The sequence below is a fragment of the Salmo salar genome, chromosome 20, assembly GCF_965601325.2.
Source record: "Salmo salar chromosome 20, fSalSal1, whole genome shotgun sequence".
NCBI lineage: Eukaryota > Metazoa > Chordata > Actinopteri > Salmoniformes > Salmonidae > Salmo > Salmo salar.
In genome coordinates, this window is record NC_138310.1 from 17,996,493 (window position 1) to 18,068,581 (window position 72,089).

Here is a 72,089-nt window from a genome sequence, read left to right on the forward strand (position 1 = left end):
TTATGACCCAAATTAATTAATAGCTCAATCAATCATAATTCTGGTTTGAGCCCAGTAAGACACAGACAATCCTGGAGGAGGATGGCCAAGTAAAAACAAATCTATTAACAAACCCTGTAGAAGTATGAAGTGTAGTACTCTGATTGATATTCAGTTAAATACTCTGGCTACATCACACAAGACGTTTAATTCTAACTTCCCATTATAACTTTTTAAGAACATAAGAGTGGGTCCGCTATTACAGACTAACAATCTGCTCTGTAGGGAGTACCAGCTCTTGTGAAAATCTACACTGAACAAAAATATAAAACGCAACTTGTAAAGTGTTGGTCCATGTTTTTGAAATTAAAGATCCCAGAAATGTTCCATACACACAAAAAGCTTATTTCTCTCAAATGTTGTGCACAAATTTGTTTAGATCCCAGTTATTGAGGATTTCTGCTTTGCCAGGATAATCCATCCACTTGACAGGTGTGGCATATCAAGAGGCTGATTAAACAGCATGATCATTACACAGGTGCACTTTGTGCTGGGGACTACAAAAGCCCACTCTAAAATGTTTTGTTACACACACAATGCCACAGATGTCTCAAGTTAAGGGTGTGCAATTGGCATGCTGACTGCAGGAATGTCCACCAGAGCTGTTGCCAGAGAATTGAACGTTAATTTCTCTATCATAAACTGCCTCAGTCATTTTAAAGAATTTGGCAGTACGTCCAACCAGCCTAACAACCGCAACTCAACCAGCCTAACAACATGTACATCAGTGTGTTCCAGTTCCCATCAATATCCAGAAACGTCACACAGTCATTGAAGACGAGCGGGACAACATTCCACAGGCCACAATCAACAGCCTGATCAACTCTATGCGAGCGAGATGTGTCACGCTGCATGAGGCAAATGTTGGTCACACCAGATACTGACTGGTTTTCTGATCCACGCCCCAACTTTTTTTTTAAGTATCTGTGACCAACAGATGTATATCTGTATTTCCAGTCATGTGAAAGCCATAGATTAGGGCCCAATTGACTGATTTCCTTACACGAACTCTGAGTAAAATCTCTGAAATTGTTGTTCAGTGTAATTTGAAGTCCTCACAAATCATAGTTCAGATAGCCAATACTATAGTAACTTGGGAAGGTTATCAAGTTCATAAGACATCAGTTATCAACAACAGTGCAGCCAGTGACACTGTGCTCAGCATCGAAATGCAATGACAAAAGCTGCCCAACCTGTTTTTCCTGACCTGCAATGTAAACAAACCAGAGGTCCATGACACAAAACTCCCATGACACAAAACACCTTTAGTGTGACAAGAGGGCAATTTAGTTTCCATGTTAGCTAAGGTTCAGAGAAAATAAAAAAATAAAAACCAACAAATGTATTTTCTAACTCCATGCACTGTCTCAAAACATGTTTGATCACCCAGAGTACACTTTTGTTGAAAAGATGAGTGAATTTGTGTTTTTGTTCTAGCAACAAGTGATCGGGATGAGGGTGACCACCACCTGTCTGCAGCCATTTGATACTTGAAAACAGGGACAGCCATTTGAGATCCTTGACATAAGGCACACAGTTCCAGTTCCATTGAACAATTCAATGTTCTATCCTACTACATTTCTGGCATATCACAACTTGAGTTTATGATTGCCACTTCTATGTTTGCCTTGCCATTTCATCCTTGGGTTAAAATGTTAATGGACAAACAAATCTTGTTTTTTGTTAGTTTTGTTGTTTTACCTCAAGATATGGTATTAAAAAAGGACGGTCAAATTTGTCCTGTCTGACAGCACCTTTAAATGAGATTGATCACCTTGTTTCCCCCCCAACACATCTATAGAAATAGTGTCTGTTCGAGTGACAGAACAGTATTCAATTCAACATCCTAAGTATTTACTGTAAATAAAATGCGCGTCACAAATCACACCATTGTGTTCGTTTCAGTGGAACACTACTTTCTTGTCAGTCCGAGGAGACGACGAAGTTTCACGACAGCTGAAAGAACATTACCTTTAAATAGTAGAGCTTGGGCGGTTGTAATTTTCAAGGTGCCTGAAACGGCATCTCCAGGACTATAAACAACTTTATTGTCCTTAAAAGTGACGTCAAATTCTTGCAGTTTTCCCATGTTTCCCATCACGAAAGGCTGCCACCGACGGGTCAGTTTATCACCTGCAGTGTTGCCAACAAATTTTCTGGGGAGATTTGTTGCTAACGGTTGCTAAACGACGTTGTGATGTCATTGCGTGATGACGTCATTACTTAATAACGTCAAACTGCGTCATTTACAATTACACGTTATTGAACACGTTACACGTTACACGTTATTGAACAATTACATTTCATTTATTTTCTTTTTAACTAGTAAACCTACACATTCTGAACAATTATAGTTTTAAGCAGTGTATCGGTAGTTAGTTAACATGCTACCTAACTGATCAACAATTATAGGTACAGGCTAATAACAAGGTATATATGCTATCTCATTGAACAAGCAACTTAACTCAAATAATGATTTATGCGCTAGGCATCTCTCTCCAGCTCTCTCCAGGTTGTTGTGCTGCTTGGCTGGCTAGCTGCTCAATGTTTTCCTCTGGTTTCCACTGGTTTCCACTGTTCTTGCACACACTGCAGTACACACTGCCACCATCAGCTGTGTGTCTCCGCCAGTTCCAGAAAGTCCACTCCTTGCATACGTACTGTATTTATATGATGAATCATAGATTGACAAGGAAAACCTCATCTTCACTGTCCAACTGCATTGTCACGGAGCTGGAACCAGCAGTAGAGGATGGAGTGGCCTTAAATCTGTATACTGCTGTGGTGGCAAACTGGTGCAGAACTTCACTTGGTAGTTTATGCTGGTAACAGGTATCACCAGCCAGCTTCAGTCCATACTGCACCAGGAGTATGGAGTTGAGAGTGTGCAGTGACATTCTATTTCTTAACTTTGACTTGACCACCCTCATTTGGCTGAACAGCCGTTCAACCTCCGCATTTGAGTGTGGCAAGGAGAGGGCTGCGAGTGCAGCTTTGCACAGTTCTTCAAATGGATTTGACCCGGAAGAGTCCGTGTAGTTATTGACTTCACTCCAAAACTCAACTGTATTTTCAGTTGTCCCACCTAAACAGATGGATGTTTCGCCATTGGGAAACAATTTTACCAATTGTTTGGGGCTGGTATCCCAGTAGCTAAGCTACTTTAATAATTTCAGTGGTGCCTTTATTTTGCTTTAGCGTTTCCTTAACACTGAACAAAGCCATGTTTTGCAAGGCTTCAAGGTTGTCTGGGAGCCTTGCTTGCAGCTCCTTGCTTAAAGCAACAATGTAGTTGATGCATTGTCTCCGAATGACCTTTTTGTCCTCTGGCGCAAGACTGAGTTGGTACACCGTGCTCTCGAAAAGGTACCGAAGGTATGGTGATGGACTGAGATGTCCATCAATGGCATCCTTCAGGACATCAATTTTTGCCATAGGGTTGACAACTCTGCTGCAAATTGATGTTAAGAGGTGTACCAGATTGTCCAAAAGCTTGACAGGATCTGTTTGCTCTCGCTTAAATGACTTCACTACAACCTGTACGTTGGACAGGATTGATTTCAAGAATGTCAGGTAGACATAGTTGGTCTTGTCCATGTACATGGCGTGGAGCACATCAGCCATGTAGCAATGCTCACTGGCCTTGGTCAACTCAAAGTGGAGTTTCAGTTCTTCCCACTGGCTCAATATATGAGTTACCGCAGGCTCAATCGATAGCCAACGTGTGGCACACACTTTGGTGATCTGCAGGGGTTTCTGGCCACAATTAATGTTGGCATACACTGCTTTGTACGCCTTGCACCGTTTTGGGGAAATCGAAAACCAGTTGTAGGTTTCCCTGATTAAGTACTCAACACTCCAAGGGATGGTTTCTTTGGATACTACACAGACTGCCAATTGTAAAGACTGGCATACACAGCGGATGAGTACCAAATTGGGCAATGCACATTCTTCCTTTAAAATCATGTGCACCCCGCTGTGCACCCCAGTCATCACGGACGCATTATCAGTGCCAATACCCTGAAGATTCTCTTTTTTAAGGTTACACTTCTCAAGAAACTCAACTACCGCCTTTGCTATTGATCTGGCATTGCCCCCCTCCAATTCAACCAGCCCAAGAAATGTGGACACAACGGTTATTTTTTAGCACTGAAATACCGAATCACCACACCCAGGTATTTTGAGACACTGACATCAGTGGACTCATCCAAAAGGAGACTGAACTTCTCATCCCCCCAAATCTGATGTTACCCTTTGAGAAAATAAGGAGCCAGTACTCCCCTAATTATTTCTGTGCACTTGGTGCGGTGCATTTGGAAGTTTGTTGCTGCCACAGAATCTGAAAAGGCAGCTCTGCAAGCCATACCTAAATGGTTGCATGCTAGCAGCGAACAATGCTCTGCAGTGGCCATTGCCATAGTAGCTTCTGCGCTTTTGAAGTTATCCACTTTTTTAACCAACTGTGGTAATGTAGACTGTGTTGTGGGGTTTGTACGGTTTTGATTTACTTATATGCTTTGCTGTAACACAATGTATTTTGATGTCATACATTTTTGCAGGCATATCTGATTTGCAGTACGCACAGTATGCCAGACAATCATCCCCAATTATTGGCTTCAGCCACCCTTTAAATTCAGGTACAGACTCACACTCTTTTCTGTACTTCTGGTTGTACAATTTTGATTGAGACATGTTGATTGATGTTGTAAGTTCTGTTCAAGATCAAACATTTGTGACCAACTACATTCATTGGGTTTGTCTCGTCAAACGCATACTACTGCTGCTGCAGTCAGCCAACAATGATTTGCAATTTGTTGAAATTGCTGCTGGCCTGCTGCTGCCTGTGCACGAGCTGAGCGCCTGCTGCTGACCTCACTGCAGCCAGGCACGTGTGTTGTGACAGTGTGTGACAGAGAAAATCGTTTTTGTGTCATTTAGAGGGAAAATGCGTGCATTTTAGCGTTTGAGTCACTTTTCAAAAGTTGCTAAAGTAGCTAAATTTGTTGCTAGGTGCTGTTTGAAAAAAAAGTTGCCAGGGTACTCTGAAAAGTTGCTAAATCTAGCAACAAAATTGCTAAAATGGCATCACTGATCACCTGTGCTCTGTGGTGGCGTTTTCTTCCCTTTCGGTTCAGCCTCTCAACGTGACGTCACTAACATGAAACTCAGTCGCTTATTTAAACGTACATTTTCTCACATCTCAGTTTAAATACTTATTAAAATGTAATGCATGTGGGTCTGTTGACCGGTAAACAAAATATCATAGTTGGTTTTTTTTCAATGTTATTTCCATACATCAAACTGACTCAGTCAAATATTTTACAGGACAGACGTGCCTCTAAAATACAAGTTAGGGTGTCTGATATGCCTACTGTATGGATAGTCAACACTTTCCCCTTTAGTGATTTCGTGAGATGACAACTATGTACATTTGCCAGGGATTTTTAAAATCTATTCTTAAAATGAAAGCAAAAGATCACACAAACAATAATTATATTATAAAATATAATTCATACACAATAGGGGAAAAAACAACCCAACAAAAAATTCGTTTGACAGTTAAAAGTTGACCCAATATGACGCGCATGCAGACAATTATCAACGAGATATGAATATGGAAGTGAGAGAACTCTGCATGCTGTATGTAGAATGAGATACATTCAATGATATTGCTGTTATATTGATAAACTTACGGTATATGACTGACTCACTTCATGAAAGTCTGACTGCTGTTGGATGGTTGTCAGTTGGGATAGTGGTCAGGGACTGGAGGATCATGGAGGTTGACACTATGCTGTCACGTTGAGAAGTGATTGATGTAGAGTGGAAATAGACTAATGCTTAAAACACCTTAGAAGGAAAATATATGAAGAGTAATACTTAGGACGGGAATTATCATATTGATGTTTCTCATTTCCATGTATTGAAAAAAAATGTCAATGTATTTTGCAACACTTCGTAGAGTGATGTCAACAGATATCACATTTTACCTTTCCTGTGTTGCCACATTCTCTTGCCCTCCAATTCACCTCTGCTTTTCAACAATTGTTATATAACATTGGTAAAATTGTCTAAGATTATCCAGTTCACAAATCCCCAAAATACTAATATTTGTATTATTTTTTAACAAGTACATCTGGACTTCAGTGATGTAAAGTATAATAGTTTTTTGTGGGTATGTGTACTTTCCTTTACTATTTATATGTTCGATTACTTTGACTTTTATTTCACTACATTTCTAAAGAAAATTATGTATTTTTACTCCATACCCTCCATTCCCTGACACCCAAAAGTACTCATTACATTTTGAATGCTTAGCAGGACGGAAAATGGTCCAATTCACACACTCATCAAGAGAACATCCCTGGTCATCCCTAATGATTTTTATCTAGAGGATTCACTAAACACAAATTCTTCTTTGGAAATTATGTCTGAGTGTGTCATTGTCATGTGTGTAGGTGGCAGGGAAGTCAGGCGCAGGAGAAACCAACTTGGTGTAACTGGAGTAGTTTAATATTATAAAAACAAACTCCAAAAAAACAAGGTACATAAAATAAACATGGGTAAACATACCCGTCGCACACCTATACAAAAATTTCACGAACACATAACCACAAACAATCTCCAACAAGGACATGAGGGGAAACAGAGGGTTAAATACACAGCATGTAATTAATGGGATTGGAACCAGGTGTGTAGGAAGACAAGACAAAACCAATGGAAAATGGATCAATGACGGCTAGAAGACCGGTGACGTCGACCGCCGAGCACCACCCGAAAAAGGAGGGGCATCGTAATAACAAAATTTAACAGAAAGAGTACAATGTACTTTTTCAAATGAAGGCAGTGGAAAAGGTATTCCCTTTAACATGCATATGATATACACTTTGAGTAGTTTAAAACAGAGCATGTTTATAGGTTTTGCTTTACAATTACAGTATCTAATCATTATTACACATCAATAAAGAATACATTCATGATCACTCTCAGGGACATACTTTTTTCCCTCACATGTCCCATGTCAATTCTATGAATACTATTTATGTTATAGATAATAAAACTATACTTTCTCAGGATGATGAAGACACTGAGCAAATGTGATGAGACTACTATGAGGTTTCTTATTGAAGATGTGTTCAAATGATGGGTGTGGACATGTTTTCCTTGTGTTCTAATACAATGGAGGGAGAATCAATAGCAGCATTGTAGCTGATCTGGTCATTTGTGGCAGGGTCTTCTTTGAACTAGACATCAAATTTTCTGAGAGACCTATGAATAGCCTTGACAAAATTGTGTGATCCAAAACAGTAAACCAATGGGTCCAGACAGCAGTTTGCTCCAGCCAAAATCCAGCAAAAATAGTATGAGGTCTCCACCTGCAGAAGGATGCATTGTTCTGGATAGTACTTCTTTAACACGACAGCCACAGTGCGTATCACATTCAAAGGCATGAAGCACAGTCCAAATATCACCAGACACATGGCCACCATTTTACGGGACTTGGCCTTAATACTACGGCCCTTAAACGTGTTGATATTGATACGAGACACTGATCTTGCTATCTGAACATAGCACGTCACTGCCACTGAGAAAGGCATTAGGAACCCAAGGGTGAGCAAAACGAAGTTGATGGCAAAGTAAGTCTGAATGTAATCTTGCTGATGAATGCTAAGACATTGTGTGCTGCTTCCCACTTGGCTGGTGTTAAAGTAGAAACAGGCAATCCCCTTAGCCAGCAAAAGCAGCCAGACTCCAGCACACAGCTTCTGAACAAACGCCTTTCGTTTCATGCAGGAGCCTTGTTTAAACTGGACCACTGCCACATATCGATGAATGCTGATGAGTGTGAGGAACAGGATACTGCCATAGAAGTGAATGATCAGCAGGGCAATCTTCAACTTGCACAGAAAAGCTCCAAAGGGCCAGTGGCTACCCATGACAAAGTATGTTGCCATAAATGGTGCAACTGGTGTGATGATAGCATCACTGACAGCCAAATGAAACTGCAAGACGGCACCAGAGCTCCACTGTGGTATATGGCAGCAGAAGACCCACAGACTGAAACTGTTGAGGAAGAAACCAACCAGGAAGACCAGGAGGAGGAAAACAGCGATGGAGATATGCTGGGGTTCCACTGTACAGACACTGCTGTTGGCTGTAATGTTGTCCAGAGGCAGCATTATGCTCTTCATCTTGGGATGGGATGTAGGGGGATGCAGGACATAAACATTCACCTTGAAAAAGGAACAAATTGCTAGTGAGACCAAAGAAAATGTACATATTTAGTTAAAAATAATGAACCCATTGTGTGCTACATCCTTGTCAATTCTTGTAAATTGGTGTTTAGTGTAGTCAGACAGTAGAACTGAAAAGCCACTGAACAGGATGTAAAACTTGGAACTGAGGAGAGACAAGATCTCACCACGAGTCACCTACCACAAGGACATTGACTTTGTCACAAAATAGCTTTTAATGATGGCAAAAAATAGAACTCCCTGATTTAAAGTATAAATATTATATTTGAAAGTGAACATTCAATTAATGTCCAACCGGAGGTAGACACTAAAGCATTAAAATGTATGTACTCACTACTGTAAGTCGCTCTGGATAAATGTGTCTACTAAATTACTAAAATATAAGAATGTAAAGCTAATTCAAGCATACATAACTGAAAACAATTGTGAGATTAAGGTTACAATATCTCTACACAATGGAACTTGTGATCATGATGAAAAGTCATAAAATCTACTTTCGAGTAGGCTACTTACTTAAGCTTGCACTTGTAGTCCATCAGTGGTACAAGACCTGAATGACAAACATGTTATAATTTCCCCCAACTACAAGAGGTGGTTGCCCACAACCATGCTATGTAACGCAGACAGAAGCAGAATTGGTCTTTCTCAAAACCACATCAAATCAAATCTAATTGTATTAGGTCACATGCACGATGAAGGAAAAAGGAAACCGCTCACTGCTTTTGATTGTATCACTGATATTTAATAAGAATACGTATCGGCCTAACGGCCTTCGTCAGAGCTTTTGTGAATTTTCTGAAAACAGCACCTCTATATAGACCTAGCCCCACCCACATCCGTTCCACGTATGGAAAGGGGTTGGAGGCAAAGGAAGAGGCTATTTGCCACAATGTGTGGATGAAGCTATTAATTTGGCATTGGGAAAAACACGAGATGAATTGTTACAAAAAAGACCCGCTAAAGCCAAAGAACACTCCGTAATGTTCACAACCACATATACTTTGAATTCGCAAAAAGTGGGAGGTGTGGTCAAGAAACACTGGCATATTTTATCATCGGACCCAGTTTTGCCGGCTGAATTTAAAAATCCACCACTTATAGGAGAGGTCGCACTTTACGCGATAAATTGGTTCATGCCAATTGCCAGCCACGAAAGAAAATCAACCAGGCTCTTTTACGCCCTTTTCCAAATGGTAGCTATAAATGCAGAGGATGCGCACAGTGCAACAATATGATGAAGTGTGAATATTTCTGCCACCCCCACACAGGAAAACGGTTTCAAGGAAATTATATCATTACGTGTACCACCACCCATGTTATTTACATTATTAAATGTCCATGTGGGCTCTGCTATGTCGGTAAGACCTCCCGCTCTCTCAAACAGAGAATTAGTGAACATAAAAGTTCAATCAGGCGAAACGACAGGGATTTACCAGTCGCAGTACATTTTAATTACCTAAAACATGACATTTCTACCTTTAGATTTTGTGGCATAGAGAAAGTCAAGATATCAGACAGGGGAGGTGATATTAATAATACTCTGAGCAAAAGAGAATGTTTTTGGATTTTCACCCTCTAGACATTATTTCCCAAAGGACTTAATGATGAAATGCCTATGTATGTTATGTTGTGAATTTGAACATGAATTATGTGCCTATTTAAGATTACTCTGATGTTTTTTGTATGATGTACCCAATGATTAATGAAAACTTGCTATGTCCTCATTGTGGTTTTATGGACGTGTTTAATGCGTCTTATTTATACACTTTTGTAGTGTTTGTGAAATGCATATTGTTATGTTTGGTAGCACTTATTTATTTTTCCTTTGCCTCCAACCCCTTTCCATGCGTGGAACGGATGTGGGTGGTGCTAGGTCTACATAGAGGTGCTGTTTCCAGAGAATTCACAAAAGCTCTGACGAAGGCCGTGAGGCCGATACGTAAGCTTATTAAATATCAGTGATACTGTCAAGAGCAGTGTGCGGTTTCCTTTTTCCTTCATCCTGTTTCAACTGTTGCCATGCACCTGTAATAAGATTGCTCTAATGTGCGAGTGCCTTTTGAATTTTGTATTAGTCACATGCACCAAATACAACAGGTGAATACAACCGTACAGTGAAATGTTTACTTACGAGCCCCTAACCAACAATGCAGTTAAAAAATATATGAATAAGAAATAAAAGTAACAAGTAATTAAAAGAGCAGCAGTAAAATAACAATAGTGAGACTATATACAGGGGCTACCAGTACAGAGTCAATGTGCGGAGGAACCAGTTAGTCGAGGTAATTGAGGTAATATGTACATGTAGGTAGAGTTATTAAAGTGACTATGCTTAGATAACAACAGAGAGTAGCAGCGGTGCAAATAGTCTGGGTAGTCATTTGATTAGATGTTCAGGAGTCTTATGGCTTGGCGGTAGAAGCTGTTTAGAAGCCTCTTGGACCTAGCATGCATGCACTGGAAGGCTACAATTCCCCATCATTTATCAGTCCAATTTTGATGGCCAACTAGCTGAAAAAGTTTGACAGGTTTTATCTAATGTTCCTTCGTTAGATTTTAGATTATCTTGCTCTGGCTAGCATTCGTTGTTGATCTTGTTGATGTGCATAACTGAAGGAGAGAACCTACCTTTTCATGGTTGTTTGATCAATAAGAAGGTAAAGTTCCCAAATGTAAGCGGACTCCTGTGGTATTTACATACTTGCAAAAATCCAGTCAGGCGTTTTTTGTGGCTTTAGGCGAACGCGTTCTAATGATCTAAAATCGCACTGTTGCAACTGCCTGTAAACACACAGTCCAGTTCAAAGTGATTGATGGCAGGCCCGTCTGGTAAAAGTTTTATTTGTATAAAGTCCTACTGTAGTTCTGATTGGTTGTGTCACACCGGTCTGACTAGACTCTGGTCCTGGATGAGACAGATGTTTTTATTAGGTTTTATTTATTACAGTGTCTATTAATTGTCCAAATGCAAAGCCGCTCCACCACTCTATATTGCTATCAAATTCTCACAAATGCCTTAGAAAAAACAATGTCTGACAAGCGAGCACTAGGTGTCATATTCTGTATATGAACAGATTAAAATTAGATTACATGATGCTAAAATGCTGTCAGCTAGGTGTTGCCAGAGCCATCTATATAGACGTCGCTATGGTAATTAGACAAAGAATTCACAAGAACGTAGCAATAATGATTCAATTCTTATCATTTCAAGGCATAAGAAAAAAAGAAGAAACCCGCACACTGCTCATGCTAGTATCCTTGCACTTTATTAAGCTTTACATATCGGCCCCGAGGCCTTCATCAGAGCTTTAGTTGGAGTTTTTAAATGTGCACCCTTATGTAGACACTGCTCCACCCACACTGCTCCGTTCAATGCATCGAATGGGATTGGAGTCGAGGGAAAATAAATACATCCTATCAATTAAGTTGTCATAAATCATCGGGTACAGTGCAATAAAACACGTCAGAGCAGGCCGAAGTGGTGGCATTAGTTAGGAATATTCACACTTCATCATATTGTCGCACTGTGTGCAGCCTTTGCATTTATAGGTGTAAAAGAGCCTGGCTCATTCTTTTGTGGCTAGCAGTTGGCAGGGATCAATCTGTAGCGTAAATTACGACCTCTCCTATCTATATTGCATAAATGGTGGGTTCTTAAATTCAGCATGCAAAGCTGGAGCAGTTAATAAAACATGCCAGTGTTGACAGCATCTCCCACTTTGCGCGAGTTCAAAGTATATGTGGTGGTGAACGTCACAGAATGTTCTTTAGCTCTAGTTGGTCTTTTTTTGTAGCAGTTCATCTCATGTTTTCCCCAATGCCAAATTAAGAGCTTCATCCACACATTGTGGAGAGTTGCCTCTTCCTAGAAACCTTTTGGGCATCTCCACTGCTTTTTCTAGATAGTCCTCTGTGGAGTGGAATATCCATTTAGGGGGCAGTATTTTCATTTTCGGATGAAAAGCGTGCCCAAAGTCAAATATTTGCATATTATTAGTAGATTTGGATAGAAAACACTCTGAAGTTTCTAAAACTGTTTGAATGATGTCTGTGAGTATAACAGAACTCATATGGCAGGCAAAAACCTGAGACAAATCTAACCAGGAAGTGTGGAAATCAGAATTGTAGTTCTTTTGAATCCCTATCGAAACTACAGTGTCTGTGGGGTCACGTTGCACTTCCTAAGGCTTCCATTGGCTGTCAACAGCCTTCCGAAAGTTTTTCCATCCTTCTCCTGTTACTGGGCAGAGAATAGTAGCTCAGTCAATGAGTGGACTGCCTGAGGACAAAGGGCTTGGTGATGCGCGAGCCCGCCAGAGCGCCCTTCCTTCTTTTTCTTCTTGAATGAATACGCTATTGTCCGGTTGGAATATTATCGATGTTTTACGTTAAAAATACCCTAAGGATTGATTGTAAACAACGTTTGACATGTTTCTACGAACGGTAATGGAACTATTTGACTTTTTGTCTCTGGTCCTGCGCTCGCGCGTTATGCCTTTGGATAGTGATTTGAACGCACGAACAAAACGGAGGTATTTGGACATAAATATGGAGTATTTCGAACAAAACAAACATTTATTGTGGAAGTAGGAGTCCTCGGAGTGCATTCTGACAAAGATCAGCAAAGGTAGGAGAATATTTATAATACTAATTCAGAGTTTTGTTGATGCCAGAACTTGGCGGGTAGCTGTATAGCTTGCTTCGATGGCTGAGGTATGTACTCAGAATATTGAACAATGTGCTTTCTCCGTAAAGTTATTTTGAAATCTGACAAAGCGGTTGCGTCAAGGAGTAGAGTATCTATAATTCTTTCAATAACTGTTGTAAACTGTTGTAAATTTTATCAATGTTTTTGATGAGTAATTTTGTAAATTGATGTGCATATTCACCGGAAGTTTTGGTTGGAATACATTTTTTGAACATCACGCGCCAATGTAAAATGCTGTTTTTGGATATAAATATGAACTTTATCGAGCAAAACATATATGTATTGTATAACATGAAGTCCTATGAGTGCCATCTGACGAAAATCAAAAGGTTAGTGAATATTTTAGCTGTACTTTTGGTTTTTTGTGATGCATGTCCTTGCTTGGAAAATGGCTGTGTGGTTTTTCTTGTGAAGTTTATGTCCTAACATAATCTAATTTTATGCTTTCGCCGTATTGCCTTTTTGATATCGGACAATGTGGTTAGATTAAAGAGAGTCTTATCTTTAAATTGGTGTAAAATAGTTGATTGTTTGAGAAAATGAAATGAGATTTTTGCTGTTTTGTATTTCGCGCCATGCTATTTCACTGGCTGTTGAATAGTGTGTCCCGCAGGTGGGACGGTAGCGTCCCTCGTAGCCCTGAGAAGTTAAAGGGGGCAGTCTGAAAAACGGGCTTCTTGGAAGTCCTCTTTTTAACTTCTTTGGGATAGGGGGCAGTATTTTCACGGCCGGATAAAAAACGTATCCGATTTAACCTGTTAGGGCTAGGGGGCAGTATTTACACCGCCGGATAAAAAACGTACCCGATTTAATCTGGTTACCACTCCTACCCAGTAACTAGAATATGCATATACTTATTACATATGGATAGAAAACACCCTAAAGTTTCTAAAACTGTTTGAATGGTGTCTGTGAGTATAACAGAACTCATTTGACAGGCAAAAAACTGAGAAGGTTTCATGCAGGAAGTGGCCTGTCTGACAAGGTGTCGTTCTTCTTGTCTCCGTTTATTGAAGAGTGAGGATCTTAGCTGTCCCGTGACACTTCCTACGGCTGCCATAGGGTCTCAGAAGGCGGTAAAAAGCTGAATCGTGGCTTTGCAGGCTCTGGCTGAAAAAAAGTAGCGCGTTTGGGTAGTGGCTGGTTACAGTACTGTGAGACTCAGGCTCGTGCCCGCGTCGACCGAAAGCTTTGTTTACTTTCCTCTGTTTAGCTAAATGGACATTCCCGGTCGGAATATTATAGCTTTTTTACGAGAAAAATGGCATAAAAATGGATTTTAAACAGCGGTTGACATGCTTCGAAGTACGGTAATGGAATATTTAGATTTTTTTTGTCACGAATTGCGCCATGTGCGCGACCCTGATTTACCATTTCAGATAGTGTCTGGGACGCACGAACAAAACGCCGCTATTCGGATATAACGATGGATTATTTTGGACCAAACCAACATTTGTTATTGAAGTAGCAGTCCTGGGAGTGCATTCTGACGAAGACAACAAAAGGTAATCAAACTTTTATAATAGTAAATCTGATATTGGTGAGTGCTAAACTTGCCGGGTGTCTAAATAGCTAGCCCGTGATGCCTGGGCTATGTACTTAGAATATTGCAAAATGTGCTTTCACCAAAAAGCTATTTTAAAATCGGACATATCGAGTGCATAGAGGAGTTCTGTATCTATAATTCTTAAAATAATTGTTATGCTTTTTGTGAACGTTTATCGTGAGTAATTTAGTAAATTGTTAGTGAATTCGCCGGAAGTTTGCGGGGGGTATGCTAGTTCTGAACGTCACATGCTAATGTAAAAAGCTGTTTTTTGATATAAATATGAACTTGATTGAACAAAACATGCATGTATTGTATAACATAATGTCCTAGGGTTGTCATCTGATGAAGATCATCAAAGGTTAGTGCTGCATTTAGCTGTCTTCTGGGTTTTTGTGACATTATATGCTAGCTTGAAAAATGGGTGTCTGATTATTTCTGGCTTGGTACTCTGCTGACATAATCTAATGTTTTGCTTTCGTTGTAAAGCCTTTTTGAAATCGGACAGTGTGGTTAGATTAACGAGAGTCTTGTCTTTAAATAGCTGTAAAATAGTCATATGTTTGAGAAATTGAAGGAATAGCATTTCAAAAGGTTTTGAAAATCGCGCCACAGGATAAACTGGCTGTTACGTAGGTGGGACGAATTCGTCCCGCCTAGCCCAGAGAGGTTAATCTGGTTACTACTCCTGTCCAGAAACTAGAATATGCAAATAATTAGTAGATTTGGATAGAAAACACTCTAAAGTTTCTAAAACTGTTTGAATGATGTCTGTGAGTATAACAGAACTCATATGGCAGGCAAAAACCTGAGATGATTCCATGCAGGAAGTGCCCTGTCTGACAATTTGTTGTCCTTCTGTTGCATCTCTATCGAAATTACAGCATCTGAGCTGTTACGTGACACTTTCTAAGGCTTCCATTGGCTCTCTAAAGCCGCCAGAAAGTGGAATGGGGTGTCTGCTGTCTCTGGGCAAAGTATAGGAGCAGAGTTTGTAAGTGGTCAGCCTGGGGACAGTGAGACTGGACATGCGCAGTCACGAGAACTCACATTTTTTCTTTCTCTCTTTGAATGAATACAACGTTGCCCGGTTGGAATATTATCGCTATTTTACGAGAAAAATAGCATAAAAATTGATTTTAAATAGCGTTTGACATGCTTTTAAGTACGGTAATGGAATATTTCGAAATTTTGTGTCACGAAATGCGCTCGTGCGTTACCCTTCGGATAGTGACCTGAACGCACAAACAAAATGGAGGTATTTGGATATAACTATGGATTATTTGGAACAAAACAACATTTGTTGTTTAACCTCTTAGGGCTAGGGGGCAGTATTTACACCGCCGGATAAAAAACGTACCCGATTTAATCTGGTTACTACTCCTACCCAGTAACTAGAATATGCATATACTTATTAGATATGGATAGAACACCCTAAAGTTTCTAAAACTGTTTAAATGGTGTCTGTGAGTATAACAGAACTCATATGGCAGGCAAAAACCTGAGAGATGCCTTTACAGGAAGTGGCCTGTCTGACCATTTATTGGCTTTCTTTGACATCTCTTTCCAAAACAAAAGGATCTCTGCGGTAACGTGACACTTCCCACGGCTCCCATAGGCTCTCAGAGCCCGGGAAAAAGCTGAATGTCGTCATTCCAGCCCCAGGCTGAAACACATTATCGCCTTTGTCAAGTGGCCGATCAAGGGACAGTGGGCTTAGGCGCGTGCACTGGTCGCCCCCGTCTTTTTTTTTTTCTCCTCCATTTACCGAAACGCAGATTCCCGGTCGGAATATTATCGCTTTTTTACGAGATAAATTGCATAAAAATTGATTTTAAACAGCGGTTGACATGCTTCGAAGTACGGTAATGGAATATTTAGAATTTTTTTGTCACGAAATGCGCCATGCTCGTAACCCTGATTTACCATTTCGGATAGTGTTTAGAACGCACGAACAAAACGCCGCTATTTGGATATAACAATGGATTATTTGGGACCAAACCAACATTTGTTATTGAAGTAGAAGTCCTGGGAGTGCATTCTGACGAAGACAACAAAGGTAATTTTTGTTAAAGTAAATCTGATTTTGGTGAAGGCTAAACTTGCTGGGTGTCTAAATAGCTAGCCCGTGATGGCTGGGCTATGTACTTAGAATATTGCAAAATGTGCTTTCACCAAAAAGCTATTTTAAAATCGGACATATCGAGTGCATAGAGGAGTTCTGTATCTATAATTCTTAAAATAATTGTTATGCTTTTTGTGAACGTTTATCGTGAGTAATTTAGTAAATTGTTAGTGAATTCCCCGGAAGTTTGCGGGTGGTATGCTAGTTCTGAACGTCACATGCTAATGTAAAAAGCTGTTTTTTGATATAAATATGAACTTGATTGAACAAAACATGCATGTATTGTATAACATAATGTCCTAGGGTTGTCATCTGATGAAGATCATCAAAGGTTAGTGCTGCATTTAGCTGTGGTTTGGGTTTATGTGACATTATATGCTAGCTTGAAAAATGGGTGTCTGATTATTTCTGGCTGGGTACTCTGCTGACATAATCTACTGTTTTGCTTTCGTTGTAAAGCCTTTTTGAAATCGGACAGTGTGGTTAGATTAACGAGAGTCTTGTCTTTAAATAGCTGTAAAATTGTCATATGTTTGAGAAATTGAAGTAATAGCATTTCAAAGGTTTTGAAAATCGCGCCACAGGATTCAACTGGCTGTTACGTAGGTGGGACGAATTCGTCCCGCCTGCCCCAGAGAGGTTAAAGACAAGACTCTCGTTAATCTAACCACACTGTCCGATTTCAAAAAGGCTTTACAACGAAAGCAAAACATTAGATTATGTCAGCAGAGTACCCAGCCAGAAATAATCAGACACCCATTTTTCAAGCTAGCATATAATGTCACAAAAACCCAGAAGACAGCTAAATGCAGCACTAACCTTTGATGATCTTCATCAGATGACACACCTAGGATATTATGTTATACAATACATGCATGTTTTGTTCAATCAAGTTCATATTTATATCAAAAACCAACTTTTTACATTAGCATGTGACGTTCAGAACTAGCATACCCCCCACAAACCTCCGGTGACTTTACTAAATTACTCACGATAAACGTTCACAAAAAACATAAATTATTTTAAGAATTATAGATACAGAACTCCTTTGTGCAATCGAGGTGTCCGATTTTAAAATAGCTTTTCGGTGAAAGCACATTTTGCAATATTCTCAGTAGATAGCCCAGCCATCACGGCTAGCCATTTAGACACCGACCAAGTTTAGCCCTGACCAAACTCCGATTTACTATTATAAAAGTTTGATTACCTTTGTTGTCTTCGTCAGAATGCACTCCCAGGACTTCTACTTCAATAACAAATGTTGGTTTGGTCCAAAATAATCCATCGTTATATCCAAATAGCGGCGTTTTGTTCGTGCGTTCAAGACGCTATCCGAAGTGTAAATAAGGGTCACGAGCATGGCGCAATTCGTGACAAAAAAATTCTAAATATTCCATTACCGTACTTCGAAGCATGTCAACCCCTGTTTAAAATCAATTTTTATGCCATTTTTCTCGTAAAAAAGCGATAATATTCCGACCGGGAATCTGCATTTAGGTAAACAGAGGAAAGAAAACAAAGCATTCGGTCGACGCGGGCACGCGCCTGAGTCTCACAGTACTGTAACCAGCGACTACCCAAACGCGCTACTTTTTTTCAGCCAGAGCCTGCAAAGCCACGATTCAGCTTTTTGCCACCTTCTGAGAGCCCATTGGAGCCGTAGGAAGTGTCACGTAACAGCAGAGATCCTTTGTTTTGGATAGAGATGACAAGGAAGGCCAAGAAATGGTCAGACAGGGTACTTCCTGTACAGAATCTTCTCAGGTTTTGACCTGCCATTTGAGTTCTGTTATACTCACAGACACCAATCAAACAGTTTTAGAAACTTTGGAGTGTTTTCTATCCAAAGCCAATAATTATATGCATATTCTAGTTACTGGGCAGGAGTAGTAACCAGATTAAATCGGGTACGTTTTTTATCCAGCCGTGTCAATACTGCCCCCTAGCCCTAACAGGTTAAAGGCAATGCTACCAAATACTAATTGTGTGTGTGTGTAAACTTCTGACTGACTGGGAATTTGATGAAAGAAATAAAAGCTGAAATAAATAATTCTCTACTGTTATTCGGACATTTCACATTCTTAAAATAAAAGTGATGATCTTAACTGACCTAAGACAGGGAATTTTTACTAGGATTAAATGTCAGGAATTGTGAAAAACTGAGTTTAAATGTATTTGACGTATGTAAACTTCAACTCATATATAGGTGTGTGTGTGTGTACACACACACACATTATATATATATATATATATAGTTTGGACACGTACTCAATCAAGGTATTTTCTTAATTTTTTACTATTTTCTATTATAATAGTGAAGACATCAAAACTATGTAATAACAGATATGGAATCATGTAGTAACCAAAAAAAGTGTTAAATCAAAATGCCTTGACAGCTTTGCACACACTTGGAATTCTCTCAACTAGCTTCATAAGGTAGTCGGTCACCTGCAATGCATTTCAATTAACAGGTGTACCTTGTTAAAAGTTCATTTGTGTAATTTCTTTACTTCTTAATGTGTTTGAGCCAATCAGTTGTGTTGTGACAAGGTAGGGGTGGTATACAGAAGATAGCCCTATTTGGTGAAATACCAAGTCTATATTATGGCAAGAACAGCTCAAATAAGCAAAGCGAAACGCCAGTCCATCATTACTTTAAGACATGAAAGTCAGTCAGTCTGGAAAATGTCAAGAACTTGTCAAAAAGTGCAGTCGCAAAACCCATTAAGCGCTATGATGAAACTGGTTCTCATGAGGACTGCCACAGGAAAGGAAGACCCAGAGTTACCTCTGCTGCAGAGGATAAGTTCATTAGAGTTACCAGCCTCAGAAATTGCAGCCCAAATAAATGTTTCAAAGAGTTCAAGTAACAGACACATCTCATCATCAACTGTTCAGAGGAGACTGCATGAATTAGGTCTTCATGGTCTAATTGCTGCAAAGAAACCACTACTGAAGGACACCAATAAGAAGAAGAGACTTGCTTGGGCCAAGAAACACGAGCAATGGAAGTAAAACAGTTGAAATCTGTCCTTTGGTCTGATGATTCCAAATTTGAGATTTTTGGTTCCATCCACCGTGTCTTTGTGAGACGCAAAGTAGGTGAACGGATGATCTCTGCATTTGTGGTTCCCAACGTGAAGCATGGAGGAGGAGGTGTGATGGTGCTTTGCTGGTGACACTATCATGATTTATTTAGAATTCAAGGCACACTTAACTAGTATGGCTACCACATCATTCTGCAGCGATACGCCATCCCATCTGGTTTGCGCTTAGTGGGACTATCATTTGTTTTTCAACAGGACAATGACCCAACACACCTCCAGGCTGTGTAAGGGCTATTTGACCAAGTAGGAGATTGATGGAGTGTTGCATCAGATTACCTGGCCTCCACAATCACCCGACCTCAACCCAATTGAGATGGTTTGGGAAGAGTTGGACCACAGAGTGAAGAAAAATCAGCCAATAAGTGCTCAGCATATGTGGGAACTCCTTCCAGACTGTTGGAAAAGCATGCCAGGTGAAGCTGGTTGAGAGAATGCCAAGAGAGCACAAAGCCGTCAAGGCAAAGGGTGGCTATTTTGAAAAATCTAAAATATAAAATCTATTTTGATTTGTTTAACACTTGTTTTGGTTACTACATGAATCCATACGTGTCATTTCATAGTTTTGATGTCTTTCCTATTATTCTACAACGTAGAAAATAGTAAAAATAAAGAAAAACCCTTGAATGAGTAGGTGTTTCCAAACTTTGACTGGTACTGTATGTTTGATGATTTAATTCCAGTACTAGTCATATTGCTTCCCTTGGCAACTTTAATGTTTGAAAGTATTTTGGGACTTAATTTCTAAATAATTATTTTATTTACAGCTTGTTTCACCACTGACACAAACCAAACAACAGTAGGCCTACATACATTGACATTCAGTCTAGATAGATAGCTACAGTACATATTAAAACATACTTTGAACAATAATTAAGCAAGACTACATATTAATAAAAGTAATAATTGCCACCGAACTACATTTGTAAAGCTGGAAGACTGCTTAAAAATAGACCGCTTAAAAAAGAAAAAAACACAAGCACTGTGGCCCGTTTGCTCCAGCCCCCTCTTTCAAACACTTTACCATCTCTTCAATAAAGCAACAAAAATGACAAAAGGAGTGGGACTGGCCCACTCCTTAAAAAATACCTTTAAAAAAATAACCAAGCATTAGAAAACAAACTAAACCTTGACCATAGTAACCATAGAGGAAATTGCATATTGTAATGTTCATTATGCCGTTTTTTTTATTTTTATGGTTTCTGGAGCCGACCTCAATTCTACATGTAATATCAGCGTCCTTTTTTCAAACCACTGGGTTTGTTTCTTTCGATGCGTCCTACCTCCTCCTCCCTCAAAGTGGTGTAGTTGGAGTGGAGGCTGTAGTGGGCACTGTAACAGGATGGAGCCCCAGGTCTAGAGAGGGGGCTTCGTCTGGCTGGGCAGGACTCTTCTTTTGGGCCTCCAGTTTCTCCGTCAGCTGGGTGTACAACTCCTTCACCTGGTCACTGCTCTATGGACACCAGACAAGCACAGAAAATAGAGAATGAGGAATATGGAAATACAGTAGCTATGTCATAGGGCCAGGAGTTTCCTATGTCCCTGACTTTGTGACATAACCAGAAAAATGATGACTTTAGTTACAGTATAAGCCACAGGTGGAGTAAAACATTTATAAAAATACACAACACCTAGTGTGAGCCACATACTAGAAATATGAATCTAACCTCAATCACTGAGCTTATGAGGTTAATATAATGTTCTCATGAGGAAAATGCATGATTACATCATAAGCTATTCAGATGTTTCAATTACATGCATTGTTCGGAACCTGTTTCAAGCTACAAAAAAATTTATCAAAATGGCAGCTTGCCCACCTGTTTTGGGGGTTCCAGGGTTTTCAGTAAGGTCTCCAAACAAGATGGCAAAACTTTGTGGTGAAGGTGAAGCAACAGGCGTAAGGTGTGTCTGTGGACATTCTCTTTACTGGAATACACAAAAATATATGTCAGGGAGTTATGGGTTTCATGAGATAAGGCAAAATATGTACAATTCATTTACACACACACACACACACACACACACACACACACACACTTGAAGTCGGAAGTTTACATACACTTAGGTTGGAGTCATTAAAACTCGTTTTTCAACCACTCCACAAATTTCTTGTTAACTAACTAGTTTTGGCAAGTCGGTTAGGACATCTACTTTGTGCATGACACAAGTAATTTTTCCAACAATGGTTTACAGACAGATTATTTCACTTATAATTCGCTGTATCACAATTCCAGTAGGTCAGAAGTTACATACACGAAGTTGACTGTGCCTTTAAACAGCTTGGAAAATTCCAAAAAATGATGTCATGGCTTTAGAAGCTTCTGATAGGCTAATTGACATAATTTGAGTCAATTGGAGGTGTACCTGTGGATGTATTTCAAGGCCTATCTTCAAACTCAGTGCCTCTTTGCTTGACACCATCGGAAAATCAAAAGAAATCAGCCAAGACCTCAGAAGGAAAAAAATGGTAGACCTCCACAAGTCTGGTTCATCATTGGGAGAAATTTCCAAATGCCGTTCATCTGAACAAACAATAGTACGCAAGTATAAACACCATGGGACCACGCAGCCGTCATACCGCTCAGGAAGGAGACGCGTTCTGTCTCCTAGAGATGAATGTAATTGATGCGAAAAGTGCCAATCAATCCCAGAACAACAGCAAAGGACCTTGTGAAGATGCTGGAGGAAACAGGTACAAAAGTATCTATATCCACAGTAAAACGAGTCCTATATCGACATAACCTGAAAGGCCACTCAGTAAGGAAGAAGCCACTGCTCCAAAACCGCCATAAAGAAGCCAGACTACGGTTTGCAACTGCACATCGGGACAAAGATTATACTTTTTGGAGAAATGTCTTCTGGTCTGATGAAACAAATAACTGTTTGGCCATAATGACCATCATTATGTTTGGAGGAAAAAAGGGGATGCTTGCAAGCCGAAGAACACCATCCCAACCGTGAAGCACGGGGTGGCAGCATCATGTTGTGGGGATGCTTTACTGCAGGAGGGACTGGGGCACTTCACAAAATAGGAAACTTATGTGGATATATTGAAGCAACATCTCAAGACATCAGTCAGAAAGTTAAAGCTTGGTCGCAAATGGGTCTTCCAAATGGACAATGACCCCAAGCATACTTCCAAAGTTGTGGCAAAATGGCTTAAGGACAACAAAGTTAAGGTATTGGAATGGCCATCACAAAGCCCTGGCCTCAATCCTATAGACAATATGTGGGGAGAACTGAAAAAGCATGTGCGAGCAAGGATGCCAACAAACCTGACTCATTTACACCAGCTCTGTCAGGAGGAACGGGCCAAAATTCACCCAACTTATTGTGAGAAGCTTGTGGAAGGCTACCCAAAACGTTTGACCCAAGTTAAACAATTTAAAGGCAATGCTATCAAATACTAATTGAGTGTATGTAAACTTCTGACCCACTGGGAATGTGATGAAAGAAATAAAAGCTAAAATAAATCCTTCTCTCTACTATTATTCTGACATTTCACATTCTTAAAATAAAGTGGTGATCCAAACTGACCTAAAACAGGGCAATTTTACTTGATTTAATGTCAGGAATTGTGAAAAACTGAGTTTAAATGTATTTGGCTAAGGGGTATGTAAACTTCTGACTTTAACTATACATACATGCAGTTGAAGTCTGACAATTCTATCGACTTCACGGCTTGGTTTTTGCTCTGACATCCACTGTGGGACCTTATATAGGCAGGTGTGCCTTTCCAGGTCATGTCCAATCATTTGAATTTACCACAAGTGAACTCTAATCAAGTTGTAAAAACATCTCAAGGATGATCAATGGAACAGGATGCATTTTGTATAAATTTGCACACAAAAAATAAATCTGTTTTCGCGTTGTCATTATGGTGTATTGTGTGTAGATTGATAACATTATTTTTTATTTAATCAATTTTAAAATTAGTCTAACGTAACAAAATATGTAAAATTGGAACCCGATGGTCACTGACAGAGCTCCTCTGTGGAGATTCTTCTAGAAAGACAACCATCTCTGCAGCACTCCACCAATCAGGCCTTTATGGTAATGTTGCCAGATGGAAGCCAGTCCACAGTAAAAGGCATGACAGCCCGCTTGGAGTTTGCCCAAAGGCACCTAAAGAACTCTCAGACCATAAGAAACAAGATTCTCTGGTCTGATGAAACCAAGATTGAACTATTTTGCCTGAATGCCAAGTGTCACATCTGGAAGAATCCTGAAACCTGGTTGTGGCAGCATCATGCTGTGGGGATGTTTTTCAGCAGCAGGGACTGGGAGACTAGTCAGGATCAAGGGAAAGATGAATGGAGCAAAGGTGATGGTTCACCTTCCAACAGGACAACGATCCTAAGCACACAGCAAAGACAATGCAGGAGTGGCTTCGGGACAAATCTCTGAATGTCCTTGAGTGGCCCAGCCAGAGCCCGGACCTGAAAATAGCTGTGCAGTGACGCTCCCCATCCAACCTGACAGAGCTTGAGAGGATCTGCAGAGAAGAATGGGAGAAACTCCCCAAATACAGGTGTGCCAAGCTTGTAGCGTCATACCCAAGAAGACTTGAGGCTGTAATCGCTGCCAAAAGGTGCTTCAACAAAGTACTGAATACTTATGTAAATGTTATGTCAGTTTTTAAATGTTTAATACATTTGCAAAAATGTATAATAATCAGTTTTTCTTTTGTCATTATGGGGTATTGTGTGTAGACTGAACATTTAAAAAAATTATCAATTTTACAATAAGGCTGTAACATAACAAAAATGTGGGAAAAGACAAGGGATCTGAATACTTTCCAAATGCACTGTAAAGTCTTATGACAAAGTATACTTTTTAAAAGAGAATGTCTTCAGTGGGGTAATTAGTATTACCGAAAATACATTTTTTTTTTTTACTTTGGCAGCCATGCCATTCTAAAGAGGTTTATTCTACCTGTAAGATTTATGGGAAGATTATTCCATTTAATTAGATCTGCTTTCATATTGTTGAGTAATGGAATAAAGTTCATATACTTTGTCACTTATTAAGGATCCTAAGCATTTAATATTTTTCTGTGGTATACTTAAAGGATTACTGTAGATCTTAAGTTCTTTTTTCCTATTGCCATCAAATTTTTTTCCCACGTTCATTTTATATCCTGAGATTTGTTTTGTATTCTGCAAATATTTTTTGAAAAGGGGGCATCGAGTTTTCAATATTGGTCAGGTATATCAGTAGACCATCTGCAATATTATTTATATTAATGTTTACCAATACTGATTATGTTTGGGTCCTGTCTAATTCTTTCTACAAGCGGTTCAATTGCCAGTGAAAACAGGAGGGGGAGGGAGGACATCCCTGTATTGTGCTCCTTTCTAAAGCAATTCCATCAGATAATGTATTATTTTATGTATATTTTCGCTTTAGGACATTTATACAATTTTTTTTAAGATTTCCATCGGTTTCAAATGCAATATTTGCAGTAATCTCCTGTACGTCCCATGACAAGACCGACCTGGAGAAAGAGGCGAGGAGAAAACCATCAAACACGGCAGAGCAGAACTCTTCAGTCCCAAACTCATCAGAGAGCAAGGTGAGGTGCCCTGTCAGGAGGTGCAGGAAGATGTCCCCAAAGGCCATTTCGTTGTGGGTCTCCACTGCAGTTAAATGAAAAAACTAATGTTGAGAGCCAGGATAACAACAATACACTAACAGTATTTATTTTCTTCTATTAACCTGTGGCAAAACAAGTGCAGAACCTACCCAAAGCGGGAAGTAACCGTTGTAAGGCATTCTTGTTCCTCTGCTTGGCAATGTGGAGTGTGTAGTACAGACCTATCTCACAAGCCACCCTGTTCTCCTGCAGGTACCTAGGGCAGAGGAGAACTCACTTTAAATCAGAGACTTCTCATTGAAACGCATTAAACATAAAGCTTGTGTACACTGCAGATAATATTGACAATTGAAAGTCACATGGGGGCGGCAGGTAGCATAGTGGTTAGAGCGTTGGGCCAGTAACCAAAAGGTTTCTAGATCGAAACCACGAGCTGGCAAGGGGGGAAAAAAATCTGCCGTTCTGCCCCTGAACAAGGCAGTTAACCCACTGTTCCTAGGCTGTCATTGTAAATAAGAATTTGTTCTTAACTGACTTTCCTAGTTAAATAAAATAAATAAAAACATGTATATTTTTGAATAACAATATGATGTGTTTCACATTCTAGATTTTTATAAAACATTTAATTAGAGCCATACAAAGTCTACCAAAGTAACATGTTCCATTCTAACCCCATCCCCTGTGTGACAGCCCATCCCAGTGGTTACTTGTTGAAGGCATCAGGCAGGGCTGTGGGGTAAGTGAGGGAAGTTTTCTCCTCACTGGGGAGCTTCTGTTCTACAGTGAAGGTGTAGTCGTCCACAACTACTGACAACATGGCTGGTAGAAAACGGGTTACAACCTCCAGTTCCTGAGAGGGAAGGAATCAAATATGATAAGTCTCTGAACCCGCTGGTTATGTCACATCTACGCCATCTAGCAGTGGTAATTGTAAAGAGGTTGTTTTCCAGCTCTGTGAGTCAAACTATTGTTACTGTGTAGCTCATAAGAAATATATTACAGACTCGTAAACTCACTGAAGAAAAACACATGATTATAAAATAATACTAGTAGAAACAAGAAGTGAATGCATACCAATCTGGGCTCTTTAAAGACTTGGCTGTCAATCATATCCCAAGCCCCTTGACCAAGAGACAGCATTCTGAGCAGCAGCATCAGGTCTGGACTGTCCTGTTAATTCCCACAGAAATATCTCTTCAGTAGTGGCAGTAGGTTTCCCCATAGCATTGACAGAATATAGAAATGGATAGAAAGAACATAAGACCACAAAAGACAACATTGAATGTCTTACTCTGGGTAGAGCGTCCTGGCTGAGCAATTCTTGCAAGTTTCGGACCGTACTCAAAACCAGGGTGTTACAGGCAAATGGGTCGCACAGGATCATGGACAGGTCCCTGGAAAGCAATAAGACCCACAACATTTGTCACATCTTTTTATGAATCCTACAATCATAAGCCATGTTCAATCACATTTCCTCCACTCTTCTTTTCTCACCCAAGTACTTGCTCCTGTCCTTTCTTCACCCCATCCAGAAAACCTTGCAATTCCCGGGCTCGCTTGGCATCTACAAACTTCTCACGGATACAGGCATCCAAGCACCAGGTGAACTGCCAAGATAGACATAAATACGGCACTCTGCATTAGCATGCAGAACATTCACCACTGTATTTGCATACATTTTAAATCAATACTATTTCTGTTTCAGTTTGCCTACAGAAGAAGGCAACTCAGATCAGTTGCACTGTCTCTTTCCTAGGAAGTGAGCATACCTTATGGCAGGGATCTACTGAACAGATCTCACTGATGTCCAGGTCATGGAGGGACATGAGCAGCTCTGCACGCAAGGTGCAATAGTGGACGTTACGGGTACGCAGGAAGAGGGTTCGCAGGAACTGAAGTACCATGTCATACAGTTTCACATTCTTCCCAATCATCTGGGTCAACTTCAAGACTACCTGTACATAAAACAGAAAAAGGGTTAGCCTCTGTGAGAGAAAATTGACATATTTACCTGATTTGATGTTAATAGTTAGCAATTAATACTTAACGAATAGGAAGACATTTCTGCCCTGTTAGTGTCTGTGTTTCCATGGGTTCCACTCTCGTTCCCTGCAGCTAATATGGGCGTATGGTCACTAGAGATGGCTTGAGCTGACAAATGAGTTAAAGACCGCATTACATAGACAAGATGTGGTGGGTGTAACCGAGATAGGAGATAGCCAGGAGGAGTTTAGAACAATTCCTCATTGTCTCTAAATCATTCCTGCATCTGGGAAACTAAGCCAGGGTGGGGTAAAGACAACAACCCACGTGCAGATAACGACAGGATGAACCCAGAGTGACTTATGATACTCCTTGGTCTGCATGAGGGGGGTTGAACCAACCATGGCTGAGCATTGTTAGAGTCAGCTATATATAGTACTGTGCATTTGTGTAAAGGTTAGGTTATTCGGTCCAACACTCAAGGGTGGGGGGTCAACCAGCCTCATTATTGCAATAATTAATCGATACTGAATAAAGATGATTGTTTGAAGAAATGACCAAGTCTCTCTCACTCTGTTAGAATTTCCACCACACCTCAAACACACCCAACTCTCTTCTGAGTTCATAGATAAAAGGTTGATTGACTAGTAAAAACTATTTTTATAACGGGCTCCCGGCCCTAAACAAAACAAATCCTTATTGGAATGTGAACAGAATCTATTGGGAATCAAAAGGCAATGAAAAGGTCCAGATGTACTCAGGTGGCTCACCTCTCCTTGGCGTCTTGCTTTGGGGGAGGGGCTGAAGAAGTTGTGCAGAATAGAGAGATCGCTGCTGAAAAGTGCTGCCTCCTTCTCCACAATATACTGCTTGAGCAGGGGCGAAACCTCATCCCCGAAGAGAGCCTGGTTGTCCTGCCAAATCTGCCTCTTCACCTCAACAGCACAGACCTTATACAGTTCCTTATCAGCCATTACAAGCTTCAGCTTTTTCTCTGGAACCTGTTCATAGCAAGTCAGTCAGGAAATACATTTCAAATACTGAGCTGTGGTAGGATCACAGTGTTTTGAAGAGAGAAAACATGGCCAATGGCAGGTGCAAACCAGTATAAATAGAAAAGATCTGCATTGCGGGTTAATGAGGTGCATTCACTAAAAGTATGGTGGGAAGACAGAGACTTGCCTTTGGAAGATGTTTCAGAACCTGCATGACCACTGGCTGAATGGAAGGCATCTTCACCAGCGGAAAGCTCTTCTCTAGAAGCTCCTCAAGTTTACCATAACTGTAGAGGGAGGTGGAATACACAAAACACTCAATCATGTCTAACATGTACAACGGTTTAAACTGATGATTTCACTATACAGACCTGGTGTTTACTTGCTAACTATTAGCCAGCTATACATATGTAAAGAGATGTCACACCGTTCCTCATCCTTGCCCTCTGCGATAGTTGCGACTCGCTCCATCAACTTGTCACGAAGCTCATCAAAGACAGACTGGTGAAACTCCAACCGAGGAGTCCCGTGAAGGTCCAGGAAGGGAAGAGCTGACTGAAGAGTTGGCAACAAAATGCCATTTTCTGTCTGCAAACAACACATTATCAGACCGGTGGTAAGATAATAATCAATGCACTGAAATAGTGGTGTTATTCATTTGATAAATCGGAGCAGTGATATTTTATTGTAATTTATACTCAAGGAGATTGCTAAGTAGAGAAAGTGAATCAATCTAAATGTTGTGTTAATTAGTAACAATAATTATGAGTTAAGTTGCAAGTGAGCATAGGTCTCGTCATTCAAATAACATTAGCTAACGTTAGCACATAGCTAGCTAGACAGTTTATTTTCTGTCAAATTGGGAATATATACATATATATATACACATATACATACATACATACACACACACACACACACACAAAATTACATTTACGTAAAGAATTCAGACCCTTTACTCAGTACTTTGTTGAAGCACCTTTGGCAGCAATTACAGCCTCGAGGCTTCTTTAGTATGACGCTACACGCTTTGCACACCTGTATGAAGAGTTTCTCCCATTCTTCTCTGCAGATCCTCTCAAGCTCTGTCAGGTTGGATTGGGAGCGTCGCTGAACAGCTATGGTCAGGTCTCTCCTGAGATGTTCAATCGGGTTTAAGTCCGGGCTCTGGCTGGGCCACTGAAGGACAGTCAGAGACTTGTCCGTTCATCTTTCCCTCGATCCTGACTAGTCTCCCAGTCCCTGCCGCTGAAAAACGTCCCCCACAGCATGATGCCGCCACCACCATGCTTCACCGCAAGGATGGTGCCAGGTTTCCTCCAGATGTGACGCTTGGCATTCAGGCCAAAGAGTTGAATCTTGGTTTCATCAGACCAGAGAATCTTGTTTCTCATGGTCTGAGATTCCTTTAGGTCTCTTTTGGCAAACTCCAAGCGGGTTGTCATGTGCCTTTTACTGATGAGTGGCTTCCGTCTGGCCACTCTACCATAAAGGCCTGATTGGTGGAGTGCTGCAGACATGGTTGTCCTTCTGGAAGGTTCTCCCATCTCCACAGAGAAACTCTGAAGCTCTGTCAGAGTGACCATCGGGTTCTTGGTCACCACCCTGACCAAGGCTCTTCTCCCCCGATTGCTCAGTTTAGCAGGGCGGCCAGCACTAGTAAGAGGCTTTGTGGTTCCAAACTTCTTCCATTTAAGAAAAATGGAGGCCACTGTGTTCTTGGGCGCTTCAATGCTGCAGACATGTTTTGGTACCTTTCCCCAGATCTGTGCCTCGACACAATCCTGTCTCGGAGCTCTATAGACAATTCCTTCGACCTCATGGCTTGGATTTTGCTGTCAACTGTAGGACCTTATTTATATACACACACTACCGTTCAAAAGTTTGGGGTCACAGACATTTTCTTGTTTTCAAAAGAAAAGCACATTTTTTGTCCATTAATTAAAATAACATCAAATTGATCAGAAATACAGTGTAGACATTGTTCATGTTGTAAATGACTATTGTTGCTGGAAAGGGCAGATTATTAAATGGAATATCTACATAGGCGTACTGAGGCCCATTATCAGCAACCATGACGCCTGTGTTCCAATGGCATGTTGTGTTAGCTAATCCAAGTTTATCATTTTAAAAGGCTAATTGATCACTAGAAAACCCTTTTGCAATTATGTTAGCAAAGCTGAAAACTGTTGTCCTGGTTAAAGAAGCAATAAAACTGTTGTCCTTTATCCTAGTTGAGTATCGGGAGCGTCGGCATTTTTGGGTTCGATGACAGGCTCAAAATGGCCAGAAACAAAGAACTATCTTCTGAAACTCTTCAGTCTATTCTTGTTCTGAGAAATGAAGGCTATTCCATGCGAGAAATTGCCAAGAAACTGAAGAGCTCATACAACGCTGTGTACTACTCCCTTCACAGAACTGCGCAAACTGGCTCTAACCAGAATAGAAAGAGGAGTGGGAGGCCCCGGTGCACAACTGAGGAAGAGGACAAGTACATTAGAGTGTCTCGTTTGAGAAACAGACACCTCACATGTCCTCAACTGGCAGCTTCATTATATAAACATCACCTTTTCAGGAAATCATAAAAATCCAAGTAACTTCACAGACCTTCATGGTAAAGGGTTTAAACACGGTTTCCCATGCTTGTTCAATGACCATAAACAATTAATGAACATGCACCTGTGGAACGGTCGTTAACCTGTTTGGAATGGGGGCAGTAGTTTCACGGCCGGATAAAAAAACGTACCCGTAATCTGGTTATTACTCCAGCCCAGAAACTAGAATATGCATATAATTAGTAGATTTGGATAGAAAACACTCTAAAGTTTCTAAAACTGTTTGAATGGTGTCTGTGAGTATAACAGAACTCATATGGCAGGCCAAAACCTGAGAAGATTCCTTACAGGAAGTGCCCTGTCTGACAATTTGTTCTCCTTCTAGGGCATCTCTATCAAAAATACAGCATCTCTGCTGCAACGTGACATTTTCTAACGCTTCCATTGGCTCTAGGAAGGCGCCAGAAAGTGGGATGAGAGCTCTCCAGTCTCTGGGCGAAAAACAGCAGGGGTTCTTGTGAGTGGTCCTTCTGAGAACAATGACACTGAGGCGCGCATGCACGAGACGACTCTTTCAGTGTTTGAATGAACACAACGTCGCCCGGTTGGAATATTATCGCTATTTTACGAAAAAATAGCATAAATATTTATTTTAAACAGCGTTTGACATGCTTCGAAGTACGGTAATGGAATATTTTGAATTTTTTTGTCACGAAATGCGCCGGCTCGACACCCTTCGGATAGTGACTTGAACGCACGAACAAAACGGAGCTATTTGGATATAACTATGGATTATTTCGAACCAAAACAACATTTGTTGTTGAAGTAGAAGTCCTGGGAGTGCATTCTGACGAAGAACAGCAAAGGTAATCCAATTTTTCTTATAGTAAATCTGAGTTTGGTGAGAGCCAAACTTGGTGGGTGTCAAATTAGCTAGCCGTGATGGCTGGGCTATCTACTCAGAATATTGCAAAATGTGCTTTCACTGAAAAGCTATTTTAAAATCTGACACCGCGATTGCATAAAGGAGTTCTGTATCTATAATTCTTAAAAGAATTGTTATGTTTTTTGTGAACGTTTATCGTGAGTAATTTAGTAAATTCACCGGAAGTTTGCGGTGGGTATGCTAGTTCTGAACATCACATGCTAATGTAAAAAGCTGGTTTTTGATACAAATATGAACTTGATTGAACAAAACATGCATGTATTGTATAACATAATGTCCAAGGAGTGTCATCTGATGAAGATCATCAAAAGGTCAGTGCTGCATTTAGCTGTGGTTTTGGTTTTTGTGACATAAATGCTTGCTTTGAAAATGGCTGTGTGATTATTTTTGGGAGGGTACTCCTGACATAATGTAATGTTTTGCTTTCGTTGTAAAGCCTTTTTGAAATCGGACAATGTGGTTAGATAAAGGAGAGTCTTGTCTTTAAAATGGTGTAAAATAGTCATATGTTTGAGAAATTGAAGTTTTTGCATTTTTGAGGTATTTGTAATTCGCGCCACTCTATACCATGGGATATTGGTGTCCCTAACAGATTTTAAAGACACAGCTTACAGACGGTAGGCAATTAAGGTCACAGTTATGAAAACTTAGGACACTAAAAGAGGCCTTTCTACTGACTCAAAAAAACACCAAAAGAAAGATGCCCAGGGTCCCTGCTCATCTGGATGAACGTGCCTTAGGCATGCTGCAAGGAGGCATGAGGACTGCAGATGTGGCCAGGGCAATACATTGCAATGTCCGTACTGTGAGACGCCTAAGACAACGCTACAGGGAGACAGGACAGACAGCTGATCGTCCTCGCAGTGGCAAACCACGTGTAACAACACCTGCACAGGATCGGTACATCCGAACAACACACCTGCGGGACAGGTACAGGATGGCAACAACAACTGCCCGAGTTACACCAGGAACACACAATCCCTCCATCAGTGCTCAGGCTGTCCGCAATAGGCTGAGAGAGGCTGGACTGAAGGCTTGTAGGCCTGTTGCAAGGCAGGTCCTCACCAGACATCACTGGCAACAACGTCGCCTATGAGCACAAACCCACTGTCGCTGGACCAGACAGGACTGGCAAAAAGTGCTCTTCACTGACGAGTCGCGGTTTTGTCTCATCAGGGGTGATGGTCGGATTTGCGTTTATCATCGAAGGAATGAGCGTTACACCGAGGCCTGTACTCTGGAGTGGGATCGATTTGGAGGTGGAGGGTCCGTCATGGTCTGGGGCGTTGTGTCACAGCATCATCGGACTGAGCTTGTTGTCATTGCAGGCAATCTCAATGCTGTGCGTTACAGCGAAGACATCCTCCTCCCTCATGTGGTACCCTTCCTGCAGGCTCATCCTGACATGACCCTCCAGCATGACAATGCCACCAGCCATACTGCTCGTTCTGTGCGTGATTTCCTGCAAGACAGGAATGTCAGTGTTCTGCCATGGCCAGCGAAGTACCCGGATCTCAATCCCATTGAGCACATCTGGGACCTGTTGGATCGGAGGGTGAGGGCTTGGGCCATTCCCCCCAGAAATGTCTGCGAACTTGCAGGTGCCTTGGTGGAAAAGTGGGGTAACATCTCACAGCAAGAATAGGCAAATCTGGTGCAGTCCATGAGGAGAAGATGCACTGCAGTACTTAATGCAACTGGTGACCACACCAGATACTGACTGTTACTTTTGATTTTGACCCCCCCCCCCCTTGCTCAGGGACACATTATTCAATTTCTGTTAGTCACATGTCTGTGGAACTTGTTCAGTTTATGTTTCAGTTGTTGAATCTTGTTATGTTCATACAAATAGTTACACATGTTAAGTTTGCTGAAAATAAAAGCAGTTGACAGTGAGAGGACATTTCTTTTTTTGCTAAGTTTACTACCCGCAAAACACCAGTCTCATCAACAGTGATGAGGCAACTCCGGGATGCTGGCCTTCTAGGCAGAATTCCTCTGTCCAGTGTCTGTGTTATTTTGCCCATCTTAATCTTTTCTTTTTATTCGCCAGTCTGAGATAGGGCTTTTTCTTTGCAACTCTGCCTAGAAGGCCAGCATCCTGGAGTCGCCTCTTCACTGTGGACATTGAGACTGGTGCTTTTACAGCTAATGCCGTGCTGATGCCGTGCTGATGCCGTGCAGGTGTTTGTACACATGCATATACACACACTCTCATTCAAGACCACACATATGTAAATAGTGCCAGACATGCACTCAAACATATACAGTTGGCCTTGCTGTTTTGATTTTAGTTGTCCTTGAGGTCCTTTGTTTTTTTTGCACTGTTGTTTTATTTCATTTTCTTGATTTTTGGTGCCATGGGGGGGGTTTCTTGGGGGTGGGGAATGGAATGGGGGGGGGGGGTTATTGGAGGGTTTGCGTCCCTGTTTTTTTGGCCTTGTGGGAGATCTGTCGACGTGCCCTTGAGCAGGGTGTTGACCCTGGATGCTTCTGCGTGTCGCTCTGAATGGGAGTCTGTTGGATGACTGGTGTGGTGTAGTTGTTGAACAGCTTCACTGCAAGTATATAGGAGTATTGGTGTCTCTGAGGGGTCTTTGGCCTGGTTTGCTAACTACCTCTCTCAAAGAGTGCAGTGTATAAAGTTAGAACATCTGCTGTCTCAGCCACTGCCTGTCCCCAAGGCTCGATCCAAGGCCCCATGCTTCTCAATTTACATCAACAACATAGCTCAGGCAGTAGGAAGCTCTCATCCATTTATATGCAGATGTTACAGTCTTATACTCAGCTGGCCCCTCCCAGATTTTGTTAAATGCTCTACAACTTTCTTAGTGTCCAACAAGCTTTCTCTGCCTTTAACCTTGTTCTGAACACCTCCAAAACAAAGGTCATGTGGTTTGGTAAGAAGAATGCCCCTCTCCCCACAGGTGTGATTACTACCTCTGAGGGTTTAGAGCTTGAGGTTGTCACATCATACAAGTAGTTGGGAGTATGGCTAGACGGTACACTGTCCATATCAAAGCTGCATGCTAAAGTTAAATCTAGACTTGGTTTCCTCTATCGTAATCGCTCCTCTTTCACCCCAGCTGCCAAACTAACCCTGATTCAGATGACCATCCTACCCATGCTAGATTACAGAGACATAATTTATAGATCGGCAGGTAAGGGTGCTACCATTCGGCCATCAGATTTGCCACCAATGTACTTTATAGGACACATCACTGCACTCTATACTCCTCTGTAACTGGTCATCTCTGTATACCCGTCGCAAGAGCTACTGGTTGATTATTTAATAAAACCCTCTTAGGCCTCACTTGCCCCTATCTGAGATATCTACTGCAGCCCTCATTCTCCACAAACAACACCCGTTCTGCCAGTCACATTCTGATAAAGGTCCCCAAAGCACACACATCCATCCCTGGGTCGCTCCTCTTTTCAGTTTGCTGCAGCTAGCAACTGGAACGAGCTGCAACAAACACTCAAACTGGACAGTTTTATCTAAATCTCTTCATTCAATCATGGACACTCTTACTGACAGTTATGGCTGCTTTGCGTGATGTATTGTTGTCTCTACCGTCTTTCCCTTTGTGCTGTTGTCTGTGCCCAATAATGTTTGTACCCTGTTTTGTGCTGCTACCATGCTGTGCTGCTGCCATGTTGTGTTGCTACCAAGTTGTTATCATGTTGTGTTGCTACCATGCTGTGTTGTCATGTGTTGCTGCCATGCCAATTTTGCCAATTTTTCTTCTTAGCCTACGTCGTTAAATATGCATTTTATATTCCTTATTAATTTGCTTGATAGCATTATGTAAAAAGGGCTTCATGGACCATTGTGGCAACTCCTCTTTTGCTGCAAACATATTTTTGAGGGCAAGTTTTGAGGCCTTGTGGGCAGGTTTTTAAGGGGTCTGTGGGCTAGACAGTTTTTGTCGACCTGGCCAGTGTTGCGAACTCCTCAATAAGGAAAGTAGCTATTGGTTGTCCTGAAAGTCGCTAAATGACATCACCTAATTTGCATAATTGGCCATGTGCATGTAATTGTAATGGACGCTGTAGGAGAGGAATAATGTCGTGGGAGAGACAAAAAGTGAGTAAAAAACACCCTAAATATGTTTAGAACTACAAATGAACTTTCTTGTGTCGATTCTTGTTTTTTTTATGTCACAATTCCAACCCTCCTCCTTTTCCGGGCTTGGGACCGGCAAAAGTGACCCAAAAGAGACACTCTGGCAGAGTGACTTGGTTTTTTAGTTGTTTTCTTAATTTGGTTTGGGTTTAAACCTTATGGTCCACTTAGGAGCCCACAACATGTCACAGTAAAACATTTATTTTTATTTTTGTTAAGTGTATACAATCTACATTAACAATCTAAATGGACCAAGAAGAGACAGTATAAAAAAAACTGTCAATGGCAATGTGAGAAAATTATGGTAACTAGTCTGGCCCTAATTCAGGTTTATATATATATATATTTTATGTAAGCCAGGGCGGGATCAGCCAGTGGCGGCTTCCCGCATGCTCAATTCATTTGCAGTCTGGACGCAGAGGGGTGACATCTCCTGGGCCGCCTGTGAGTGCTTTGGGACGGGGGTGCTCGTTGAAGAGTAAGAACGATACGTGCTTTCACGTCAGAGTCGCTTTTTTAAAAATGTATCGCTAGATGGGTCTGAATACTCGCTAAATATAGCGACAAAGACGCTAAATTGGCAACCCTGCCCTCTCTTGCTCTTTGCCGTGAAAGATGCAAGTTTGTGTTCTCGTAGTAGACTACGACAAAGTTTCCTCCATTGCAAAAATACTGAATCGTAGGAGTCAATACCTAGCGGAATCGAAGCTTGAGACCCAGAAATGGGAGTCGACTGCAAGCAGTTGAGGAATATTTAATTTTGCAACTATGGGACTGGTTTAGATTGTTCACATGTAAAAAAAAAAATATTTAAAAAAAACATATGAGACGAAATATAGTTTACATCTGTGTAATAGTATAGCTTCCGTCCCTCTCCTCGCCCCAACCTGGGCTTGAACCAGGGACCCTCTGAACCACATCAACAACTGACACCGACGAAGCATCGTTACCCATCGCGCCACAAAAACCGCGGCCCTTGCAGTGCGAGTGACGTCACCGATTGAAACGCTATTAGCGCGCACCACCGCTAACTAGTTAGCCATTTCACATCGGTTACATACATCTGCACAATGAGCACGTGTCTCTCAAATACATCGTTACAGTTGCTGGTTAGCTAGCTATTGGATTTTTACACGTTGACATGAAATATGTCAAAACACCTCAAAACAAGCCATGGTATCATGAACAAGATGAAACGAGTCCATACATGGCAGTTTCATTGTTGGTAGCTAACGTTATCTGGCCATCCATAATCACAACTACTCACGGACTTCTGCCCATTGGAGTGTGCACATCGTTTTTTGTCACGTCAGGTAACCCACCTATCTTCATGCTATACTGCCTTTGCTTTGTTGTTACTGAAACATTATGTTGGCTGCAACGGTGTTAAAACCGACTATGAAAGTAGAGGGCTTTATGTTTCTAGAACCATACCGCAATTGAGAACCGATTCACGTTTAGTAGAGTATTTGGCAGCTAGAGCCAATTCGCCTACAAATAGAATACTTGAAATATAGTAGTGGGGGTAACGTAAGGCTATTTTAGTGCAAGACTATTGGACTAACGTTGTTTAAATGATAGCGGTACGTTAACTACCCAATTAAACTATAATTATCGTCAATATTGAACACAACGCATAGCTTGAACCATTTTGTCGATCCGCTAGTATCACCATGTTTAGCTGTTGTTAGCTAAAGCTACTTAGCTTACCTGAAACTGGTCAATGGCTTTCAGAGGCTCTGTGCAGTTAGTCAGTGTTTCTTTTAGATCCTCGCCATTGGATATCCCAAGCTCAGGTAGGCCCGCAAACATTTTCAATTGTGTACGATATAACTACACATACGTTTAATTAAAGAAACATAGGGCTAATAATACAATATATTCGTAAACGAATGACTACAAGTTCGATACTTTATTTTTAGCTAATGACACACGATTCCTGTAAGCAGTGCACCCAGTAAAGAGGCCGATGTGCACAAACAATTCGAAACGCAATTATTTCCGCTTCTCCATAGAATGACATATTGGAACTCGGATTTAGTCAACCATTTCAAGAATACAACATGAATGAGGAACAGTCAAAAGGGACATGAAGAAGACTGTCTAAGTCTCAAGGACTCTATGAAGTGATTTTCCAATTAAAAAAAAACATCTTAATAAAGCAAAATGTTTAGCTGTCACCGCAATGTCATAACATTGAAATGACCACCATGACTACTAATTGAGGTCACATCAGCCAGAGAATACATAATAGGTTGTGGTTTTCATAGATTTTTATTATTTTGGTTCCCTTTTCTTTTTAGTCTTGCTTTGGAACGGTTTGTCAAAATGACAGATTATCAACAAGGAAAAAGCAATAAATGTAACTCATTTAAAATGTTATGACATGCTAGCAAAGAATGACACACACAAACAACAACAGAGTCCTGAGTTAACACAAAGTCTAACAACCGCACAAAAAAACAATGTATGAATTCAGATGGCTCGCTTGCATTGCAGCATTGTAATATATTCTGGTATATGTGAGGTTAAACGGAAGTGCTTATATAGCACTTCAATTTAACCTCTCACATACCTGCATATAGGCAACTACAAATCTATCCTCAGTTTCCTTGATCATAAAACATGTACTCGAGATAGAATGGTTTGGAATTACAGTACATGACATTAAATCACGTGAACATTACCAAATGTCAAAAACTTGTACAAAATGTTGTATAAAATGGTCAACAATACATCTGACTTCAAATGAAATATCTCTTTGTAAATTTACATATACACTTTTCTCCTGTAGCCTCCTCTAAAATATGTGGCATTGGAATGACAAACTCTAGGACTGATAAGTGCATGATTCTGATTGGGAAGAACAGTAACCAAATAGTGCTTTGAAGACCTTAGATGATGCTGTCATTGTCCTTCTTTTGGCAGGTCTTCAGTAGAAGATATCCAGAAACAATGAGGATGAGGAAGACAAAGAGGAAGATGAGACCAGCCCAGGCCTCGGGGTGCAGAGCCTTCCTCAGTCCCATGCTCTCCCCTGGCAACAGACTGCTCAGACTCAGCATGTAACCCAGGGCCCAGCCAATAGAGGTGTCTCCTGCCTGGACAAAATAAGAAAAACAAACCATAACTGAACTCCAAATTCTATACAGTAGTCAAGGGGTACATTAAACATTTATATGGAAATAGCTTTTATTGCATTGAAATTAGTGATGCACCAATATGACATTTTTGGCCGATAGTGATATTTAAAATTTTAGCGGCCTTTTAAGCATTCCAGTACAGTTAAATTGTTAACACACACACATGGACGCAGCGGTCTAAGGCACTGCATCTCAGTGCAAGAGGTGTCCCTACAGTCCCTGGTTCGAATCCATGATGTATCACATCCGGCCGTGATGGGGAGTCCCACAGGGCGGTGCACAATTGGCCCTGCGTCGTCCGGGTTTGGCCAGGGTAGGCCGTCATTGTAAATAAGAATTTGTTCTTAACTGACTTGCCTGGTTAAATAAAGGTTACACACACACCACACAGACCAAAAAGTTATTTTGTTGCCATTTATGTATGTCCCCATTACCAGTGAAACATAATCAAAACCTATTTCTTTCACTTACTTGCTATGCTGTTTCGTTGTTCATTTGTTCAGTCATTTCATTCTCAACCAGGATTTCTAAGGAACGCCGTTTGGGTCTTTGCATGTCAAAAAATATACTATTTAACACTATTTGACGTGTCAAATCAGCTTGTTGACCAATCAGGACCTGAATATGACTGCACGTCACATGATAATTTAACGCTTTCATACATTTTTTACGGAGTTATTACACATTGATTACACTATCACTCGTATTTCATGTCACAACGATTCATCGATACGTATGTTATGATGCTGGTAAAGTTGTCTCGCTCATCTACAGTGCTGGTCATAAAAAAAAGCTAGCTATCTCATGGATGCAAACAATGTTCTTCCCCAAAAAATGAAAGTATGCCATAATTCTACTATTTGTATTCATTTGCATCACTGTCAATGGCCAACTTTTATTTTGAAGGCAAACCGCAAATTCCACTATTGTCCCTAATCCTTATTGTGGCTAGCTTCACAACACATAGCCCGGTCCGGTCGAGCCTCACTAGCCAGATGAAGCTAACTGGCTGCTTATAACGTTAGCTTTGGACAACAGAGTTAAGTAGCTGGCTAGCTATTTATCTTAATTAACTGAAGTTCAATTTCAATATTCGAACATCAAGTGGAAACCTAGATAATACTTACAAGGATTTCTAAATCATTGCTAAGAATAATGAAAATGACTGCAGTTTTTACTGGTCATTGTTTTCAGGCTGGTTGTATTGGTACTAGCTAGGTACCCCAGAAGTTGCGGCCGAACAAATTATGCTTAATTACCAACGCGGTATTGTAAACACATTGTTCGTGGCCAGTGTTTGCCGACTTTTCTGTACAGCTTTGACAGTGCTACTGTATCTTTTTTGACACGCACAGACCCAAACGGCGTTCCATAGTATGTATGTCATGAAGCTAATAGCAGTGACTCTATTACTGTGTTACTCTGGTAGGGCAACATCGGAAAAATAGCGCACTTGGTAGTGTTAACCGGTGCTCGACCAGTCGGTGAAAGCCAACATCACCCACGACAGAACGGTTGATTGTCAAGGGTATTGAATTCCATTATCTTGGCTTTAATGGATTTCGCCTTTGAGTTGTCTCGCTGAAATGTTGTTACTCTTTCAAATGACTGCTTGACTTGTTGACTGATTGACTTGTTGACTGCTTGATCCACACAGCAGACATTGTGGGCTAGGTTGGAATGCTGTGTTGCAGTATAGCGCAACATTTTATGTGGCGTCATTACGTCATTTACCTTCGTTATATAGGTATGCACGTCAGCTTTGACATAGGTTTTGCACATCTGGCGTTAAACTAGACATTGCGATATGTTCACCGATATATCGTGCATCCCTAATTGAAATAGAGTCAAACATTCATAAGGTTTACTTTGCTGCTCACCTTTCTCTGAAAAGAGATCCGAGGGAAGGAGAGCTCATCAAAGCCATAGCCTTGGAGCATGAGGACCTGGATAAAGACAGAGGCTGCACAGTAATCCTGTAGACGACCCTTCTGGTCTGGGGCCTTCTCTAGCATCTGTTTATGTGGAGGGGGGTTAGAAAAAGATGACAATGTTAATTTCAGAGAATTCTTAGTGTTCACTTGCTGGTGAGAGGAGCTATAAGAGGATGGGATCTTTGTAAAGGCTGTAATGGAATCTATGGAAAGGAGTTAAACACTGTTTCCATTGATTCCATTCCAGACAACAAATTAAATTAAATGTAAAGTATTATACATGCCATGATTGCATGGAACTCCCATCTCATATAGCGTAAATGAACAGCAAACCTGGTTTAAAAAAAACGAATAAACACCTCACAGCACAACGGCTCTCCCCAATATTTTTTATTTAACCTTTATTTAACTAGGCAAGTCAGTTAAGAACAATTTCTTATATACAATGACGGCCTACACCGGGCTAAACCCGGACAATGCTGGGCCAATTGTGCGCCGCCCTATGGGACTCCCAATCACGGCCGGTTGTGATACAGCCTGGATTCCAACCAGGGTGTCTGTAGTGATGCCGCTAGTACTGAGATGCAGTGCCTTAGACTGCTGCGCCACTCGGGAGCCATAAAATCAAATGGCTCTCGATAAATAATAATACAAAATTCCAGCCATTACAATAGCTCCTCCCACCTGCCTCCTTTGATACACACATCAACAGGACATTTGTATAAGTGCTCAGAAAACATCCAAAATGCCGGGTAATGGAATTAAATTCCCTGAGTATTAGATCAGATCTCCTTTCAGTCAGTTGATAATCCTGTGCAGTGCCTGCTACCCTCCAGGTAACATAATTAAGGCTCACTCTCACAGCCTAAGTAGATATTTTCTTCCCAGCATTCAACATTTGGGAGAACATCCACCCTCTTATGCTATTTGACTCAGTTGCTGTAATACGAGATTCACTGTACACTTAGAAAAAAAGGGCTCCAAAAGGGTTCTTCGACTGTCCCCATAGGATAACACTTTGGTTCCAGGTAGGACCCTTTTTGGTTCCAGGAAGAACCCTTTTTGTTTCCATGAAGAACCCTTTTGGGTTCCATGTAAAACCCTCTGTGGAAAGGGTTCTACATGGAACTCAAAAGGGTTCTACCTGGAACCAAAAGCGTTTTACCTGGAACCAGGGTTCTTCAAAGGTTTCTCCTATGGGGACAGCCGAATAACCCTTTTAGGTTCTAGGTAGCACCTTTTTTTTCTAAGTGTTCTGAGAAAATGTGAGAATAAGAGAATGTGCTTTAGAGCAAGAAAACCATTGTTTCAACGAAAGTATATTACATTGATATATTGTCTAAGAATAGCCTGAGTCAGTCAGCTGAGCCCAGCAGTACAGTACTTCCTGATAGCTCATGTTGCAGACAGTGTGGGTGGCTCCCTCCAGTAGAGTGGGGGATGTTACAGTGATGCCAGTGGTGCGCTGCAGGAAGACATGAGTGTAGAAGAAGGCAGAGAACGCCTGTGGAGAGGAAAATAAAACAGATTGCTCAATCAGCCCCTTGACATCAGAGCAATACCCAGAGGATTAGCCTGTCTAATTAATCTCATGAGGCTGTGGGATTTGTCTGCATGCGATGGCATACAGTGACATAGCCTATGAATGAAAACATAAAACCCTATTGTTCTGACCAAAAGTCAGCAAATAAATACTTCCCTGAAAGGAAATCAATCCATCTTATTGTTAAATAGCTTGTACCAAAGTACATACAGTGCATTCGGAAAGTATTCAGACATCGTCCCCTTTTTCCACATTCTGTTACGTTACAGCCTTATTCTAAAATGGATTAAATAAAAATAATTCCTCATCAATATACACACAATACCCCATAATGACAAAGCAAAAACAGGTAATTTTTTTGGTGCAAATGTATTACAAATAAATAAATAAAAACATTATTTACATAAGCATTCAGACCCTTTGCTATGAGACTCCAAATTGAGCACAGGTGCATCCTGTTTCCATTGATCATCCTTGTGATGTCCTGTGTGGTAAATTCAAATGATTGGACATGATTTGGAAAGGCACACATCTGTCTATAGAACGTCCCACAGTTGACAGTGCATGTCAGAGCAAAAACCAAGCCATGAATTGTACATAGAGCTCCAAGACAGGACTGTGTCAAGGCACAGATCTAGGGAAGGTTACCAAAACATTTCTGCAGTATTGGAGGTCCCAAAAACACAGTGGCCTCCATCATTCTTAAATGGAAGAAGTTTGGAACCACCAGGAATCGGGGGAGAAGGGCCTTGGTCAGGGAGGTGACCAAGAACCCGATGGTCACTGTGACAGAGCTCCAGAGTTCCTCTGTGGAGATGGGAGAACCTTCCAGAAGGACAACCATCTCTACAGCACTCCACCAATCAGGATTTTATGGTTGAGTGGCCAGATAGAAGCCACTCCTTAGTAAAAGGCACATGACAGCCCACTTGGAGTTTGCCAAAAGGCACCTAAAGTACTCTCAGACCATGCGAAACAAGATTCTCTGGTCTGATGAAACAAAGATTGAACACTTTGGCCTGAATGCCAAGTGTCACATCTGGAGGAAACCTGGCACCATCCTTACAGTGAAGCATGGTGGTGGCAGCATCATGCTGTGGGGATGTTTTTCAGCGGCAGGGACAGGGAGACCAGTCAGGATCAAGGGAAAGATGAACGGAGCAAAGTACAGAGAGATCCTTGATGAAAACCTACTCCAGAGCGCTCAGGACCTCAGACTGGGGCGAAGGTTCACCTTCCAACAGGACAGCGACCCTAAGCACACAGCCAAGACAATACAGGAGTGGATTCGGGACAAGTCTCTGACTGTCCTTCAGTGGCCGAGCCAGAGCCCGGACTTGAACCCGATCTAACATCTCTGGAGAGACCTGAAAATAACTGTGCAGCAACGCTCCCCATCCAACCTGACAGAGCTTGAGAGGATCTGCAGAGAAGAATGGGAGAAACTCCCCAAATACATGTGTGCCAAGCTTGTAGCGTCATACCCAAGAAGACTCGATGCTTTAATAGCTGCCAAAGGTGCTTCAACAAAGTACTGAGTAAAGGGTCTGAATACTTATGTAAATGTAATATTTACTTTTTTTTATTAATGTGTAAACATTTATAAAAACCTGTTTTCGCTTTGTCATTATGTGGTATTGTGTGTAGATTGATGAGGGAAAAAAATATTTAATCAATTTTAGAAATAGGCTGTAATGATTTATTTATATTTAATTAACTAGGCAAGTCAGTTAAGAACAAATTCTTATTTACAATGATGGCCTACCCCGGCCAAACCTGGGCCAATTGTGCGCCGCCCAATGGGACTCCCTGAGGGCGGCCAGATGTGATACAGCCTGGATTTGAAACAGGGACGGTAGTGATGCCTCTTGCACTAAGAATCAGTGCCTTAAAATGCTGCGCCACTCAGGAGCCCCCCGAATGTAACAAAATGTGGAAAAGGTCAAGGGGTCTGAATACTTTCTGAATGCATTGTAACTAAATACTAGGATACTGTGTACATTTGAAAGAACATGGGATCTATTCTGACAGTGAACCATAGATTGATCCTAAAGTGCATTCCATGCAGGGGATCCTGCTCACCATGAAGCTGCCAGTGACGTTGGGCTGAAAGACTCCATCAAAGGAGCACTTGGAGAAAGAGCACCTGTCAAAGGAGAATATCTTGGACATGTTGCCCAGGCAGTGCTGGTAATGCCCAGTTCCAATCACTGTCAGGGGGTCCTGGGGGCTGTAGGGAGTGGGCATTTGGTCTGCCGTGCATGGAGAGTCAAACACCTTGTCCAACTTCATGGAGACATTGAAACCTGCTGGATAGCAGGGGTGTGATACATGGCGCCCAGCACCTTGAGTCTGAGAGACAGAGGAGACAAAAGACATACCTCTGTAGCCATATCCTCATGATAAATGGCTATAAAGTTGCAGGGATGGCTGCTGAGGGGAGGACGGCTCATAATAATGACTGGAACGGAGCAAATGGAATGGCATCAAACCATGTGTTTGATGTATTTGATACCGTTCCACTGATTCCGCTCTAGCCATTACAACGAGCCCGTTCACCCCAATTAAGGTACCACCAACCTCCTGTGATGTACAATATTTGAGCCTAACATTGATCTATGTTTTTACAATCATTATGCACTTTGGTTTGTGATGTACTCAATAATTCTGTGTTTGTAATGCTACTGTGTTTTAGGAGAACGTGTGTTACCTTAACCAAGTGAGCCAGCAGTCTGCGTAAGACCTGGTCCCTGCCGTAGCACAGGAAGCTCTGTGTGTATAGGTGGTAGTCTCTACCATAAAGATGCAGCTCCATGACGTTACTCTTGTCCTCCACCACGTCTGCAGTCTCAAAGGTAATCTGAGTGGAGGCGCCTCCGAAGTCCAGAGCACCCACTGTATCTCTGCCAGGACTAAGCCAATGCCCCACAAAGCCATACTAAGTGACAAAAGAAAGAATTAAAAGGAAATTAAATGACAGCCAGTTGGCCTTGAGAAACAATAAAAACAAACCAATGTTTGTTATTCATCAACATTGCCAACACTGCTTAACATTTATTCCTCAGTTGTCTTGAATGGCTCTGATGCTGACTCTGGAGCCTCACCTTGATAAAGTTCTCTAACAGATAGTTTACAGTGACCCAGCCATATGCACCCTCCTCCTGTCCACTCAAGATGGTCGCCCCCCTGAAGTCGAAAGGATAAGTATGCAGCTTGTTGCCAACTTCCTTTAGTATCTTCTCTGACTCTATGGGGTTGGATATACTGTGGGAAAGAGAGAGGAAATAGACATTATTGTCTAGATCTGTTCCTATCAAAATGTTTTCATTATCCAACATACAGTAAGTATAAAGCCATTCATTAGTCATTCTAATGTGACAGCTCAAATAATCCATGAATGGAAGATGCTATTGCACTGTGTATCTGATCTGAAAGTACATTTAATGGTGTGTTGCCCACTCACTTCAGAAGCCTCATACCCGCTGTGGCGCCCAGATACAATGGGGTGAGGTGATGTCTGGATTTGGGGATGTCTTTCAAAGCCTGATCCAGACAGGGTTCCAGACTGCGTCCTGCACCCCCTCGCTCACCTGCATAGCTGGATACCCCTCCTCCTGGGTAGGTATACAACGGAAAAGAATAGAATCGAAAATAATAGAATACAAATCAGAAAATAAATACCACAAAGTGCACATGACTTCTGCCAATTTTGACTTGTGCCTGACCTTTTTTCTTTCATGTAAGAGAACATGTTTCTGAATGGATGGAATACAATTTCACAAGTGTTTCTATGGTAACCTGCTCAACTGAAACCAAACTTTAGTGATAGAGGAAGAAATGTAGAGGGCAAACAGCGTACATGGCATAAAAACAGGAACCTGGCCACTCAGTTAAACAGAATTATACAAAAATAATTACTGTGAAAAATCACTTGTGTAATAACAATGTCTCCGACCGGTCATTCCTCATTCCTTTGGACAAAAATGTAAGTAGAAGTGAAAGTTTCCAGAACACTCCAACACCGGATGAGTGGCAGCCTTTCTGGCTCTGATAGACACTACTGAATTCGAAATCCAATACTAGCCCTTACCCAAGGCATTTCATGTAGATTTGGAATGGATAGGCACATTAACATATGCAATCTCTTCAGTTTTAGTGGGTGCGTTAGGGGTTGATACCTAATAGTGTAGTAGCAAAAGCGCTCTTACCCTTGACATGGCACTCGCTGTGCTGAGTGACAATGCCAGTGCCATTTTGTTTATCAGCTGGCCACTTGTAGATGTACATGGCAGTGTGGGACGAGCCAGCATCCAGGACTACTCCATACTGAAACAGACAGAACGGTTGGAAAAGTCAGAGTAACAGGCTAAATGAAAATAAGCAATACACGTTTCAGAATTTACCTGGCAATACTACAGTACTTTTTTTATTTATTGAGCATCTTACACCTGTTGACATTTCAGTGCTTTTATTTTCAAAATGTGTGTTATTTCCCCTGCACAGTGAAAGGTTCCCACAGCAAAGTCAAAGTATCGCTGACCAACATCTGGTCCTTCAAAATGTGTTTCTCATTAATACAGTATGGCCACAAAAGGTCACCAAAGTAACTGATGAGGACAGAAAGAAAGGATAAAAGTAACCAAAAGGGACAATAGAACATTTGCTGAATAAAAGAGGCCTATCTTTTATTCTCTCTACATCTTTCGTTTTCGCCCTTTATTTTCTGGTCTTTCATCCCTTCCTTTTATGCTTCTCTTTGAAGTTGGGCTTGATTTCAAAAAGGGTTTCCAGTGAATGCTCTGAGGTTGGGTTTATTAGGCAAGATTACTGCATGTCAGGCAGATCTGTATCTGAACAAGTGTGCAGTCCAGGGGCATTGCATTGCCGAAATGCTGGTTTACTCATCTCCAAGTTTCGGTATCTGTCTGTCTCGTTAAATTTAATCCAACTTTTTAACTCCACATTATGCACATCCATAGTATAAATAATATTGCATTTGTGGTTTATTGTATTTCCTTTGTAATGGGGAATATATATAACCGGTTCGGGATGCTTTAGAGAGCATAGTTTCTACAGATTCCAAGAATGAATCGTATTCTACTGAATGAGGCATAAAATACACTGAACAAAAATATAAACACAACATGTAAAGTGTTGGTCCCATGTTTCATGAGCTGAAATAAAAGATCCCAGAAATGTTCCATAAGCACAAAAAGCTTATTTCTCTCAAATTCTGTGCACAAATTTGTTTACATCCCTGTTAGTGAGCATTTCTGCTTTGCCAAGATAATCCATCCACCTGATAGGTGTGGCATATCAAGAAACTGATTAAACAGCATGATCATTACACAGGTGTGCCTTATGTGCAGTTTGGTTGTACAACACAATGCCACAGATGTCTCAAGTTGAGGGAGTGTGCAATAGGCATGCTGACTGCAGGAATATCCACCAGAGCATTTGCCAGATAGAGAAATTAACATTAAATTACCATAAGACGCCTCCAATGTTGTTTTAGAGAATTTGGCAGTATGTCCAACCGGCCTAACAACCGTAGACCACGTGTAACCACGCCAGCCCAGGACCTCCGCATCTGGCTTCTTCACCTGCGGAATCGTCAGACCAGCCACCCAGACAGCTGATGAAATTGTGGATTTGCACAACCAAAGAATTTCTGCACAAACTGTCAGAAACCGTCTCAGGGAAGCTCATCTGCGTGCTTGTCGCCCTCACCACAGTCTATACCTGACTGCCGCTCAGCATCGTAACTGACTTCAGTGGGGAAATGCTCACCTTCGATGGCCACTGGTAAGCTTTGAGAAGTGTGCTCTTCAAAAATCAATCCCAGTTTCAACTGTACCGGGCAGATGGCAGACAGCGTGTATGACGTAGTGTGGGCAAGCGGTTTGCTGATGTCAATGTTGTGAACAGAGTGCCTCATGGTGGCGGTGGGGTTATGGTATGGGCAGGCATAAGCTACGGACAACGAACAGAATTGCATTTCATCAATGGCAATTTCAATGCACAGAGATACCGTGACGAGATCCTGAGGCCCATTGACGTGCCATTCATCCACCGCCATCACCTCATGTTTCAACATGATAATGCATGGCCCCATGTCCAAAGGATCTGTACACAATTCCTGGAAACTGAAAATGTCCCAGTTCTTCCATGGAATGCATACTCATGAGACATATCACCTATTGAGCATGTTTGGGTGTGTATGGTGTCTTGTTACATGAAGGGTGTGTTGCTTTTAAATTACATGAAGGGTATGTTGCTTTTATATTTTTTGTTCAGTATAAGTCTTCAATTGACAAACAATAGCTTGGATATGAATTGCAATTGTGACGCACTAATGCAGAACTCTGAACCCTGCGGCAATGCATATCATCACCACTTTAGGAGTTCCACCTGCTCCTTTGTGTTAAGAGGGAAAGCAACATTAAACCCACATTCAAATCAAACAGTGGATTTAAAAAAACACGGATTACATTGTGAGGAATAGCAAGTTGGTGAATGGACCCCTGATAAAAACTTTGGAATAACAGTTGAGTTGTAGCTCTGGGTGGTTTCCCAGTGACCCCCAGAGTTGGAGAGCAATGGATTACAAAAAATAGATTACTGTAATCTGTTAAACAAACCAGGTGAAGCTGGTTAAGAGAATGCAAAGAGTGTGCAAAACTGTCATCAAGGTAAAGGGTGGCTATTTTGAAGAGTCTCAAATATATTTTAATATGTATCATTTTTTGGTTACAACATGTAACCTTTATTGAACTAGGGAAGTCAGTTAAGAACAAATTCTTATTTACAATGACGGCCTACCGGGGAACAGTGCGGTTATTGCCTTGTTCAGTGAGGAACGACAAATTTTTACCTTGTCAGCTCGGGGATTCGATCCAGCAACCTTTCAGTTACTGGCCCAATGCTCGAACCACTAGGCTACCTGCCACCCCAAACAATGATTCCACATGTGTTATTTCATAGTTTTGATGTCGTCACAATTATTCTACAATGTAGAAAATATTAAAAAATAAAGAAAAACCCTTGAATGAGTAGGTGCATCCAAACTTTTGACTGGTACTGTACATTTTTGTCTTCTTCTAATACCTGTTAAGGGGAAAGTAATCTTAAAGTAACTGAATGTAATCATATTACATTACTGAGTTTGGGTAATCTAAGAGTTACATTACTGATGGTAACTAGTAACAGTAACTGTAACTGATTACATTTAAAAAGTAACCTACCCAACCCTGGTGACCCCATAGTACAAAAACACCAAGAATATTGTTTACAAATGTTATTATAGTAGGCTAAATGCTATTATATCTTATGTTGTTAGCAAAAATACTCAAAATACTCCTATGTTTTCCTAGCCTCTATTATCGCCTGCCTTGATAACATTATAACCAACATCTTTTCAGTCCTACAAGCCAGCTGTAGGGCTATAGTCTACATACAATATTATATTTATAACAGCTTGGCACCAACAGGTGCATTAAACAACCTGTGTAGTGATCAGTCCCTGCAATGATTAAGTAAGATTATATAATACTGTTATCACATCAGACCTAACGTTATTTTCTCTCATTTTATCTAGACTATGTCGTGAAATTATTGGCTAAACCACTCATCGACAGGTGTATGCAAATACGGTAGGTACTTTCATTTTCTCACCCGTAAACATGAGAAAGGGTAACGAACGTTATTACCATGAATCGTGGAGGTTCCCTCACGTCGTCAATCGGGATGACGACCAGTAGAATCCCTGCTATTCCCAGTAGCAGGAACACGGCCGGGGCTATGACTTGACGGTACTGGGTACTCATGAGGCTGCCCTGTCGCTTTTCACACAGAGACCGACAACGAGCCAGTTGCTGGTGCCACAGCCGTTGCCAGGAAAAATAAGAATAACAGCGAACCCATGCATGAGGAAAGCGAAAGGCTTGAGTGGGAGAGTGCAGATGTGGGCTTGGCCAGACCCATTGTCCTATCAACACATGCCCTGATAATTTGATATGTTTTCATGATAGACCCACAGCGGTGGTAAACACACCAGTGATAAAAACCTGAATTTACTCTGGAGAAGAGATTATTTGATTGAATGACAGTGTTGAGTAGGATGAAAGTCCTAAAGGGGACCAAATATAATTGTTTTGGATACTCACTCAGAGGGTAAGTAATAGAGAATCCAACGAGAATGCATATTAGAACAGGTTATAAAATGGCATGTCTAGCCCTGCAGCTAGTTTAAGGTGTACAGTAACCACCAACAAACTACATCTCTACAGTTAGAAATACACTGAAATGCCAAACAAGGACTACTAGGCCTATGATGTTCACAGTGAGTTGATGACGTCATGTTGGTATTCACATTAGTCACATGTAACTTTTGTTCAGCTGAAGTGATAACAGAACCATGTCATAAAGGCCAGAAGAATGCTTTCTTTTTACCCATAAATGTTCCTTCAGTGGTTGGAAGACTTCTTCTTTTTTGCCATTCACTCCCCATTACTGTTTTCTCTCTAAGAGGCATTCTGGGTAATATTAAATGCAGATTGTCAGCCACATCTGAAAGGATGGTGTAATGGTGCCCTGCAGTTGGTCTGAAGCTACAGATGTCTCCTCTGGTCATGATCGCCATAGAGTGAGAGTGAAGTCTGGAAGGACACACACACAACAACACCATGCCGCCATTTGATATTTTGATCATATTAGCCTACTGCAGGTCCACACACATGTAATAGAAACATGTTTCCTGTTAAAATACCATTAGGAAAAATACCATTAGGAAGAAGACTATAAGTCACCCTCTTGTGGCACAATGTTGTCATCACAACTTCTTTGACGAATCAGGTAAAATTGTGATAAATAAGAATATCAAGCTAATTGACAGATTTTGATCGATGATGCAAAACTTCAACTCTTGATTGGTAAAAATGTTCGCTCTGTACTTGATATCTCTATTGGTCAGGTTTTGCTGCCCTGAAAGAGTGGAATAATTCCATATCAAGATCAATATAAATGCTAGACTTTTGAAAAAGTTATGACCTTAAATCTTTGTTATATGTACTATATTACTGTCTTTTTATTTATCGCCATTTGAAATGTTTCTCTAATTTGAACCAGTAGAGGGTGCTACTCTCTCACAATTCTGTGTGAGGCAACCTACAGGCATACCCTGGTCTATGCTTTGAGAAAATTACCCAACTCTGGTTAATTCAACCACAACGGAACCAGCAGTAACCTACATTCCATGTCTATCTTCTTCATTGGTGTCCATGCTTCTTTCAACGCAAAGATCGTGAGACTAACCATCCATCAATATAGCATGGCGACCTGGGTTAAAGGCAGCTGTCAGATCGATACAAATTAGGCCTATGATTCTGCTCATCTGCCTGCAGATGTCAAATGATTCATTTTCAAAGGAGATTGATTTTCAAGAGAGGAATAGAATGTCACACCTCCCAGGGAGTCAGTGACCTCAGGTTGTGTGTTTGCTGAGGTTTCATTTTGATGAAGAGGAGCTGTGCTTTCTAGTCTGTCTTCAAAGGCTGAATGAATGTGTGGTTTGATTGGCATAGGTAATCTATAACATCATTTAAAACCAGTTTCAAAGTATATACAGTATGCTGTTTGATGTGTCCCAGAATGTCCAGCAGTACAATATAATTTATCCAAGCCTCCCCAATACTTGCTCTCCAGTGTGGCGAAGACAGTGTGTGGTGTGGTGTTCATGCCGAACTGTAGATGACACTGGAGCTGGTAACATGTACTGGAGTTGGGCGATGGGTGAGACGCACGGGTGTTTGATTGCCTGAACAGAGCAGGGGGGAAAACATAATATAAATGGCGTAGAGGTGAAGAGGTTAGGAACATAATTCTGAAATGCACAGATAAATCAGGAGTGTCCAGCCAGTCAGGCAAGGCCACTCCTCTCTCCTGCAGGACCAGCTCTGGTCCAACCAAAAACAACCTGATGTTTCCTCTCTAAGAACAACACTGTCACTGTTCCATCCCCCGGGCCTGGTACCAGGTCCCTGAGGACTTACATAGGCTGCTGCTGCACATTGGAAGGCCAGGGCACTGGGAGGGCGTTCACACCTTGTTAAGTTTTACAACTTGTGCATTTGTCAGTCCCAGTCCTCTATTGCCCCTGTGACTAAGGCAAGCCTTTGAAGTGACTTTCTCCATGGAGCAGGGTGATGGAGAACGATGATCCCTTATGGATGTGAATAATGCAACATTGCCGACATGCATACAGCATATCGGCAAGGGACACAGGCAGACAAGATATACTATAGGAGAACATTTTTTTTTCGTCCACTTGAAAAGTCATATGAAGAGACGGAAATTAATCAACAAAGTGTAAGAAATCATGTCTATACTGTACAGTTTGCCAAGTCGAATACATTTAAGTAGAACACAAATAGACAGAGGTAGTTTCATCAACGATAACAACTACGTTATGTCATTACGCTGACACTTTTATGAATAGTCCCTTATAAGTGATGCATACTGTAAGACAGGGAGCAGAACTAATGGAGCTATTGCATACCACACTTGTCAAGCTATGGAATCTTTGGGACTTCTAGAGGGTTCATCACTAAAGTCTACTAATCCATCTATTGCATGCTGGAATTTTTTGTGAAAAAGTATTTCTATGTAAGGAAAGTTCATGGTTTCCATGTAGGACATGTCAGTTGTGGCTTGCATGGATTGCTTCACTTTTGTTCTGAAATTCTTTCCCTTTTACCTGTACATGCAGCCTGGTCTCATAGACTAGACCTAACATAGTAAATGTAAATCCAGCACATTTAAATGAGTATGATATGTTACGTTTGGTATGGTTACAGATGACAGAAGGTTACTTGATGCAAAAACAAAAAGAGGGTGGATGGGTGGGCGTATAACATGAACGTCTAGCAACCCAATGGTTGCATGTTTGAATCTCATCACAAACAACTTTTGCATTTCAGCAACTTTTCAACTACGTACTACTTTTTAGATACTTTGCAACGACATAGCATGTTGGCTAACCCTTCCGTAACCTTAACCCTTTAACCTAACACCTAACCTTAACTAGCTAGCTAACATTAGCATTAGCCACCTAGGAAAAGTGGGGATACCTAGTCAGTTGTACAACTGAATGCCTTCAACTGAAATGTGTCTCTGCATTTCAGTTGAAGGCATTCAGCTGAAATGCAGAACCCCTCTGAATCAGAGGTGCAGGGGGCTGTCTTAATCAGTGGGTTAACTGCCTTGCTCAGGGGCAGAACGACAGATTTACCTTGTCAGCTCAGGATTCAATCCAGCAACCTTTCGGTTATTGGCCCAATGCTCTAACCACTAGGCTACCTGCGTAAGCAACAACAAATTGGAATTCATAACATATCATACATTTAGCAAATTCCTAATTTATTGTACGTTTTGCAAATTCGTAACCTACTGTATCGTAATTTGTAACATTTCATACGAAATGGATAATAAGACATCCACAAATTAATACATACTATTCGGGTGTCACGTCCTGACTAGTATAAGGGTTATTTGTTATTGTAGTTTGGTCAGGACGTGGCAGAGGGTATTTGGTTTATGTGGTTCGGGGTGTGTGTATTTATGTAGAGGGTAGTTGATTTATGTATTCCGGGTTTTTTTGGTCACTGCTCTATGTTAGTCTATTTCTATGTTCTTTCTAGTTAGTCTGTGTCTATGTTTAGTTAATTGCGGTATGGACTCTCAATTGAAGGCAGGTGTTGTCTAGTTGCCTTTGATTGAGAGTCCTATATATTAGGGTGTGTTTGTGTTTGTAATTTGTGGGAGGTTGTTTCTTGTTTTGCCTGTGTGAGCCTTACAAGACTGTTTTGTTGTTCGTGCATTTCGTTTTGTTGTTTTTGGTGTTCTTGTTATTTAAAATAAATATCAAGATGAGTATCCACATTCCTGCTGCGTTTTGGTCCTCCATTCCCGACGACAACCGTGACATCGGGGGAAAAACACAGGAGGCTGCTGAGGGAAGGACAGCTCATAATAATGGCTGGAACGGAGCGAATGGAATGGCATCAAACACATGGAAACCATTTGTTGGATGCATTTTATACCATTCCACCAATTCCACTCCAACCATTACCACGAGTCTATCCTCCCCAATTAAGATGCCACCCTCCATCATGAACAACTTTGGCATTTTAGCTACTTTGCAACAACTTAGCATGTTAGCTAACCCTTTCCCTAACTCTTTTAGCTAACCCTTCCCCTAACCCTTTAACCTAACTCCTAACCTTAACCCTAACCAGCTAGCTAACATTAGCCACCTACAGTGGGGGGGGAAAGTATTTGATCCCCTGCTGATTTTGTACGTTTGCCCACTGACAAAGACATTTTAATGGTAGGTTTATTTGAACAGTGAGAAACAGAATAACAACAAAAATATCGAGAAAAACGCATGTCAAAAATGTTATAAATTGATTTGCATTTTAATGAGGGAAATAAGTATTTGACCCCCTCTCAATCAGAAAGATTTCTGGCTCCCAGGTGTCTTTTATACAGGTAACGAGCTGAGATTAGGAGCACACTCTTAAAGGGAGTGCTCCTAACTGCAGCAAGTTACCTGTAAAAAAGACACCTGTCCACAAAAGCAATCAATCAATCAGATTCCAAACTCTCCACCATGGCCAAGACCAAAGAGCTCTCCAAGGATGTCAGGGACAAGATTGTAGACCTACACAAGGCTGGAATGGGCTACAAGACCATCGCCAAGCAGCTTGGTGAGAAGGTAACAACATTTGGTGCGATTATTCGCAAATGGAAGAAACACAAAAGAACTGTCAATATCCATCGGCCTGGGGCTCCATGCAAGATCTCACCTTGTGGAGTTGCAATGAGCATGAGAACGGGGAGGAATCAGCCCAGAACTACACGGGAGGATCATGTCAATGATCTCAAGGCAGCTGGGACCATAGTCACCAATAAAACAATTGGTAACATACTACGCCGTGAAGGACTGAACTCCTGCAGCGCCCGCAAGGTCCCCCTGCTCAAGAATACATGCCCGTTTAAAGTTTGCCAATGAACATCTGAATGATTCAGAGGACAACTGGGTGAAAGTGTTGTGGTCAGATGAGACCAAAATGGAGCTCTTTGGCATCAACTCAACTCGCCGTGTTTGGAGGAGGAGGAATGCTGCCTATGACCCCAAGAACACCATCTCCACCGTCAAACATGGAGGTGGAAACATTATGCTTTGGGGGTGTTTTTCTGCTAAGGGGACAGGACAACTTCACCGCATCATTTGATGGGGCCATGTACTGTCAAATCTTGGGTGAGAATCTCCTTCCCTCTGCCAGGGCATTGAAAATGGGTCGTGGATGGGTATTCCAGCATGACAATGACCCAAAACACACGGCCAAGGCAACAAAGGAGTGGCTCAAGAAGAAGCACATTAAGGTCCTGGAGTGGCCTAGCCAGTCTCCAGACCTTAATCCCATAGAAAATCTGTGGAGGGAGCTGAAGGTTCGAGTTGCCAAACGTCAGCCTGGAAACCTTAATGACTTGGAGAAGATCTGCAAAGAGGAGTGGGACAAAATCCCTCCTGAGATGTGTGCAAACTTGGTGGCTAACTACAAGAAACGTCTGACATCTGTGATTGCCAACAAGGGTTTTGCCACCAAGTACTAAGTCATGTTTTGCAGAGGGGTCAAATACTTATTTCCCTCATTAAAATGCAAATCAATTTATAACATTCTTGACATGCGTTTTTCTGGATTTTTTTGTTGTTATTCTGTCTCTCACTGTTCATATAAACCTACCATTAAAATTATAGACTGATCATTTCTTTGTAAGTGGGCAAACGTACAAAATCAGCACGGGATCAAATACTTTTTTCCCCCCACTGTAGCTAACCACAACAAATTGAAATTCGTAACATATCATAAGTTTAACTATTTCATGCCATATTGTAGGTTTTGCTAATTCGTAACATATATGAATTGTAATTCTTAACATATCATGCGAAATAGATGATGGACTCCCACAAATTAATAAATACCATACGAAACATAACCACAGGAGGTTGCTGAGGGGAGGACCCCTCTGTCATGGTTGTCGAAAGGAGAAGCGGACCAAAGTGCAACGTGTGTGTGTCGTTCCACATTTTATTTTCACTGTGAAACTATGCGATACATAAACAATAAACTGAACTAACAAAACAACAAACCGTGACGCAGAGGTGAAACATACACTACTCAAAAATAATCTCCCACAAACCCAGGTGGAAAAAAACCCTACTTAAGTATGATCTCCAATTAGAGACAACGAGGACCAGCTGCCTCTAATTGGAGATCATCCCAAACAAAACCAACATAGAAATACAAAACTAGAACATGAACATAGAAATACAAAACATAGAAAAACACCCCGTCATGCCCTGACCGACTCTACCATAGAAAATAACATCTTACTATGGTCAGGACGTGACACACTCATAACATAATAACACTTTTTTGGTTACTACATGATTCCATATGTGTTATTCCATAGTTTTGATGTCTTCACTATTATTCTACAATGTAGAAAGTAGAAAAATAAAGAAAAATCCTTGAATGAGTAGGTGTTCTAAAACCTTTGACTGGTAGTGTACGCAGAGGAACTTAAACCTTTCTACCTTCTCCACTGCTGTCACGTTGCCACCACTACCGCGTCGGTGGCACTGTATTGTCCTCAAAGCGGGCAAAGAAGGTGTTTAGTTTGTCTGGAAGCAAGACGTCGGTGTCTGCGACGTGGCTGGATTTTGTAGTCCATGATTGTCTGTAGACCCTGCCACATACATCTCGTGTCTGAGCCGTTGAATTGCGACTCCACTTTGTCGCTATACTGATATTTAGCTTGCTTGATTGCCTTGCGGCTACTCTGTTTGTATTCTTCCATATTGCCAGTCGCCTTGCCATGCGTAAATGCAGTGGTACGGACTTTCAGTTTTGCATGAATGCTGCCATCTATCTACGGATTCTGGTTAGGGTCGGTTTTAATAGTCACAGTGGGTACAACATCTCCTATACACTTCCTTATAAACTCACTCACCGAATCAGAGTATACGTCGATATTATTCTCTGAGGCTTCCCGGAACATATTCCAGTCCGCGTGATCAAAACAATCTTGAAGTGTGGATTCCGATATTGGTCAGACCAGCGTTGAATAGTCCTTAGCATGGGTACTTCCTGTTTGAGGAGCAAAATGGAGTCATGGTCAGATTTGCCGAAAGGAGGGCGGGGGAGGGCCTTGTATAAACCGCGGAAGTTAGAGTAACAATGGTCCAGTGCTTTTCCAGCGAGAGTGCTACAGTCGATATGCTGATAGAATTTAGGTAGCCTTTTGATCAAATTTGCTTTGTTTAAATCCCCAGCTACAATAAATTGAGCCTCAGGATTTATGGTTTCCAGTTTGCATAAAGTCCAGTGAAGTACCTTGAGGGCCGTCGTGGTATCGGCTTGAGGGGAGATATACACGGCTGTGACAATAACCGAAGATAATTATTTTGGGAGATAATACGGTCGGCATTTGATTGTGAGGAATTCTAGGTCAGGTGAACAAAAGGACTTGAGGACCTGTATGTTGTTACAATTACACCATGAGTCGTTAATCATGAAACATACACCCCCGCCGGTGCGATGTACTGAGAATCCAGGTGGCTGTACCGACTCCGACAACATATTCAGAGAGAGCCATGTTTCCATGAAACAGAGCATGTTACAATCCCTGATGTCTCTCTGGAAAGCAACCTTTGCCCTGATTTCGTCAACTTTGCTATCTAGGGACAACTGTAATTGCTGCCAAAGGTGATTCTAACATGTATTGACTCAGGGCTATGAATACTTATGTAGATTAGATATTTCTGTTTTTCATTTTCAACAAATTTGCAAAAATTTCTAAAAACATGTTTTCACTTTGTCACTATGGGGTATTGTGTGTAGATGGTTGAGATAAAAAATAAATATAATACATTTTGAATTCAGGCTGTAACACAACAAAATGTGGAATAAGTCAAGGGGTATGAATACTTTCTCAAGGCACTGTAGGCCCAATATGCTATATTTCTATCAATGATAATAATACACATCTTCTAGATTTTATGGTGTGCTTCTAACTGTTTTATGATGAGAGCACCAGTGTTACCAATGAAAAATGTGAAATTAGAGTCCTGATCCTGGTCAAATTGGTCTCAGTAAAAAGAAAGTCTTTGAGACAGCATGACTGAAGGATTTTGAGGTGCTCCAGACAGGACAAGCCAACAGGATCAGGTTTCCCTTCACTTGTTCTGGAAATGGAAGGCAAAAATTCCTGCTGCGTAAGCTATAAGAAATCACTATAATTTAGGTAATTGTTTTTTCTTTTCTTTTGACATAGAAAGCAGGAGATGTTGGGGGGTAAGACAGGGGAGGGGAGCATACCTGAAACAGTGTTGTACCACCTTTCAATATGAATGACTTTTCCTGTGGGCTCTGAATTAGGGATTAAACCTTTTGAGCACACCTACTTTGTAGAACCTGAATGTGAAATAAAAGCAGCTATTGTCTGGGCATCGCTCACCCTCAGGGTCCTCACAGCTACCGGGCTTCCCAGCCACCTCACACACTCTCTCAGCCTGAACCGGCAATTAACCGTCCAAATCAAACCCGGCGGTCAGGACTAATTGTTTGTAACAGGTCTTTGTAAAAGGCCATGCTGTTTCCCATTCAGGTCAACTCTCCGGCTCCGGCTCCTTGTGTGTCAGATTGGGAGAGCATCGTTCCACCCGGGAGATAAACCCATTTTTTTATGCCCCAAAGTAGACTTCAATTTCATCTTCCTTTCACAGTTCAGGTGCACTTGTGTATTGAGGCATTCAGAATCTGTGGTGGGAGGGTTGGGTGAGGGATACAGTACATCACAGGATGTCAATTATTGGCAGCTTCCTCCTTTATTGGAATTTGTACAAAAGGGTGTGGATTTGTGGGTTTGAAAAAATAATCCTGTATTCTTCCGTGTTCCTGACTTTGAAAACTGTTGAGACTTGAAATACATGTTTTCCACAAAGTCATATATTTGTCATTGTTTGATCAAAAGTACTTGGTAATTTTGTCATTTAGGTTCTTTCAAGTGGTGTCTGTCCCACTTTCAAGCCCAAGCTTTATAGGCTCTGCATGGAATTGTAATTTCAAGCCATGTTTTCCAGACTATCTGCCTATAAGGCCTATAAGGTAACATGATATGTTTTACATTCAACAACTGACACTTTTCAGACAGTGTAAACAGAAAAGTCTTAAAGAGCTGTCTGTTGAATACATGATCAGTGCTACTGTACTTTAGCTGGAAGAATGATTATTCCCTTGTCGAAATGGCATTACTCACTGTTCATGATGTCTTGACAAAGTCACTTGACACTATTCTACTAAAGAATGTTTAAAATAATTTGACTGACGCATGTTTTTAGCCCTAAGATTTACATTTTAAAACATTAAATGTGTTCACATCGTTCATAATCATAATTTTCGGTAGTATGTCAGTATGCATATTCATATTTATCTGTATGATTTTTCACTGTCTCTCTTTGATAATAAATTATGCAGTTGACATATCCAGAATAAAATAATTGTTTTACTTTTGAATGCCATTTAACTAAACATGTGTTACGGAGGGGTGGACATTTATCATAGCTCATCTGTGGCTGAAAATGTGTCAAAGTGATAGCTAGTGTAAAGACAAACATTGCAAGGGCGGGTCCCTGTGTCCCATTTCAAATGGCTGTCTGCAGCTTGTCTAAGAAAGTGCCCCTCAGATCAGCTTCTGGTTTAATTGGAGTGTGACAGGGTACACTGGGAACTATGGGGGGCCCAGTGATGGGCAGGCAGAGTTTCCCCCTGCTGTGGACGCCTCTGTCCTCAGCTCAATCTGACAGCCCAAACCAGAGGGGGGGGGGGGGGGGGGGGGGGGGCAGAGGGAGTGGTGAGGGAGACATTTTCTCTGGAATGTTAGAAGCTATCAGAACTGACATGTAACCATAGCCATTCTCAAATGTCTGGCTTTATCTCTGTGCCTGTTGACTAGTCATCCTGCATCTGTTGATATCTACCATCTGAACCCCAGCAGGACCTTGGAAAGAAGTGCCTCTCTCTGTCCTCTCTCTTCACCTACGCTGTTACCTTAACAAGAGGAAAGGATGGTTAGCTGTCTGTCACGTTAACAGAATGGTCCACTAGGCCCCTCTGTAGTCATTATGGTGGCCTACGTGCACATTCTTCTTTGGTTGGTTGATTGTAATGACATGGTGTGATAGGAAAAGGAGCTTTTCATTTTATTATTGATAAAGGATGATCTCTAATAGGGGAACCGGAACGTGATTCATGGTTTTTAATGGCTCCTAAATCTGTGTTTCTGTTGAGACAGGAATTTCTATAATCTTAGTCATATAAAAATGTCCATTTAATTAGTATTCTCATCTGCGGTAGATGGTGAGAATACTAAGAATCTACCGTTTATTTTCATGTAGTACAGATGTAGGATGTTAATTTGAGAGTAAAGTCTTCCTGCAGCAACAGGAAATGTGAATCATTCTGTGGATTATAATTAATGGACATTTTTGTAGGGGTTGATGCATTTTTCATAAGTCAAAATCAAGTTAGAAATTTCAAAAGGGGAAATTACAAACTTTAGAAGCCTTTTAAAACCTTAAATTTCCTGCATTGCAGGAATGTTCTCCTGCAACAGGGTGATCAAATTAAGATCCTACATCTGTAGTTCTACTTTCCATTGTTCATTATTCTTCACACATCGCTTTCAAAATCAAAGCACAGTAAATGGACAGTGATTCAACACAGGGATACAAAACTCCAGTAACAATAGTCTTAATGAACTAAGAACTCTGAGATTCATTGATGGTATTCTGTGTCTATTTTTGATTTGAAAGCGACCTCTGTGTTTCCAGCTTACGTGAGGGCCCGTCCTGTAGTGACTTGCTGGGAGAGAGGGCCTCTTCGCTGGGTTGTGCAGGTGAGTGGAAACAGGAGCTGCACTTGTGTTTTTGTAAAGAGTTTAAGTGCTGCCTTTGGAAGTCTCCTGTTACGCTGCTCCCTCTGTAACCCTCTGACCCTCCCCCTGCATCAAAGCTAAGCCAATTACTTCCATTACTTTAGTGTGGCATTGTCAATGGAATCGTAAGCTATTGATTTGCTCTGCCTACTGAGATCTGTATCTAAGCAGCAGGCCATTTGAATGATTTTTTATAAACCCCTGATATAAAACGTTGTTTAATCTCATTTCTGTTTCTGTCATGACTGTTAACCTCAACTGCCCCAGTTCGGGTAATGACTTGTACAGAATTTGTATTCCCTCACTTCCAATGCAGAAATCCCAATGATGAGCAATAATGAGCTTGACTTTAAAAGTAAATTAAACTTTTTCTAATAAGGTTGACACTGCCGCCTTTACACATGAAAGGATACACCTGCACCACCACACACACACACTCCCCCAACACACTCTCTGGCAGCGGCCTTCATAAGGCCATGTGTCAGAGACCTTCAGAAGGCCATGTGTCACCAGCCCTTGTATGACTTTGTCATTATGTCTGTGAAATATGTGACTGACAGATAAAGGACTGACTGAGAGGCTGTAAGCACTCGTCCACAGCACTACAGACCAGCCAGGGGAAGCAGGCCTGCCCTGGGTTCAGAGATGCAGTGTTAGATTGGATGTGAAGAGGCCTTTGAGAGGGACATGGGGCTCAGAGTAAAGAGATGTGAGGAGAGATTGACGGGGGTCAACGGCAGCCCTCTCAGAGGTCACAGGCAGGTAAGACACAGCATGGCTGACCGAGGACAGCTTGGTTCTCACGGCAGTGACTGGTGGGTTGACGTACAGCTCACAGTAGCGTGTGACCTCTAGACAAGGATATCTCAGGGGTCAGTCTCAGATATGGTCTGATTTTCTCAGCTATTGTGACATTAAACTGCTTCAACTCAGCGGGCGAGCTGGTGAAATAATGTCGTTACAACCAGTTTACGACTAGAAGTGTCTGGCTGTAATGACACCATTTCAACACGTTTTGCCTGTTGGGAAGAGATGATTGGAGGTGATGAGTTAGGAGATAATGAGGGGATGTTGCTCATTGAACACACTGACAATTATTTCAGATGGAAAGGCTTTTCAAAAGCCTCAAAGCATATCCATAAAAGAAGTGTCACCAGCCCCATCATCCTGATGATGCAAAACACATCACATGATGATGTAGCGGTGACGTTTTGCTTCTTGAAAGTCCAATATCTTGAAAACCTAACTGCTGCCATGCTAAACATTTTGGGACTGTATAAACAGTGGACTAATGAAACAAATACCAAAAGATAGTTTTGGAGTGGATTTTAAGTCTACTGCCTTTAAGTCTACTTCTAGAGTCACAACAAACAGAGAGAGAATAGCCTTCAACTCCAGTGGCAACTGAGTCATGGAAGTGTGACTGAAATACCAGGCATGCCGTTGTGTCACAGCCTGGTTTGGGCGTCGCCAGTCAGGGAGTTGTAGGGCACCACTTGTCCTGCCGGTGGGGGTGGGCCCGGGGTGAGAGAAAATAGAAAATGGAAAATTCCTGTGTGAAGTGCAGTCGTTGGTGATCAGGTGTGAACTGCAGAGCAGAGATCAGAGGACTTAGGGGTGGAGGGAGCAGACAGCTGCTCCAGACCCAGTCAGCCCTCCACCACTCCACACACCAGCTGGGATTTGGGACCACAGTCACGCATCTACTGGAGGGCAAGGGGCAAGGGGAGGCGAGGCAGCCAATGGAAAAAGGCAAGGCAGGGAACCTCCGTCATCCGCCTACACTTGCACATTCATATTTGCAGAATGTGAGATTTTGAAAACGTCTGATAAATGAATGAAGTGATTTTCGTTAGTAAAAACCATGTTTGTGACGTGGTACTACTTGTTCATGAACCATCATAGCGTGCTCCACATAAAAATGCATCAGCATGATTGTTTATCTGCAAAGTGTCAAACAAAGTTGTTGAGACCAGTGGAGGCTGCTGAGGGGAGGATGACTCATAATAATGTCTGGAACGGAGCAAATGGAATGGCATTAAATCAAATCAAATGTTATTGGTCACATACACATGGTTAGCAGATGTTAATGCGAGTGTAGCAAAATGCTTGTGCTTCTAGTTCCGACCATGCATCAATGTCTAACAAGTAATCTAACAATTTCACAACTAACTTATGCACACAAGTGTAAAGGAATGAATAAGAAAATGTACATATAAATATATGGATGAGCGATGGCCGAACGGCATAGGCAAGATGCAGTAGATGGTATAGATTACAGTATATACATATGAGATGAGTAATGTAGGGTATGTAAACATTATATAAAGTGGCATTGTTTAAAGTGACTGGTGATACATTTATTACATCCAATTTTTAATTATTAAAGTGGCTAGAGATTTGAGTCAGTATGTTGGCAGCAGCCACTCAATGTTAGTGATGGCTGTTTAACAGTCTGATGGCTTTGAGATAGAAGCTGTTTTTCAGTCTCTCGGTTCCCAGCTTTTGATGCACCTGTACTGACCTCTCCTTCTGGATGATAGCGGGGTGAACAGGCAGTGGCTCGGGTGGTTGTTGTCCTTGATGATCTTTTTGGCCTTCCTGTGACATCGGGTGGTGTAGGTGTCTTGGAGGGCAGGTAGTTTGCCCCCGGTGATGCGTTGTGCAGACTTCACTACCCTCTGGAGAGCCTTGCGGTTGTGGGCGAAGTAGTTGCCGTACCAGGCGGTGATACAGCCCGACAGGATGCTCTCGATTGTGCATCTGTAAAGGTTTGTGAGTGATTTTGGTGACAAGACAAATTTCTTCAGCCTCCTAAGGTGGAAGAGGCGCTATTGCGCCTTCTTCACCACACTGTCTGTGTGGGTGGACCATTTCAGTTTGTCCGTGATGTGTACACCAAGGAACTTTCCACCTTCTCCACTACTGTCCCGTCGATGTGGATAGGGGGTGCTCCCTCTGCTGTTTCCTGAAGTCCCCGATCTTTGTTTTGTTGACGTTGAGTGTGAGGTTGTTTTCCTAACACCACACTCTGAGGGCCCTCACCTCCTCCCTGTAAGCCGTCTCGTTGTTGTTGGTAATCAAGCCTACTACTGTAGTGTCGTCTACAAACTTGATGATTGAGTTGGAGGCGTGCATGGCCACGCATTCATGGGTGAACAGGGAGTACAGGAGAGGGCTGAGAGCGCACCCTTGTGGGGCCCCAGTGTTGAGGACCAGCGGGGTGGAGATGTTGTTTCCTACCCTCACCACCTGGGGTCGGCCCGTCAGAAAGTCCAGGACCCAGTTGCACAGGGTGGGGTTGAGACCCAGGGTCAATGGTGTTAAATACTGAGCTGTAGTCGATGAACAGCATTCTTACATAGGTATTCCTCTTGTCCAGATGGGTTAGGGCAGTGTGCAGTGTGCAGTGTGATTGCGATTGCGTCGTCTGTGGACCTATTGGGGCGGTAAGCAAATTGGAGTGGGTCTAGGGTGTCAGGTAGGGTGGAGGTGATATGATCCTTGACTAGTCTCTCAAAGCACTTCATGATGACGGAAGTGAGTGCTACGAGGCGAAAGTCGTTTAGCTCATTTACCTTAGCTTTCTTGGGAACAGGAACAATGGTGGCCCTCTTGAAGCATGTGGGAACAGCAGACTGGGATAGGGATTGATTGAATATGTCCGTAAACACACCAGCCAGCTGGTCTGCGCATGCTCTGAGGATGTGGCTAGGAATGCCGTCTGGGCCGGCAGCCTTGCGAGGGTTAACACGTTTAAATGTTTTACTCACGTTGACTGCGGTGAAGGAAAGTCCGCAGGTTTTGGTAGCAGGCCGTGTCGGTGGCACTGTATTATCCTCAAATCAAGCAAAGAAGTTGTTTAGTTTGTCTGGGAGCAAGACATCGGGGTCCGCGACGGGGCTGGTTTTCTTTTTGTAGTCCATGATTGACTGTAGACCCTGCCACATTCCTCTCGTCTCTGAGCTGTTGAATTGCAGCTCTACTTTGTCTCTATACTGACACTTAGCTTGTTTGATTGCCTTGCGGAGGGAATAGCTACACTGTTTGTATTCGGTCATGTTTCCGGTCGTCTTGCCCTGATTAAAAGCAGTGGTTCGCGCTTTCAGTTTTGCACGATTGCTGCCATCAATCCACGGTTTCTGGTTGGGGAAGGTTTTAACAGTCGCTGTTGGTACAACATCACCGATGCACTTGCTAATAAACTCGCTCACCGAATCAGCATATACATCAATGTTGTTGTTTGACGCTATCCGGAACATATCCCAGTCCACGTGATCGAATCAGTCTTGAAGCGTGGAATCAGATTGGTCGGACCAACGTTGAACAGACCTGAGCACGGGCGTTTCCTGTTTTAGTTTCTGTCTATAGGCTGGGAGCAACAAAATGGAGTCGTGGTCAGATTTGCCGAAAGGAGGGCGAGAGATGGCTTTGTATGCGTCGCGGAAGTTAGAGTAACAATGATCCAGAATTTTCCCAGCCCGGGTCACGCATTCGATATGCTGATAAAATTTAGGGAGCCTTGTTTTCAGATTTCCCTTGTTAAAATCCCCAGCTACAATAAATTCAGCCTCAGGATATGTGGTTTCCAGTTTAAATAGAGTCCAATGAAGTTCTTTCAGGGCTGTCGAGGTGTCTGCTTGGGTGGGATGTACACGACTGTGATTATAATCGAAGGGAATTCTCTTGGCAGATAATGCGGTCGGCATTTGATTGTAAGGAATTCTAGGTCAGGTGAACAAAGGGACTTGAGTTCCTGTATGTTGTTATGATCACACCACGACTCATTAATCATAAGGCATACACCCCCGCCCTTCTTCTTACCAGAGAGATGTTTGTTTCTGTCGGCACGGTGCGTGAAGAAACCAGGTGGCTGTACCAACTCTGATAATGTATCTCGAGTGAGCCATGTTTCCGTGAAACAGAGAATGTTACAATCTCTGATGTCTCTCTGGAAGGTAACCCTTGCTCGGATTTCATCTACCTTGTTGTCAGGAGACTGGACATTGGCTAGTAGTATACTCGGGAACGGTGGGCGATGTGCCCGTCTATGGAGCCTGACCAGAAGACCGCTCCGTCTACCCGTTGTTTTGGGTCGCCTGCTGGGATCCGATCCATTGTCCTGGGTGGTGGACCAAACAGAGGATCCGCTTCGGGAAAGTCGTATTCCTGGTCGTAATGTTGGTAAGTTGACGTTGCTCTTATATCCAATAGTTCCTCCCGGCTGTAAGTAATGAGACTTAAGATTTTCTGGGGTAACAGTGAAAGAAATAATTCATAAAAAAACTAAATACTGCGTAGTTTGCTAAGAACGCGAAGCGAGGTGGCCATCTCTGTCGGCGCCGTACTGAAACTATACATCAAACGTTTGATGTATTTGATACCATTCTACCAACTCATTCCCACGAGCCCGTTCTCCGCAGTTAAGGTGTCACCAACCTCCTGTGGTTGAGACACACAACATTTTATGTGCAATCACTTGCTGATGACTGACAGCTTGTTAAACTGTATCCAGGGGTAGAATATTCAAAACTCCCCCCATGATATTTGGCTCCCGCTGTTTGGAATGTATCAACAAGTCATAATGTCAAAAAAGCAGATGCATGTTTTGCTTGGTTGTTTCACATTTACCATTTGCACAAGGTACAACAGTAAGGTGAAGGAGGACCTATAACTCAGAATCTACATAATCTATATTTTGCAAAAAATGTTTGTGTATGGAATGTTTATTAGCACTACCTGAACATTAAAATGTACAACATCAAATGATATGTTGTGGCTGAGGGGCTCGAGCAGGCAACCAGGTGTGTGTATTACAATCAACTAATGACAAAGTTAATCAATTACTGGCAGTTTATTAATTGTATTATCAGCAGTCGATCCTTCTCCCTCTCCATGATGAAATATTTTCATCATAATTGGATGTGCACAAAAAGTCCTTTTTAAAACAAAGGACGGTTTATTTTGAAAACAGCATTTCTGTTCAAATGTTTAATTGCTGAAGGAATCAACTACCTGCTAAATGTATACTAGTATGAGCATACTATCCCTCTTCTACAAAAAGACCGGGTGTGAATTTCAAAAGAATCCCCCGTCTAAAAATCCTCAGGGAATATACTCAGCAATTTATTGTTTTGACTACAAGGCCCAGTGACATCAACGACATATGTCTGAAGTGTTGCTGTCAACTGATGAGAAAATACATTTAAAAAATGCCAATCAGTGAGATCTTGAAACGCAAAACCAGTCAAATACAGTATAATGGCTTAGTGTGTCCTCGGGGAGCAGGAGGTCACATGTTTCTGTATGCATAACACATTTCTAATAAATGGCTATTTTTCCTAGTGCCAGTGTTCCAAGGTCACATTGTTTGCATGCTTTTTTTGTTGCTGCAGTCTCTCTTCTCCAAAGATTGTTTTCTCACTGAGACGTGAGATGTGAGCAGTCCTAGATTTGCTCTGCTGAGCCCCCAAAAAGCTGTTGAATAATACATTTGATCATTTAGATTTTTAATGACTCATGGTTTCCCTGAGTTTCCCAAAAGATCCATAAATACTGTCCGTGAATGAGGGACAACCGCAAAGCATCTCCATAAAAATGGATGCAATTTTCATACAGGGACTTCAAGGTTCTCTCTTGTGAGGGTATTGGAACAGCTCCTGCCAATACTGTGTTGACAATAACTTGATCAAATTTAACAATGTATTTTTTCAAAATTTTGGACCCAGAAGTGGTCCAGGTTCAAAGTGGTATGGCAAAATTGGTCTATGTCTTTTCTGGGGCCTGGAGTTTTTCTTGATCTCATGACCTGATCAGGTACAATTCTGGGTCTTATTCTGGGGCTATGAGAATATATTATTATTATTATAGATAGCTTCCCTTTTCATCTGTGCTATGACTATAGGGCTGGGGGTTTTCTTGTCGAGTCATGTGAATTGGAAACACTCCTGGCCTGGTGGATCAAACCCTTTCAAACTATCACAAACCTTGATATTATTCATCCTGAATCTGATATCAAAAGCGCCAGGGACAACAACTTCAATGGACAAGTATACTCTGTAGTTTAGGGACCTACCATTGCACGGCTGAGCGTTATGCAAAGAATGGTTACAATGTATTAAATATTAATTTCACAACTTTGATTTTAGAAGTGGGGGGGATTTTATCCAGTCGGATAAACACCCCAAACAGCCTACCCGACCACTCGAAGGCGTCCGGATGGTCCTAAAGCACACCGTTGCCTAGTTTTATATTACATTCCAATGATAGAACTGGGGGGGGACGGAGACGGACAAAGATGCTATTTCAGAATGTCCCCTGTCCCCAGTTGCGGCCCTGACTTTCACCAATTTAATTGAAAATATCTCCCTTTTCATGAAGTGAATGTCGCTCATTCTATTACACTCTATTCTAACCAAACCTGCATTACCAGTTAATATCAGTAGACGTCACTATGCACTAGCTAGTCAAAAAAGGGTGTTGCCATGGCTGCCTGTCTCTGTATTTGTGAAAGTTATGGTGGTGCAAGAATCTATCAATTCTCTCTTTCTGCTTTAGCCATCCATCTGTTATAGTTGGACAAACATGTTCTTCTCTGTGTAGACTGTTCTGCTTGGGAATTTGTAGGTTTTTTACTTTGAAGAGTGAAATATGTGCTACAAACATGTGTGAATAATCACCAGCAGTGGAAATAAAATAATATGCAAATGAACATTATTGGACTAACAAACTGTCTGACTAACCTTTTCAGGAACTTCATTGGCCTTGGGTAGCAGCAGCAGATAATTTCATCTTCTTCATCCTGTGCCAAACATATTTATTCAGTGAATCTAAATTATGAACGTTAACTGCTGTCAGCATGATTGCATCAACCTAGCTATCTAAGGTTAGCAAGCTAGCTAGCTATCTAGCCAGGCTACTATAAAGCTATCTTTAGTAGTTTTTCTAGTTAGCTATAAATTGGATCATTCTAGATTGTTTTAGAGGACGACTAAACTGCTTTTATTAACCGTTTTTATTAACACATTCCTTTCCATGAACATTTGTGTTTGCCCTCTTATGAGGCAGGCAAGCAGTGTTGTCACTAGTTACCACAGTCACAAAGTGAAAATAGGCTATATCTTAAAAATGTATTAAAACAACAATTTGCTTTTGGTCTTAATTTAAGGTTAGGGTTAGGCATAATGTTAGCAGTGTGATTAAGATTAGGGTTAAGGTTAGGGTTAGGTTTAAAATCAGATTTTAAGAAGATACATTGAAGAAATTGGCAGGGTTTAGCCATTTGTGGCTGTGGTAGCTATTGACGACCTTGCAACCAGGCAGGCAGGAGAGGAGGGTTTTCCATTAGATAACACAGCCACAAAGTCAGATTCCACCAGGATTCCACAGACCGGAGACGAGCGTGAAGCCAAGTCAAAGGTGCTGCTGGTGCAACCAAATAGTTGTTGAGAGGCATGGGTGATGAGGCTCTGTAGGCTGTAGCTAAGAGACCACTGTGACTGACAAGTGAATCCGCCTGTCGCAGCAAGGGTGGGGGGTTACCGCGTGAAATGCCAGGGACAGAGTTGTATTCACTAGACAAAACAGAGGCAAACGGGCTGAAATAGGGGGAGGTACTGTGTCAACTTGTCCAATAAGAAAGGCTTGCTTTTTTTCCGTTGCAATTTTTTTTTCTATGACGTGAACTAATTTATTTGTCTGGTAAAGGTCTTCAGTTTTCAGTGCTGCTGCTTTGAAAGTGGTGTGGTGCCGCCGCACCAGATTGAAAGGTACTGGGGTAAATGATGTCTCGCCACATGTTTTCCAGCAGCTCTGGTTGGACCTTATATGCAATTGATCTATGCCACATTAACAACAGTGACTATCTTCAGAAAGTGATACGGCTTCAACGTGACCTTGTGCCTAACCCTGTTACATATGTGCCTTGAGCATGTTCATTGCTCAGTGACATTTTGCTCCTTAAAAATAACACAGATGCTCTGACGCCATCGGCAGGCCAGTCTGATTCCTGCCATTGGAATTGGACAGCGTCCAGCTATTTTCATTGCCTCTCTGTGAATCGCTCTTGTCTGAGTCACTTTATTAGTTTTGAAGCCTGACATGTTACCAGCTTCTGGCCTCATCAGATGAAGTGGTCAAACCCTGTCTGCAACTGGCGGGTGTTAATCGTGGATCAACAACTCGGGTTTCACCTGTTGAGCATCCCAGCGGTCTGGGACTTCCCAGTCTATAGTCCCCTTGCTAGTGTTCTCATTATTACACAAAGATAGACTTTAGTTACATCATATGGAAAATGTATTATATAGATATACTTTTTAAACGATATGGTGTTTTTACAGAACTGTATCTTCCCATACTATGAAATGCACTTACTCTGATGAAGCAGCATATCATCTATTTTTGTTGTGCTGGCAGTAAGTGTGGTCCCATTCAAATTGTGTGTTTGTGAGTTGTAGGCCAAGGCTCATTACAGATAAAGGGGGTGTGGAAACTAGTTCAAATTTATTGCCTGTCTCAGCTGTGTCAAATTTGGCAAACTCAAATGGTCAGCTTGCAAATGGTTGGGGTGTACTTAGGGGTCAGAGGCCTTTCTAATAACTGCAAATCTGTACATTTTTAGCACTCTAAATGTATAAATGAAAAAGTGTGATTAATTAACTAGATTTCAGGAACGTATGTTACATGTTGATACATTTGTACTATTTTTTCAGCATTTACCCCATCATGTCTGAGTGTGACATTTCTAGAAAAAGTCCACTCTGACATAACATTCCATAAGAGGCAAGTATGTACGTTCTGTCATTATACAGAGCAATGGTGAGGGCCCTCCTATGAGTCTATGGAGCCCTCTCACCAGAGCACTGTTGAGTGACCTAATAGCAGGGGTTTGGGTGGCATGAGTGAAGGTGCCCAACTGCTGTGCAGAAATCCACAGGGGGAAGCAACAGGGCTATTCTCCAAGCTCATCCTCTGAAACAATCTGAGTTTTTATTATTCATAAAGAGGACCACCCACTTTCTAAACCATCGCCTCCTCGATTTTTGCACGGTCCGAAAAAAGTGACAAGTTGTTCTTTATGGCGGAGATCTTTACGATGTGGTTGGAGCTGTTGGGAGACCACCAATCGTCCTTTCACTTGTTACTGGAGGTACAGCAACTCTGAAGTATACTGGATAAAGATAATCATGTGTTGACAAAGTAACTCCAATATAATAATTACATGTAGTGATACTGTATAGTGATGTTTTAAAGCTGTCCATTACTTTATGCAAGAAGCCTTCGGTCAAGTGATGGCAGGTAAAATTTGAGGTAGGTAAAAAAAAACAGCCATTGCATAACATGAAGAATAACTTTTTCAGGTTGTAGTATACATTTACAATCACATATATGATCAGTTCACATTGAAGCATGTCAGATCTCTCTGTCCACCTGT

General features: G+C 41.5%; 4 protein-coding genes and 1 long non-coding RNA gene across 6 annotated transcripts in view; 1 reads left to right on the forward strand and 4 right to left on the reverse strand.

Annotated features, from left to right (window-relative positions):
• The window catches only part of LOC106580002 (arrestin domain-containing protein 1), a 10,563-nt gene extending 8,339 nt beyond the window's left edge, over positions 1 to 2,224 (reverse strand). Inside the window, exon 1 of the mRNA XM_082966251.1 lies at positions 2,011 to 2,224. Coding sequence (XP_082822377.1) covers positions 2,011 to 2,137 — 127 coding nt within the window. The 5' untranslated portion in view covers positions 2,138 to 2,224. The remainder of the gene's footprint in view (positions 1 to 2,010) is intronic.
• A 4,306-nt stretch (positions 2,225 to 6,530) lies between these two features.
• LOC106580006 (P2Y purinoceptor 2-like) lies at positions 6,531 to 9,239 on the reverse strand. Its single transcript, XM_014160538.3, has 2 exons — positions 8,808 to 9,239; positions 6,531 to 8,273 (listed from the first exon to the last, which is right to left on the reverse strand). Exon 2 carries the CDS (start codon positions 8,229 to 8,231, stop codon positions 7,284 to 7,286), a length of 948 nt encoding a protein of 315 aa, XP_014016013.1. The 5' UTR covers positions 8,232 to 8,273; positions 8,808 to 9,239; the 3' UTR covers positions 6,531 to 7,283.
• Positions 9,240 to 20,518: 11,279 nt separating this feature from the next.
• Positions 20,519 to 38,836, reverse strand: LOC106579998 (negative elongation factor B). The gene is made up of 13 exons (XM_014160526.3): positions 37,689 to 38,836; positions 28,779 to 28,939; positions 28,539 to 28,638; positions 28,127 to 28,357; positions 27,143 to 27,328; positions 26,868 to 26,980; positions 26,665 to 26,767; positions 26,448 to 26,543; positions 26,081 to 26,223; positions 25,523 to 25,629; positions 25,275 to 25,416; positions 21,595 to 21,703; positions 20,519 to 21,230 (listed from the first exon to the last, which is right to left on the reverse strand). The coding sequence occupies exons 1-13, from the start codon at positions 37,788 to 37,790 to the stop codon at positions 21,072 to 21,074; spliced, it is 1,752 nt and encodes a 583-aa protein (XP_014016001.1). The 5' UTR covers positions 37,791 to 38,836; the 3' UTR covers positions 20,519 to 21,071.
• On the forward strand, positions 36,567 to 39,507 carry LOC106580013 (uncharacterized). Its single transcript, XR_001322782.3, has 2 exons — positions 36,567 to 37,291; positions 38,907 to 39,507. It is a non-coding gene; the product is annotated as an uncharacterized LOC106580013 (long non-coding RNA).
• Positions 37,876 to 50,891, reverse strand: LOC106580000 (ectonucleoside triphosphate diphosphohydrolase 2). Of its 2 annotated transcripts, XM_014160531.3 has the most exons (10): positions 50,764 to 50,891; positions 50,308 to 50,472; positions 46,807 to 46,924; positions 46,062 to 46,212; positions 45,703 to 45,862; positions 45,309 to 45,536; positions 44,681 to 44,950; positions 42,440 to 42,559; positions 41,002 to 41,136; positions 37,876 to 39,079 (listed from the first exon to the last, which is right to left on the reverse strand). In XM_014160531.3, exons 2-10 carry the CDS (start codon positions 50,422 to 50,424, stop codon positions 38,873 to 38,875), a joined length of 1,506 nt encoding a protein of 501 aa, XP_014016006.3. In that variant the 5' UTR covers positions 50,425 to 50,472; positions 50,764 to 50,891; the 3' UTR covers positions 37,876 to 38,872. The 2 variants fall into 2 exon arrangements, with proteins under 2 accessions (XP_014016006.3, XP_014016005.3); XM_014160530.3 differs by lacking the exon at positions 50,764 to 50,891 and having other exon boundaries at positions 50,308 to 50,627.
• Positions 50,892 to 72,089: the final 21,198 nt, after the last annotated feature.

Coding starts and splice junctions, on each gene's coding strand:
- LOC106580006 (XM_014160538.3), bottom strand. CDS start 8,231: ATGAAGAGCATAATGCTGCCTCTGGACAACATTACAGCCAACAGCAGT.
- LOC106579998 (XM_014160526.3), bottom strand. CDS start 37,790: ATGTTTGCGGGCCTACCTGAGCTTGGGATATCCAATGGCGAGGATCTA. Junction 26,768..26,867: donor GGACAGGAGCAAGTACTTGG/GTGAGAAAAGAA, acceptor ATTGCTTTCCAG/GGACCTGTCCATGATCCTGT. Junction 21,231..21,594: donor CCCTGGAACCCCCAAAACAG/GTGGGCAAGCTG, acceptor TGGTGTCCATAG/AGCAGTGACCAGGTGAAGGA.
- LOC106580000 (XM_014160531.3), bottom strand. CDS start 50,424: ATGAGTACCCAGTACCGTCAAGTCATAGCCCCGGCCGTGTTCCTGCTA. Junction 46,925..50,307: donor GGGAACCTCCACGATTCATG/GTAATAACGTTC, acceptor TGTCTGTTTCAG/TATGGAGTAGTCCTGGATGC. Junction 45,863..46,061: donor GCGGGTATGAGGCTTCTGAA/GTGAGTGGGCAA, acceptor TCTTTCCCACAG/TATATCCAACCCCATAGAGT.